The 72,089-nt window shown below is 40.7% G+C and overlaps 1 protein-coding gene and 1 long non-coding RNA gene across 3 annotated transcripts; both read right to left on the bottom strand.

The window, feature by feature from the left end:
• Positions 1–20,326: 20,326 nt before the first annotated feature.
• LOC130885421 (uncharacterized) lies at positions 20,327–40,550 on the bottom strand. Its single transcript, XR_009058169.1, has 3 exons — positions 40,503–40,550; positions 20,591–20,742; positions 20,327–20,461 (listed from the first exon to the last, which is right to left on the bottom strand). It is a non-coding gene; the product is annotated as an uncharacterized LOC130885421 (long non-coding RNA).
• Positions 40,551–50,647: 10,097 nt separating this feature from the next.
• On the bottom strand, positions 50,648–62,772 carry LOC130886146 (zinc finger protein 431-like). 2 transcript variants are annotated; one of them, XM_057788046.1, is made up of 4 exons: positions 62,659–62,772; positions 53,634–53,760; positions 53,367–53,427; positions 50,648–52,202 (listed from the first exon to the last, which is right to left on the bottom strand). In XM_057788046.1, exons 1-4 carry the CDS (start codon positions 62,659–62,661, stop codon positions 50,702–50,704), a joined length of 1,692 nt encoding a protein of 563 aa, XP_057644029.1. In that variant the 5' UTR covers positions 62,662–62,772; the 3' UTR covers positions 50,648–50,701. The 2 variants fall into 2 exon arrangements, with proteins under 2 accessions (XP_057644029.1, XP_057644028.1); XM_057788045.1 differs by having other exon boundaries at positions 62,563–62,744.
• Positions 62,773–72,089: the final 9,317 nt, after the last annotated feature.

The following is a 72,089-nucleotide window of genomic DNA, read 5'->3' as shown; positions in this document are numbered from 1 at the left end:
CGTCTGTTTAGAATACTTAAATTATACTTTGTGTTAGGAATATTTCCTAACTGAGTTCTTTGAAGACGCAAAGATTCGCAATAAAGCAAAATGTAAAAGATTTTTTGTAAGAGGCTTACAAGGGCAATCACAGGCCTGGCTTTGAACTGTAAGTGCCCATTTAGAGTATTTGACGAACCACGTGGCCTAAGTCCATTACAGAGAATCCTCAAAAGAGGCGATTAGGTAAAAAAAAGATCTCGGAGATTGAAAGCCCAGCATCACGATTCAAACAGATCTCCACCTCAGCCAACCCAGATCCTATAGGATTGACCACAACCTGAATGGAATTCCCAGCGCTAGCTCACAACTTCAAATGGAAATCCGAAAACTACAAAAATAATTATGAATGTGTCCCCCCCAAACCCTATAGCACAGACAAGAAAAGGAACTCACCCAGACTAAGCCGCTGTAGCCCAGAAGCCGGTATTGAACATGGCATACACAGCTGAAATTGCAGGCTAGGTGCCTTTCAACACGAGGCCTGCCACGTGGAAAGGACTTGCCCTAGCTTGGTGGGAAACTCCAAATATTAGGAATATTTCCTAAATGAGCTGTCTGACAACACAAAAATTCCCCATCCAGCCAAATCAAAACCATACAAATTAAGAAATTTCCAGGTTTAAAGGTAGATATGGACTCTCAAGTGTCCCTGAGGGGGAAACAAGGAAGCCTCAGGAATGAGGCACAGTAGGAAAGAAAGGGAGACCACGTGTTTCCGTTCGAGGGGAGGGGGTGGAATGGGGGAATGACTTAAGTACCCTAGGGAGGGGTTAGGACCTGGCATTCTGGGATTTGAAGTACATAAAAAACGTGGTGGCTGGGATAGATGCTAAGGACTGGGGCCTAGGCTCCAAACATAACACTTTGGGTGACTTATTGTCTCCTAAGAAATAGTAAATCATTACATCATTAATTCTATTATCAATTCTACTCTTCCACATCACAGTTTAGGAGCGGACTGCTACTCTACACAGGAGAAACCTTTTACAAGACACACAAAATTAACTACACATGAATCCTAAACATAAATGTTAAAAGTGCAGAACTTCTTAAGACCCGGGAGAGACCTCAAGTATCCGAGTTTGGCTCTGTGTATGTCATTTTTTTTTATTTGGTTTTTCAAGACAGGGTTTCTCTGAGGCTTTGGAGCCTGTCCTGAAACCAGCTCTGTAGACCAGGCTGATCTCGAACTCACAGAGATCCGCCTGCGTGTGCCTCCCGAGTGCTGGGATTAATGGCGTGCTCTACCATCGCCCGGCAATTATTTATTTATTTATTATGTGTGCAATATTCTGTCTGTGTGTATGCCTGCAGGCCAGCAGAGGGCACCAGACCCCATTGCAGATGGTTGTGAGCCACCAAGTGGTTGCTGGGAATTGAACTCAGGACATTTGGATGAGCAGGCAATACTCTTAACCTATGAGCCATCTCTCCAGCCCATGTATGTCATTTTTTTAAGAGTCGGGTGGAGGCCCCACAAAAAGAAAAAACAACAACAGGTTTTATACTCACAGCTTCATGGCATGAAATCTCACAATCTCTTCACTGGGTTTCTGACTCTGCCAATCATGGATAACAGTAAAATACTGACTTGTAACCACAAACTAAGAGCCCAATACCTTAAATTTTGATTTTTTCTTGTTTCCAGGACCAGCCCATGATGAGTGTGGTCCTGAAAAGTTTAACTTCTTAATTGATAGACAATAACACACTTGCACCACAGGCATAGCAGGTTTTGTATAAAGTTCCTTCCTAGGAGGAGGAATCACTGTGCTTACTCCTTACATAAATTGAAGGTTTATGTGGATAGTCTTTCTCCTGGAGCATCTTGCCAGACTTACATTCCATGGCAAGGCCCTTCTCTATAATAGTAATAAACTCCTCGAAAATCCTAGTAATTGTTTGCCAACTCAAACTAACTTTTCATTTTCACTTATTTCTTTTTACTGCAGACCGAATCATCAGTAATAAACATCCAATAAATCCAATATTACAATAGGAAGGAGAATGTGGATATGACATAATATCAAGAAAATTTTTTTGAGAAAAAATTATATTTTTGAGAAAAAGTTCAGGCATGAGCAGAGTAGAGCTTCTGCCCGCCTGATCTAAAAGACCACATTTCCCAGAAGCACCCAGAGTTAGACAAAGAGGCCATGCATGTGGAGAGTAGTGCATCTGACCACATGATTTAAGGGACCACATTTCCAAGAATCACCCAGAGTTACTCTAAAAGGACACACATGCTCAGTAGACCTCATTAGGCAAGTCAGGTCTATCCCTGTCTCTATCTTTAGCCAGCCTGCCATGTGTATCCCTGCCTGGGACCAGCCACTACCAGGGAACCAGCAGCCATCTATGCCTGAGAAGGGCTGCTATCTGGGCCCACTGCCTGACACCACATGGCCTGACACCACCACTCAGGGACTGTCAGCCATTTTTTCCTGGGACTGGATGCTCCCAAGGACCTCTGCCTGCCACCACATGTCCTGCCACAACCGCTCAGGCCACCACTCTGGGAGCAGGAGCCATTTCTGCCTATGACTGGCTGTCATAGGGCCCGCTGTCTGCCAAAACATGGCCTGCTACCACCATTTTGGGAACTACAGCTGCACACTGCCGCCAGGAATCTTGCAACATTTTTTTAAAAATTTTTAAAAAAGTAAAGAACTTCTGAAAGTACTGGAGAGACCAGTAGTCTCTGAGTCTGGCAAATTTGGTAATAGCTCTCCCCGTACGACAACAGAAGCGTGACAACATAAGGCACCACCGTTCATGTATCTTAGAATAGCCTTATTCTTGCCAGTCAGACAATAATTGGGGATTGATGACAAGGAGACTAAAGAGCTTTACATTCCTGGGGAGACTGAAAAATGGGGGCTGTAGAATACTGTCACTGACAGTGACATGAGAAGTATAGACCCAGCAAACATTCAATCACCATCAATGGAAAAGATGAGATATTCCATGACAAAACCACATTTAAACAACACATAGCCACAAACACAGACTTACAGAAAAAGCTAGAAGGAAAACCCAAAACCAAGAAAGCTAACAAAACCCAAAAAATCTCATAAAACAGATAAACTCGCATCAGCAAAACCAACCTGCAAAGACATTGTGTGCAAAAAACAAAAAGTTTTTCAAAGATTAACAGCAACAAAAAAATAAAAATAAGCAAATAATGAACCATAAAATTAATTTTGGGAAACGTAATAACTCAAAACAAATATGCTGTGTAAAGTTGAAGAATAAAATGAAAACAATTAAATCACAATTTCCATAAATTTGTAACAGAAAAGCTGATTGCAAAGCTACATTCATAGTGGAAACAATAAGAGTGATCAATAAGATTATAAAAAAGTAGTAAACAGACTGACATAATATGACTTATGGCAGGAAAGTAGCAGTGTACATCTTTAATCACAGTGTTTGTGAGACAGACACAGGCAGAAACAGAGAAACCCAAACATCAAAAAACAAATTATATCAAGGCTATAATAATCGGGAATGTGAATAAAATTTAAGATAAATATTTAGAAAAATATTTAGAAAAAAATACTTAAATTCTACTTTGTGTTAGGAATATTTCCCAAGTGAGCTATTTGACGAAGCAAAAATTACCAATCAAGCCCAATGTAAAAGATTTTTTTTTGTAAGAGGTTTACAGAGGAAAAAACAGACCTGGATTTTTTTGGGTAAGTGCCCAGTGTCCAGATAGGAACAGAACTCCGCCTCAGCCAACCTCTATCCCGCCAGACTGAACACAACCTAACTCGAATTCCCAGCATGAGCTCACGACTTCAATTAGAAAATCTAAAACGGAAAAAATAAGTACAAATGGGTCCCCCAAAACCCTATAGCATAGACAAGAAAAGGAACTCACCAAGAAGCCGTTTTTAAGCATGGTGTAGAGACCTCAAAATGCAGACTAGGGGCCTTTCAACACGAGGCCTGCCACGTGGAAAAGACCTGCCCTAGCTAAGTGGGAACCTCCAAATGTTAGGAACATTTCCTGAACAAGCTTTCTGATGGCGCAAATTTACCAATGAAGCAAAATAAAAACACTAAAAACTAAGAAATATCCAGGTTTAATGGGAGATCTATGCTCTCGGGTAGTCTCAAGAAAAGTACCCGAAAGCCAGGAAGCCACATGGAAGACAAAACCAGGTAAGAAGAAAGGGAAACCACGTGCTTCTCTTTTGGGGCATCAATTAAGTACCGGAGGGAGGAGTCAGGACCTGGCATGCTGGGATTTGACGTCCAGACCAAGGTGGCTAAGGTGGGGGTGGACCTAGAGAACAAGAGACCAAAACACCGTGGAAAACCATATATATGAACGTTTGGATGATTTGTATCAGGCAGGCTCAATTTAAATGATTTTTTTAAGAGCCTTACAAGGGCAAAAAAAAGACCTGGCTTTGAACTGTATGTGGCCATTTAGAGAATTTGAACAAGCACGTGGCCTAAGTTCTAGTTCCCAGAAGGGGAGCAGGAAACAGAGAGAGCAAGGAGGAACTTCCACTCTGTCAACCAATAGTCGATGAAGTTCTGCAGGAGCAGGAGTGCCTTAGGATAACTCAGCCAATAGCTGTTGAAATACCAGACAACAGGGGTGTGGTTTATTTATCTCTCAAAAAGACCAGCAAGCCTTAGCCAGCTCTCTTTGCTCCTGAGCTTGGTTCCTGCTACTGGTCTGGACCAACACCTGGGACCAGAGTTGCAGCTTTAGGCATTGTCTGGGATTCTGAGCTACCAACGACCCGTGTTTTCCATCTGCGCGGGGGCGGCTCATACAAACAGCACAGGCTTCTAACCGTGAGTGTACCCTTGAGGGCAACTAACTGCCCCTTTTAATGTGGGAAATCGACTGTTGAGCTGCCGGAAACCCACTGGTGTTTCTATGGCTGGGGAAACTTTGCACAAATGAGGCTTTCAGGGCCTAGGTTATTCCCATTGCTGGCATTCACTAATGGCTTTCATCCTTGGTTAGGCCAGTGCCTGGGATGGAGTGGCATTAGCAAGCCCCTGATCTCACCCATGCATGGAGGACTTGGGATTCTAGCTATCCTGCTTTTTCTCTTCTCCTTCCCTTTCTTACGACTTTTCATTGTAACCACCGCTATGGTGCGGCATGCAGCTACAATGTGGAAAGACCTCTGACTTATGATTAATTGGTCAGGATTAAGCTAGGCCATTGATGCCCATATCGTAACACGCAGAGACCCGCAGAGAGCACATGAGTGTTGTAGCTAGTTTGCTGGCAAGGAACTTGAAACAACATAGAATTGAAACAATAAAAGTGACTACAGCCATGAGGGTAGAAAGCTAAGAAAGGGACTGGATCTAGCACGATAAGGCACGACTTTAATCCTACCCATACTGCTCAGTAATTTAAAGGCTAATGTGTTCAGAAAAAGATATAGAGATGTAGTAAAGAGAGATTCAAAAACAAGGAAAACCTCCACATGATTTACAATGTATTAAAAGTATATGCATGCTAAAAGGTGAAGTTCTTTTAAAAAGGAAAGAGAGTAGTTGTGTGTGGTAGCAAACACCTTTAAACCATACACTTGGGAGAAAGAGGTAGGTAGCTTGACCCCTATGACTTCAAGGAAATGATACCTTGGAAAAGAGTTTCTTCTTTTGTTTTCACAGAGGATGAGATCCTGTGTATTGCCTCTATTAAAATAAGGTATGATGGACCATGCCTTACGAAAGCTTGCTATGGATACACCAAAAAAATTATTTCGCACAACTGCTGACGGAAATAAACCAGGCACACAGGTTAGACCCTAAACAATAGGATTATCAGTGCCCACATTGGGCAGGAAGCAGTTTGGACAGAAATAACTGAGACCATATTACCAAATATTGTTTAAAATGTTGATTTGATATTGATATTGATAATTTTCATTGCTCTAACTTATGCTTTGTCAAAATAAATTTAAGGGGAAATTTGTCATATGCATATGTTTACAATATTAAATACAGTTTTGTGTGATTGTTACATGTGAAATTCATGTAGAAATGTAAACCATATAGGTTGTAAATGGATATTTAGTAATAATAATAAAGCTCGTAGTTAGGCTTGGTAGATTTTCTAGATGTGTATACATATTTCAGATAAGCATTTTTCATATTTTTCAAAGATGGATGTGACAATAATACAGAGGAACTTTGGGTGACATACAGGCAGCAAGAGATGACAGTCATTTTGAGACTTTGGAAGTTGCTTATTCCTTCTTTGTGAAGGTTATATTGTATCTTTCTGGAGTCTTTGATGGAATTAAGGAACGTTCGTTTGCAGCTCGCATCGACTGGACAGTGTTGACCACTGGAGAAAAACGCATTTGGTATAAACTCAAAACATATAGCCATGAATGGAATTGTTGGAATAGACAGCCTAGCTGATCAGGTAAAGGTGGGCCTCTCTTCCTACAACTTTTCTTAGCACACAGGTTCTTATAGAGCCTGAAAATGCCTGCAAAAAACAGCAAAGGTGAAATGAAACATTCAGCAATCAGTGAGGAACCAGAACAGAGGAGCTCTGGGTGCCATAAAAGTAAGTTATATGTATTTTTTAATCAGTAACTCAGGTAAAATCTTATCACTCTCTAAGATCAAACAAAGTTTGAATCCTGTGAGGACTTGCCTCTGCAAACAAATTTCAAATAAAATGTCTCTCTTATTCAGCCTCCATGTGTCTAAAACTTCTAGTTAGACAATGAGAAGTAGTTCTGGTGAATTCCAGAGAGCTGTATCAAGGAATCCCTCAATTCACGTATTGAAATTTTTTTTTGTGAATTTAACTTTGTTCTATTTTTCTTCCAATACCTTAAACAGGATACAAGATATCAGACATCTCCAAAAACAGACAATGGTGAGCAGCAAAGAGACCAGCTATGACAAAATGTGGCCAGCACACAGCACAAGGCATTCAAAGACTCAGAACACACAGTCTTTTTGTGTTTCTCCGCAACAGAAAACGACGCCCCCAAACCATCATTAAAAAGTATTCAGAATTGCCACCCACAATTCCTTCAAATGGTGTTGTATAATGCACTTTTATAGAATACATGGAAATATTATGGTTTTCTGTGTATTAAAGAGACAAGCCATGCACACTCCTTCAAAAACCATTGAGGCAGGCTGATCTTCAGCCTCCATACTGAGCTCTCTTTTCCATCTCCATATAGAAGAGGCAGCTTGATTTGTGATGCTCTCCCAAATTCTCCAATTCCAACCTTGTTTCTTTCTCCTTTTCTCTATCTTTGTCACCCATTAACACTTTCACCCACAGAAAACCCTGACTCAGTATTCAACCTAACACTGTAAGTAGTGTCTATCCATGTCTGCCTCCTGCCTGCATGCCAGGTGTTTATCTGCCTAGTACCAGCCAGGAATCAAGAACAGACAACCACCTCTACCTGCAACTGGCTGCTCACACAGGCCACTGCCTGCTACATGGCCAGCAAGCATTGCTCGGGCCAGCACTCTGGGACGGACAGCCATTTCTGCCTGAGACTGGCTATACCCGGGGGACAATGTATGCTGCCACAGGTCCGGACACCATCATTTAGGACCTACAACATTTCTGATGCCTACTGCCGCAGGGAATCTTGCATCATTTATAAAAAATAAGGTAAAAGTAAACTCCACGCCTCCGGGGATCCACAGGTATGAACAGTCTCTGACGAGGAAAAATTGGATCTATAATGATCGGGTTTTTAAGTTTCCCATTGCAACGCGAGTAAAAGAGGTCAAGGGCAAGCGGTTGACAAAGATAGAAATCACTTAAGCCAAAAATGTCCCTTTAAATTAACAGCAAAATTGCAGAAATTGATTGCAAGCACCGTGGCACTTAATCTCACTGACTGTGGCAATTAATCCAAATACAGGATCAAAGGTCCCACAGCACTTGTCCTTTCTCAGCAGTGCAGTGGCTGTGTCACACCCTCTATCTACAGAGGGTTGGACAGAAAGCTATGCCATAGACCAGGCTGCCTTGTGTATTGGCCACAAGAAAATCTCAGATTTTTGAAGATTGGTACCCGACCTATGGACTCTCTTTCTGTGTCCATCTGACCTATGAATTGGCCGGTTTTGTCTGTATGTCAACAAATAAAAGGATTTGTCTGCACAACTACTACAGTTACAGTTGCAAATCAGAAACTGCACCATCTGCTGGATGACAGTTAATCATCAGGTTTCTTTGTCAATAGGACTCCAGCCACGGCGTTTCTTGCCACTCTGGTCGAAATGAAAAGAGGCATTTTGGACAATTTGGAGGTACCTATATTTACTTATTATTCTTAAGTGTCATTCTTAATGATATATCACTGTTTTATTATGTGTGATTAATTGATAGCACAAACACCATGATAGGCAAAACTGACTCTTTATATAATGGTAATAGGAATTTACCTGAAAGGTTACAAGCTGTTGTATTATACTTTCAGAAGTTATCACACAGTTTTGATAAATAAAAGGACAGGATATAGCTGCAGGATGGCAACTCACATGCTATACAGGGGAAATTCAAGGAGGAGATATTATCTTTAAAAGAAGCATGAAGAACTTGGAATCACAGATGCAGAATGGGGACCAAAAAATCAACACCTTAGTGAAATGCCTAGGAACACATGCAGGTAAGAAGATTGATAATTTAAGAGAGACAATGACTGAAAAACTTGAAGTGACTGAAGAAACTATTTTTAATTTTAAAAACATACCATTACGATGTTGAATCTTGGTATGATTAGCAATTTATAAAGCAATGAGGGGAAATAAACCTAACAAATGTTTTAATCATGGTAAATTTGGACATCTAAAAGGAATTGCAGGAAAGGTATTTTTAGGAATAAAACTTCATCTTTGAATGGAACAAATCGGAAACACTCAGCATTCAGGTGTATGTAGAAGGCATGGTAAAATAAGACAAATGAGTGCAGATGAACAACCAATGCCAAAAGTGGCCCAGTTGCCGGGCGGTGGTGGCGCATGGCTTTAATACCAGCACTTGGGAAGAAGAGGCAGGCGGATCTCTGTGAGTTCGAGACCAGCCTGGTCTACAAGAGCTAATTCCAGGACAGGATCCAAAACAACAGAGAAACCCTGTCTCGAAAAGAAACAATAAAATAAAATAAAAACGAAAAACAAAGTGGCCCAGTAATTCACAGTAACCGTGGAGAAAATTTGACACGAGGACAATTAAAAACTCTAGAACCTTCTGTACAAGACCGTAAGGTTGTAAAAGAGGGTAAGTAAGAAATTCAAGTAGGAAATAAGAAGAATATATTTTGGAAAATTTCTAAAAATCAGAGACGAAAATCGAGAGTAGGTATAAATTAAATTGTGATGTAATAACAGGAAGGATATAATAAAGTACTATGCACAAAGGCCACCAGCCATTCAGGTCTGTCAACAAGGTAAATCAACCTATGGGAACTATTCAGTCTGGGCTTCCTCTGCCTTTTCTGTTACACAAAGGATGGCCTCTTACAGTTATTAACTTTAAGGATTGCTTCTTGAACGTAAATTAGAAAGAAAGAAAGGATAGAAAAACTTTGCATTCTCAGTGAAGACATAAAATAAGTATTACCATATTGGGAGATAGCACCAGCATGTGTCAAAACTTTGTAAGTGAAATGTTGGAAATAATACTATAAATAAAAAAACTATGAATAAAAATAAATATACATACTATAAATACTATATACTATAAATACTATATACTATATACATATACTATAAAATAAGGATGTGCTGACCTCTGATGGAAGCCAGGAGATGTGCTACATTGGGTAAGGGGTTTTGCTCTTATGTACCATTGCAGAAGGGAAACTGTGGGTACCATCAAAATTAATAAAGTTTGGATGGGAAAACGATAAATGACAGATTGGAAAGGGCAAATGATGATCATACACAATGATGGGAACCATTATAGGTGATAAGAAAAACATAGAATGGGTGCAAAGTTCTGTTCTTATCTACACAAGAAAGGTAAGATGTTTGAATACTGGACGTTTGAATATTGAAAGCAGGAAAAATAAATATCAGATAAGGACTATAAAGAAAACTGAACCGGTTTTGAGAGTATGTTGCTAAAGGATATACTTAATCATGTTTCTAAACTTATAGACCAGGTTTTAGAGTTGGACTCAGTGCCTCTATCATTCTAAGCCTATTGTTAATAGAAAAACCCAAAGTTTCTGGAGTTTCGGTCAGTCCTCTATCCAAACCCATGATGAGACAGAAAGAAATATGAGTTTAGATAAGATAATTTTTTATTCGTATCTATCATAAATGCATGTATGCACATGTATACATAATTAAGGTTTAAGTTGTCAAAAATGAACAATGAGGTTTTTCTGCACTGGTTTTTGAGGATTCTAGGAAGCAGATGGGGCTACCACAGGCAGAACTAACTGCAATTTGTTGATATAACATAACAATACTGATAGCACTCCTACAAGTCGTGTCTCAGGTTTCCAGCTTAACGTATGACACCAGCTTGGTTAGCTGAAATGGTGCACATCTTGCACAAAATTCTGGCCACAACACAGCAAAATACTCAGAGACTACCTGCAATTAAAAGACACTGATCTTGAAATTTAACCAGTATTTTACTCTCAAAAGATCCTTCAGAAATAACATCGCCACTGCATAGCTGGAAGTGATTATGTTTGTGCTCGGATTTAGGTGTTACTTAAAATTGAAATACAACACTTAGGGTCTGCTTATACTTTAAACACAGTTGAGGATTTGGAGAATGATCTTTTGGGGAAAAAAAAAACAGGGATAACTGGATAGATAATAACGGTATTTGTGACCGATTGTTTACAGATAATTACATTGGCATAGATTCTTTGCAGATGGATACAAACTTAAATTATATTAACTATTGTATGCATGCTTGTACCTATGTTTAAAACTTCTTTGTGCATTGATATATGTATACCATTTTAGAGTATACATTTATAGCTATGACTAAGATACTTATGTATTATTTATGTTTTACATTTGGAAACAATTGTTTTCATGGATTGCACAATTGCTTATTCTCTTAATCTTTAAGGTAGATAGACATTAAGAGTTATAGATCAAGCCATGTATGTATGTCATATTTATAGTTAGACTAATCAGGTTCTTTACATACATAGAACATGACACATAGGATATATTTTGTATAAATAATCTTCAAGCTGTTCAAATAGCTGTGGAAAATGACATAATTTATTAATAGAGATCTGTGACAGTGAGAAACAATCACGCCTGGCAACAATAACATATTCACAAAAGATTATTGAGCAAAGATATTCCACTTGGAGCTTGTCTTCCTATTGCTAAACCGGCATCTGGGAAAGAAACTGCCCATACCAAAGTTAGTGACAAAATACACAGGATTAGGAAATGTATACGCAGAACTGTCAAAGACACGGTAGGACAGTTTTGAAAAATGTCTTCCCTGTTAAATCCGGAAATGGATAAACAGAACTGACGAATATCGCTAAGACAGGGTAGGGTGGTATGGAAAAATATCTTGACTGTCAAAAGTAAGCTGTCAGTTATTCTAAACCACAGTGAAAGTGGGTTGATCAAATGATGAAAAGGTAAGTTATGGTGATTGGCCCGGTAGAAAGTTGTCTCTGATTTGTTACATGGTTTGGAATGGAAGGAAAGGAGAGAGGATAAATTTTTGAATGGAAAAAAAATAATTAATTTAGAAAAAATAATAGATAACAAACTTAAAGAATCAGCATATACCAAAAGCTACTCACTTTATAATTTATTCACAAGCATTTTTTTTTTGGTTTTTTGAGAGAGGGTTTCCCTGTAACTTTGGAGCCTATCATGGAGCCTACACACAATGTAGGCATGCCTCTCATCATAAATGCTAGGATTAAAGGCATGCACAACCACTACATGCACAACCACTACCTGGGCACAAGCACTCATGAAAAGAAGAGACACACCCTAATCCTAGCTCCACCCTAACCCTAGCCATGCCCTAAACCTAAGCCATAAGTAACCCTAAGAGGGCAGTCAGCTTGGAGCTTGGCTATGGTTAGGGAGAGTCAAAGGTTTGGGGCAGTGGAAGGGGTGGGCGGTGCTAGGGGGTGGGGCATTGCCCGGGAGGGACAGGGTCAATGGGCACTTGGGGTCAGTGGACCATTAGGGGGACTGGGATGCTAGGGCTAAAGGGTGGCTAGAGTTGGGGCGTGGCTAGAGGTGGGGCGTCCTTAGGGTTTGGTGGCACCTTTGGTGGAGCGTTGACAGGGCAGGAGAAGCGGGGGGGGGGGGTTGGGGGGGTAACAGGCACTGGGGTCGATGGGGAATTGGGGTAGCTGGGGTACCAGGGGAGGGACACCCGGGTGGTGGGGGAGCGGCCACAATGCTGCCATGGACCCCAGGGCCTCCGGGAATCAGTTCCTGGTAAGGGAGTAGGTCTCCCATGATTTCCCACGGGGGCAAATTTGCCTGTAGTCCAGAACAGTCCTGGACAACTTGGTCACACAGGATCACCGGTCATGGATGGACTAGGTCTCACAAGATCCTCGGCCTGGAAGCCCAGGCTCCTTCCTTCCTGCCCGGCAATCCATCGATGATGGTAGCCAGATACCATCGCAAGGGAGAAGCAGAGAAAGGAGAAAAAAGGAGAAAAAAACAATTTCACCCCTCCCCAACATGCCACTTGTGGAGCCATGATTGCTGCAAGGGAACTGAAGTGCCGATTGGGGGGGGGGGAGAACAGCAGAGGGAGGAGGCGGAGCTCTAGGTACCAGCTGAAGGAGCCCTTCAAGACAGTACCAGGATCAGGGAAACCAGGATGGGGCGAGCAGCAGGGAGGAGGGCTGAAGGGGGGTTCGAGGAGCTAGCCAAGAGGCTTCCTGACAGCACTGGTGGAGGCAGGAGCAGCAAGCAGCCCTGGGACTGGGTGCTCTCAGGGCCCAATGCCTGCTGGCACATGACCTGCCACCACTGCTCAGGCCACCACTCTGGGACCAGCAGCTCACAGGGCCTGCTGTCTACAGAGGGATGCCCACTAGCAACATTTTGGGACCTAAGGCATTTCTGCTCCCTACTGCTGCCAGGGATGCTAAAGCAGTTTTTAAAAAATTATTTTAAAAAGGGGATTGCATAACTTTTGAAGGTAAGGGAGAGACCAGTAGTCCCCGAGTTTGCCAACATGCAACAACATAAGCACTAGAGGCACCACCATTTGCGGCTCCAAGCACACTGCAACATGCAGACACAGCCCAGGCATTGAAGTTATTCAGAGGCCTACAGGAGAATGTTGCAAGGACCACTTAGGACTTCTTGGAAACTACATCACTAGACTTTATGATTGTCCACAGGCTCCCGACCAGCCAGGAAGGACACACCACATCAGCCACAAGTCTCAGGAAACCACTCCACCGAGTTTGGGAACAGGGAAGACCCACCTCACCCACCAAGCACAGCCACTCCTGTACACATGGGGATAGCAGCAAAATGCACCAAGGCAGGCCACTCATCACAACTTGGTGACTTTGGCCCCTCACTCACCTTAGGCCACCCCTCCTCCCATCTATGGAGAGCAAACACTACTCATGGTGCAGCTGCTGAGCTGATAAACTCTCTTACAAGAGGGAGTGCTTTAGTGGAAGCATGGCTCCTGGAAGAACACTACTAGAGGCCATGATTTATTAGTGAGGTAAGAGTGAAAGAACAAGTTGAGCAGAAAGGGACATAGCACAGCATGCCCAGCACTGTCTGCTAATCTAAAGACAGACCTATCACAGATTGAATGGAGGTTTCAGGCAAATACAACAGAAAGTGTCTTGCTAATGTAAAAATGTAATAGGTTTTAAAAGGAAGCATACAAATTCAGTAAGGAGCTAATCAGACATTGGACAAGAGGACATTCTAAAAAAAGTCAACATTGAAATTGGAAACAATAACCATAGTTTACAACCTTCTGTGAAAAGTCTTGGGCTGAGAATCTGAAACAACCCTCACTTTTCATCTTTACCAGCTCTGTCAAGAGTATTACCAATGTTTAATTATCATTTTTAGAAGCTATTATAATCTCATTACAGGGGCAAAAAGGTGAAAATATTTCTATCATTATATACAAGATCAGCTAGGAACAAAGGCTACTTATTGATCATTTATTGTCCACTTCATGGAGGCCATGGATAACCCAATCAATTATGCTGACTTTCGGGTGATGAAACAGATGTAAAAGGGTGTGATGGTTGTGGGCTAATCACTCTAGGGACCAACTGTAGAAGCTAAATGAAAACCTATAACAGATGGAAGCTATTGTGAGCCATTCAAAAATGTGTTATGGACTTTATGTAAGTTACTCATATAGACAGAGAATTTGGTCCTTACAATAGGCTCTATGGAAGGGAATTCTAATAATACAACCTGATGCAACAAATTCAACGAAAACAAACAAGATCAGTCATTGACACAATCCAATAATGGTAGTTAGTGTTACCTATTCAGAGGAAGTTGGGATAAGAACTGGAGGTAGAAATCAGATATAAAGTTTAGGGAAGAAAATAACAATTCTCATGGCTCTCTACTGGCTGCCTATTTGCTCACAGATAGGGCTCAAGTATGGAATATTGGCTTTTAGTAGAAACTCTTCCAGTCTCAGAGAGCACTTCTTTGTATATGTACCATTACAGAGTAAGAGACCAGCATAATAAAACCTTTTCCTTATAGCTCAGAAATTATGAAGGCAGACATAGGTCACATGCAAACAGCAACCCTTGATAAAGCAAAATTCAGGATTTTAATCATTTCCGGGTACTCTTAGAGGCAAGAGGATGATGATTTAAATTATGTAATTATAATCCACAAAGGCTAAAAGGGTTTATGGTCATGTGCTCCAAAGTTTAGTGATTTATATTAGAGCACAAAAAGGATTAGTACCACATTTTATCTCTGGCTGTACAGCTTAAATATGTAAAATAACAGTTCTTTTAGGAACTGGAACACAATTTTATCAAGTTCTATTTTTATCAGACTAGTGATACTACTATAATTTGTTTTCGTGAGTTTGGTTCTTTATATGGGGCATCAATTAAGTACCCGAGGGAGGGGTCAGGACCTAGTATGCTGGGATTTGAAGTCCTGACCAATCATAGTGGATGGGATAGAAGCAAAGGACTGGGGAATGAATATTGCTCAACCAGAAGAGTTCGATAATGTAGGCTTGAGGGGGTAGGGGAGGGGCGAGTGCCAGGGGCAGCATGTTGCTGAGACTGGCCAAGGTGGGGGTGGAATGAGAGCACAGAGAAAAAAAAAAACATGTACAGAAAAACCATATGTATGTAAATTTTGCTCATTTGTATCAGACACACTCAATTTAAAAGATTTTTTTTTAAAGACGCAAAAACTGACATGGCTTTGAACTGTAAGTGCACATTTAGAGTCTATGCCCAACCATGTGGCCCAAGTCCATTTCAGAGCGTCCCCCTAAGTGGCTCTTAGGTCAAAAAAGGGTCCAGAATATTGAATGCCCGGTGTTACGATACAAAATTCACCTGGGAGGAAAAAAGGAAGACCACATGTTTCTCTTTGGGGAGGGGAGGATGACTTAAGTATCCATAGGAAGGGTCAGGACCTGGCATGCTGGGATTTGAAGTCAAGAACAGGCCTGTAACTGGGATAGATGCTAAGGTCTGGGGCCTAAGCTCCCAACATAAATCTTTCTGTGTCTTAATGTCTCCGAAGAACTGGTACATCCTTATACCATTAATTCTATTATCAATTATACTCTTCTACATCACTGTTTGGCAGTGGAGTGCTACTCTACACAGGAGAAACATTTTACAGGCCAATGTAATAAATATTTTCTCAGCATATATATCACATATCAGCATATATAGCACAATATGCTACCATAACAAGACTGCAGAGTCTCCCTCTCCCCAGGAAATGCATACACAGGGAGGCTCAACGTATGATAGTTATAATCTCAAGAAATTATTGTGAAAAGTTGAAGCAAGCTTTATGGCCATGTGTTACTATGGGAAATGCTTATACCATTAATTCTATTATCAATCATGCAATCTTAATTCACAGTTTATGAGTGAAGTGCTACTCTACACAGGAGAAACCATTACGAGCTCCACAAAAATAACTACAGAGGCAACGTAAACCTAAATGCTAAAAGTGTTATGGTATTTAACCTCACTCTGAAAGTCATGTCTGTTTTTCTTCTGGGGGACTACATCTACCAGAAGGCAGCTGTGCGTATAGGCCATAATGTTGAGCCTAACGTGGGAAGACCACATTTCCCAGAATCACACAGCATTTGAGAAAATGCTTGTGCATAGTAGAGCGCATGTGCATAGTAGAGCGTCTGCCCGCCTGATCTAAAAGACCACATTTCCAAGAAGCACCAAGAGTCAGACAAAGAGGCCATGCATGTGGACTGTACTGCATCTCCCTGCCTGATTTAAAAGACCACATTTCCCAGAATAACCCAGAGTTCCACGAAAAAGCCATGGATGTGCAGTAGACCTCACTCTGCAAGTCGTGTCTATCCCTGTCTCTATCTTTGGCCCGCCTGGCATATGTCTCCCTGCCTGGGACCAGCCACTACTAGGGAACCAGCAGCCATCTATGCCTGAGAATGGCTGCTCTCATGGCCCACTGCCTGACACCACATGGCCTGCCACCCCCACTCAGGCCACCACTCCGGGAGCAACAGCCATTTCTGCCTATGACTGGCTGCTCCAAGGGCCTGCTGTCTGCCACCACATGGCCGGATACCACCATTTTGGGACCTACAGCTGCATAGGGCCACCAGGGATCTTGCAACTTTTTTTAAAAAATTATAGAAAAAGTGAGGAACTTCTAAAGATGCTGGAGAGACCAGTAGTCTTCTAAGTTTGGCAAATTCAGTGATAGATCTCCCCAGACGACAACATAAGTGTGACAACATAAGGCATGAGGAGCAAAAAAAATTAAATAGTAGAAGACCTGGAGGAGGCTGAACCACCATAGAAGAGTGGATACAGAGCACAGATGGTGCCATCCTACTTAAGTGCACCCTATGCACTGCTCTTTGATATTTGATCCTTGGGATTTTGCAAACAATTCTTTCAAAGACAGCTCCATGTAATTATCTGATTAACTTAGCCTTACAGTGAGTTCAGTTCAATTCTCAGGATCTAACCACAATCTGGATGTCATGTGGTAACCATCATTCAAAACTTCTAACTAGAGATCTTCTAGGCATCAGGGAAGCACAATATGATTCCATTCAAAGAAGTGACACTACATGCATGGAAGTTTCTTATCTTTCCTTAATAGGAAGTAAAAACTCAACCTGGGGTCCATCTGACATGCAAGCTTATTGGTTCCAATAGATGTCTATTAATAAAAACATTATTTTGACTCTGGTTAAACGGTCAAGCATCTTTTAAAGTATTTTACTGTCAGTCTCCATCCTGATTATCTTTGTTATTTACCCTCATTTTATGGAGGTTTTGGGCCCCTTAATATAACCGCTGAGAGAAACAAGAGGTGAGTGACAAGCAACCGGGTATGACACCACACTTTCTTTCTTTTTTTTTTTTTTTTTTTTTGATTTGTCGAGACAGGGTTTCTCTGTGCCTTTGGAGCCTGTCCTGGAACTAGCTCTAGCTCTTGTAGACCAGGCTGGTCTAGAACTCACAGAGATTCACCTGCCTCTGCCTCCCAAGTGCTGGGATTAAAGGCGTGCGCCACCACCGCCCTGCAACAAAAATCTTTCTAGGCCAACCATAGTGAGGCAAAACCGTGGACCTCTACCAAAAGAATACCCACTCCCATCCATCCACTGGACCCACACAAGCAACAAACACCATCCTGCACCCAAATTCAAATATCCTGCAACCTCAGTGGTACTCTGAAATACAATACTGAGAGGACCAAGAGGTGAGTGTACAGCGACCCAGCCATGGTCCTCACAACCTGATTTGGGTTACCTAGACAGCCAGCAGGAGAGGTTCCTGCTGAGAGAACCAACAGGGGAACTATAAAGCACAAGCTGGGAGAGCAACCAAGGAGAACAGAGCAAGAGAGCAGGCTAAAGGAGACCTCAGTGGCTGTCTGAGACACAGAGCATACAGTTAAGGAAGACTCAGACAGCCACTGGAAGAATTGGACCAACTGAATAGAAAAGATGGAAGAGAGAATCTCAGGGGTTAAAGATAGCTATATGAAATAAATGCATCAGCAAAATAAAACATTAAATATAACAAATTCTTAACACAAAATATCCAGGAAATATGGGAAAACATCAAAAGACAAAAACTAAGAATGATAGGGAAAGAAGGAGAAGAACTCCAGGTAAAAAACACTGGAAACACATTCACCAACATCATACAAGAAAACTTTCCAAACTTAAAGAAATATAGCCCTACAAGGATAGAAGAAGAGAACAGAACACAAGATAGACTGGATCAAAATAAAGTTATATCGCCATATAATAATTAAAACACAAAGCTGTAGAATATAGAGGGAATATTATGAGCTGCAGAGGGAAAAGGTAAAGTAAGATAGAAAGGTAGACCTATCAGAATTACACCAGACTTCTCAATGGAAACCAAGAAAGTCAGAAGTGCTTTGATATTCCATATCAAAACCCCAATTAAACTACCCATAGCCACAGACCCAGCATTACAAAAAGTACTAGAAGGAAACGACAAACAAAGAAAGCTAGCAGAACCCACAAAACTCAAAAAACAGATAACCACACATCATCAAAACCACCTGCAAAGACATTGTATCCAATAAACAAAAAGTATTTCACAGATAAACAGCAACAAGAAAAATAAGTAAATAAAGAAACATAATTAATTTTTGGGAACATGATACCTAAAAACAATTATGCTGTGTATAGTAAATTTACAGAAAAAAATTAATACAATTTGGTATTATAATAGAAAGTTCCAGTCTGTCTGTGAGCCACCATGTGGTTGCTGGGAATTGAACTCAGGACCTTTGGAAGAGCAGGCAATGCTCTTAACCACTGAGCCATCTTAATAAAGCAAATTTCATTATTTTTCTCATTTCTAGAGGCAATGGATTAGAACACAATAAAGAGTCCATGGGAACAATTGGAAGCAAGAGAGAGATGGTGAAAATAATGTAATATAATTACAATATCAAAAGAATATGGTTAAAATGTTCAAACAAGCTTCATGGTCATGTGCTCCAGAGACTAGGGATCTGTATTAGAGCACACCAAGTACAACTCACATTATTTCTCTCAGGGTATACAGTCATGTTAGGCAGGACCTACCACACCCTTTTTCATTGCTACTTCATAACTATATTTTTGCTACTGTTATGAATTATAATATAAAATATCCGTGCTTTCTGATGGTCTTAGGCCAATCCTGTGATAGGATCATTTGATCCCCCATAGGAAGCTGTGACCACAAAAGTTAAGAAACCCTGCTCTAAACTGAGATAAATAAACAAACAGCACTTAAGAAAAAATGGAATGAAATTCTTAAAATAGAAAACATCGAAAAATATACCAGTGATGCATCTAAACTAAATAAATGCTAAAAATGACACCAATAAATGATGCTTTAAAATGATAAAAAAATTTATAATAGAACACTTATCTATCCTAAATTTGAAATGGAGTAGTCCCTTCCCTGAGAAAAAGAATGACATTAATAAGAGACTGTATGACTTTGTTCCACTAAACAGCACTGAATCATGTCATTGTGGCTGGAGATAGCAAAAAGTTAGAAGCATTATAATTATGTATTGATAAAAAGACAATAGCCGGGCGTTGGTGGCGCACGCCTTTAATCCCAGCACTCGGGAGGCAGAGGCAGGCAAATCTCTGTGAGTTCAACTGCAGCCTGGTCTACAAGAGCTAGTTCCAGGACAGGCTACAAAACCACAGAGAAACCCTGTCTCGAAAAACCAAAAAAAAAAAAAAAAAAAAAAAAATGTGTAAAAAGACAATAAACATAATACTACCAGCTTTGAAACATTTATAAGACAAACTTGAAAGTGAATGCAATATTCAAAAATTCTAGAAACCACACCATCAATTTTCAAATCTCTCTTCACACTGCACACCAAGAGCATGACTCTGTTTGTACACTGGACTGTGGTATTACAAGCATAATATCCAGGCTTACAGAGTCTCCCCTTCCTCTCCCCACGGGTGTACAGGAAACCGTGGGCATGGGCTCTGGTGTCCCCCCAACACCCCCGCAGCACCATCAGCACATACCTGAAGCCTCCACCCCGGTGGAGTCCTGGTTGCTGTCTGGGCAGAGTCTGTGGACACTGGGGCGCACTGTGGCCCTCTGTGCCCTATGTGGCCCTCTGGGAATCTTCCTGCAGCCGCCAGCGCGGCATCCCGGGGTCCGGGGACATACTGAGTTCAGTCAGGGGCCTGCGGAGGGCACGGGGGAGACGTGGGGTCAGCGTCTGGGACGGGCAGAGTGGCCTGGCGGACTCTGGTCTCTGTGCAGAGTCTGGAGGCCTCCTGGGCTTTGCCCCCCCCAGCACCATCAGCACATACCTGAAGCCTCTCTGGGCATGGCCCAGGCCCCCGGTGGAGTCCTGGTCGCCTTCTGGGCAGAGTCTGTGGACACTGTGGCCCTCTGGGAATCTTCCTGCAGTCTCCAGCGAGGGATCTCGGGGTGCGGGGGCATCTTGAGTCCAGTCAGGGGCCTACATAGGGCAGAGGGGAGACGTGGGTTCAGCGTCTGGGCCGGGCGGACTCTGTCCAGAGTACGGGGGCCTCCCAAGTGTCCTGTGTCCTCCGGCTGCCACTGCTGGAGGGAAGCCGCGCGGATGGCTCGCTCCCTCCCCACTCCCTTCTCACCCCCTCTGTTCGCCCGCCCACCCCGGTACTGGTGGGATGCCTGGTGGCGCGCTCCTTCCCCACCCGCAGCGATTGCAGCTCCACAAGCGACGGCTGGAGGCGGCGGGGGGGGGGGGGGGGGGGGGGGGGGGGTCTTCTTTTTTTCTCCTTTCTCTGCTTCTCCCGCGTGCTGGGAACTGGCTCCCACCGTGGCAGGAGCGGCGGGAAAGCAGGAAGGAAGGAAGGGAGGGAGGGAGGGAGGGAGGGAAGGAGGGAGGGAGGGAGGGAGGGAGGGAGGGAGGGAGGGAGGGAGGGAGGAAGGAAGGAAGGGAGGAAGGGAGGAAGGAAGGGAGAAAGGAACCCGGGCTTCCAGCCCGAGGATCCTGGGAGACAGAGTCTCTCACAGACTGGTCCCGTACTACAGGAAAAATGGCCGCCGAGAGGAATCATGGTAGACGTAGTCCTGGACCGGGAATCGGGTCCAGGAGCCCCGGGGGCCACGGAGAGCGGCGGGGGCCGTGCACGCACGGCTCGGGGGGAGTGTCCACGGTCCTGGACACGCACCGCGGGGACCCCACACCTCGCCCCCGGCACACCAGTCAACAGGAGACCCCAGGGCCCCTCCCCGGCCCTGGCAAAGCCCAACCCCCGGCGCCACCAAACCCTAGCGAAGCCCCACCCCTAGCCAAGCCTCAGCCATAGCCAGGCCATAACCACAGCACCCCATTCCCCCTAAGGGCCCGCTGACCCAGAGTGCCCGGTCACCCGGCCCCCACCTCCAGATGTGGCAACGCCCTACCTACCCATAGCGCCGACCACCTCTACCAAAGCCCCACCCCTAGCCCATTACAGAATTAGTGACCAGTATAATAAACCCTTTCCCTTATAGTGCAGATAAGTTGGAGGACACTCATCTATTTTCCTTCTCAATGACCACTTAAGACCCAGCCTTGCAGCGGTTACAAGAATTTATTTCCAGCACTGAGACACAGAAGCAGGACTAAGTGTTGAAAACAATTCTAAACTACATAGTGTGAGAAAAGTTGGTCTCTATAAACTCAAGGTCAGCCAGAAGCACCCAGGGTTAGACAAAGAGGACATGCACGTGGAGAGTACTGCATCTGCCCGCCTGATTTAAAAGACCACACTTCCAAGAATCACCCAGAGTTCCACGAAAAGGCAACGCTTGGGCAGTAGACCTAATTCTGCAAGTCGTGTCTATCCCTGTCTCTATCTTTGGCCCGCCTGCCATGTGTCTCGCTGCCTGGGACCAGCCACTACTAGGGAACCAGCAGCAATCTCTGCCTGAGACTGGCTGCTCTCAGGGCCCACTGCCTGACACCACATGGCCTGCCACCATCACTCAGGCCACCACTATGGAACTGGCAGCCATTTCTGAATGAGACTGGATGCTCCCAGGGACCTCTGCCTACCACCACATGTCTTGCCACAACCGCTCAGACCACCGCTCTGGGAGCAGCAGCCATTTCTGCCTGAGACTGGTTGCTCCCAGGGCCCACTGTCTGCCACCACATGGCACGCAACCACCATTTTGGGAACTACAGCTGCATACTGATGAAATAAATTCATCAGCCAATGAAAACATTATATCTAACAAATTCTTAACAAAAAACATCCAGGAAATCTGGAAAAACATCAAAGGCAAAAAATAAGAATGATAGGGATAGAAGGAGAAGAACTACAGTTCAAAAACACTGAAAACACATTGACCAACATCATACAAGAAAAATTTCCAAACTTAAAAGAGAGCCCTACAAAGATAGAAGAAGCTTACAGAACACAAGATAAACTGAATGAAAATAAAGTCCTATCAACATATAATAATTAAACACAAAACATATAAACTAAAGACAGACTATTATGAGTTGCAAAGGGAAAAGGTCAAGTACAAAATAAAGGTAGACAATCAGAATTACACTCGACTTCTCAATGGGAACCAAGAAAGCCAAAAGGCCCTGGTCACATGTGCTGCAGACACTGAGAGACCACAGATGCAAGCACAGATATCTATAACCAGCAGACCTTTCAATCACCATCAATAGAGGAAATGAGATATTCAATGACAAAACCACATTTAAACAACACATAGCCACAAACCCAGCGTTACAGAAAGTACTAGAAGGAAAACCCAAAACCAAGAAAGCTACCAGAACCCATAAAACCTCCAAAAACAGATAACCTCGAATCAGCAAAACCCAATAACCCAAGTGTTTCACAGATTAACAGCAACAAGAAAAACAAAACCAAAGTAAATAAAGAAACAAATATGCTGTGTATAGTAAAGTTGCAGAATAAAATACAATTCAATGACAATTTGCAAAAATTTATAACACAAAAGCTGATTACAAAGCTACATTCATAATAGAAACACTCAGAGTGATCAATAAGATTATAAAAAAATAGTAAACAGACTGACATAATATGACTTATGGAGGGAAAGTGGTGTACATCTTTAATCCCAGCATTTCAGAAAAAGACACAGGCAGATCTCTGTGAGTTCAAAGACAGAAAAACACAAAACTCAAAAAGAGCGTACATCAAAGGCATAACAATAGTGAATGTGAACAATATTTAAGATAAATATTTAAAAAAATATTTACAAAAATAGAATACTTAAATTCTACTTTGTGTTAGGAATATTTCCAAATTGAGATCTTTGAAGATGCTAAAATTCACAATAAAGCCAAATTTAAAACATTTTTTTTGTAAGACGCTTACAGGGGCAAAAACAGACCTGGCGTTGAACTGTAAGTGCCCATTTAGAGTATTTGACCAACCTCGTGGCCTAAGTCCATTTCAGAACGTCCTCCAAAGTGGCTCTTAGGTCAAAAAGGGATCTCGGAGATCTCAGCCTCAGCCAACCCCGATCCCGCAAGATTGACAACAACCTGACTCAAATTACCAGCGTGAGCTGACGACTTCAAATGGAAATCCGAAAATGAAAAAAAAATAGGTAAGAATGGGTACCCACAAACCCTATAGACAAGAAAAGGGACTCACCAGAACGCAGCCACTGTACCCCAGAAGCCGGTTTTAAGTGTGGCATAGACAGCTCAAACTGCAGACTAGGGGCCTTTCAACACGAGGCCTACCACGTGGAAAGGACCTGCCCTAGCTTGGTGGGAATCTCCAAATGTTAGAAATAATTCCTAAACGGGCTCTATGAAGACGCAAAAATTACCAATCAAGCCAAACAAACAATCAAAATTAAGAAATATAAAGGTTTAAAGGGAGATTTGCACTGCCGGGTGGCAGAGAGGGGAGAAAACCGTGAAGCCGCCTGGAACGCGAACACAGGGAAGAATAAAGGGAGACCACGTGTTCCTCTTTTGGGGCATCAATTAAGTACCCGAGGGAGGGGTCAGGACCTGGCATGCTGGGATTTGAAGTCCAGACCAAGCATGGTGGCTGGGATAGAAGCAAAGGATTGGGGAATGAATGTGGCTAAACCGGAAGAGGTAGGGAGTGTAGGCTTGAGGGGGTAGAGGAGGGGCCAGTGCCTCAGGCAGCTGGTGCTGAGACTGGCTAAGGTGGGGGAGAACCGAGAGCACAGGGGAAAAAACAGACCTGGCTTTTAACAGTAGGTGCCCATTTAGAGGCTATGATCAACCACGTGGCCTAAGTCCATTTCGGAGCATGACCCAAAGTGGCTCTTAGGTTAAAAAAAGGGTCAAAAAAAAAATCAAAATTAAGAAATATCCATGGTTTAATGGGATATCTGTGCCCTCAGGTGGCCCTAAGGGGGAAACAGGAAGCCACAGGAACGCGACACCCAGGAGGAAGAAAAGAACCACGTGTTTCTCTTGGGGGGGGGGGATGACTTAAGAACCCTGGGGAGGTGTCCCAATAACACCCCCAGGGAGGGGTCAGGACCTGGCATGCTGGGATATGAAGTACAGACCAGGCCTGGTGACTGGGATAGAGGCTAAGGTCTGGGGACTAAGTTCCAAAAGTAACACTTTGTGTGACTTAATGTCTCCTAAGAAATGGTAAATACTTATACCATTAATTCTATTATCAATTCTACTCTTCTACATCACAGTTTAGCAGCGGACTGCTACTCTACAAAGGAGAAACCTTTTACAAACCCAAAGAAATTAACTTCAGACGAATCCTAAAGCTAAATATTAAAAGTGCAGAACTTCTGAAGACCCAGGAGAGACCACAAGTCTGCGGGTTTGGCTCAGTGTATGTCGTTTTTTTGAGAGCCGGGGAAGGCACTCCAAAAAGTAAAAACAACAACAGGTTTGATCCTCATAGCTTCATGGCATGAACTCTCAAAATATCTTCACTGGGTTTCTGACTCTGCCAATCTTGGATGCCAGTAACAATGAAACCTGAGTTGTAACCACAAACTCAGAATACAGTACCTTAAATTTTGATTTTTTTTTCCAAGACCAGCACATGATGAGTGGTCCTTAAAAGTTTAACTTCTTAATTGATAGACACTAACACATTTGGACCACAGAGCATAGCCGGTTTTGTATAAAGTTCCTTACTAGGACTAGGAATTATTTGCTTACTCCTTACATAAACTGAAAGTTTATGTGGATACAGTCTTACTCCTGGAGCATCTTGCTAGACTTCCATTCCATGGCAAGGACCTTCTCTATAATAGTAATAAACTCCTTGAAAATCACTGCTTATCCTAGTAATTGGTTGCCACATGAAACTAACTTGTCATTTTCATTTATTTGAGCCACAATTGTTATCTTTTAACTATAGACGTGAATGAATCATCAATAATAACAAATCCAATATTTCATTTAATGAATCAGCCCATTTTTTTTTGATTGTGCTTTACTAAATTTCCAAGTAATAGAAAGATTTTAGAGCAAAAATATCATACAAATAACCTCTAACTTAATCTGTTATGATTTCCAACTGAAATCCTAAGATCTCAATCTCGAATTTCTGGCATTACTCTTAACATTTCTGTCTTCTTGGTCCTATAAGAACAGCCAATTTAGTTCTCTGTACTACTTTCTATATTTTTTTTAACAACCAAAGTCTAGATATCTTCTACACTCTTTCAAGAGACATCATTCCCTGGTCCTGCCTAGCAACAATATTACTTTGGGGTTTCCATTTTTTATTCTAACTTGCATTCATTTGCAGTGATTAAATCCTCTAACCAAAAGCAGCTTCACAATTTTCACAAAATTACTTCAATGTGACCCTTAAACAGTTGTTTCAGACCTTCCAGCTACTGTTATTTCTTCCAGAGAGGCCTCATGCTCTAGAGCCCTCGCTGCAAAAAGAGATGATCTACTGCTATGGTTATGCAGTCCATTAGACCTCCTGGTATTTTCAGGTAAAACCAGACACACTGATGCCCAATCACAAAACAATATAGAATAACTTCTGCTTCCTGACAAATGGATTATAGCACAATATATAGATTCTGCTCTATCTACCTGCCAAATACCATAAAAACCTAAGAAACATCTGTAGCACAGAAACTCACTTTGTCACCTGGAACTAAACATCAATGAATTACACCATTGCAGCTAGCTGGTGGTAGCAGAAAGTTAGAAATATTTTAATCATGTATTGCTAAAAGACAATCAACATCACCGTAGTTCTACTAGCTTTTAAACTATTTGAGACATTTATCAGACAAACTTGAAAGTAGACTGCAATATTCATAACTTCTAGAAATCAGATTATCAGTTTTTAAATTTGTCTTTCCACTGCACACCAAAAGCATGGCTCTGTATGTACACTGGACAGTGATATTACAAGCACAATATCATACCATGCCAGGGCTGCAGAGTCTCCCTCTCCCCAGGAAATCCATACACAGGGAGGCTCAAAAGACAAACATGGGTCACATTTATAACTGTTGTTAAAGAAAAATTGGCCATAAATTAGAAGATAAAAAGGGGTCATGGTAAAGATTGGGGACAGGAAAGAGAATGTGAATATGATATAGTTATAATCTCAAAAAAATATTTTGAAAAGTTGAAACAGGATTCATGGCCATGTGCTTCAGAAACTAGAGATTTATATTAGAGCACATCAAAGATTTCTCAAACCTTTCATATCCACATGTATATTTAAAACCAGTACAATAACAGTCTTGTTGGGCAGGGCCACATATTACTCAGATCTATTTTGGTTGAACTACTACAACCATAGCAATTTGGTTTCATGAGAAGGTCAGTTCTTTATTCAGATTCTTGATTGTCCTGGCCTGTGAACAACAAAAAATGGCCACCAAAACATTTATGGAGCATCTAAAATTGGATTACCGAATCCCTAATTAGGTAATTAGTAAATAGCTAAGCATTGCTAATCTCAAATACTGTTGAAGTAGGAAAATTCTCAACCACTGTCCTGTCTCTCACTTTCTGCACTGTGAATATACAAGCATCAAGCTTGACCTATGTACTGAGCTCTTGCACAGATCCCTCTTCATTTATAAGCAAGCAATAAAAGACGAGATACTGGAGGTCACTGACTAGCTGGTCTATTTTTCGTTCTTACATACCGGTCAAAGCCCTGTCCTGAAGGAGTTTCAGGACTATCTACCCAGCACTAGGCAGCAGAGGCAGGATGGAGTATTTAAATAAATTTTCAATTAAATAGGATGAGGCAACAATATTATAAGCTCATAGTCTCCCACACCAGTATGGCAGAGACTCCCTCTCCCCCAGGGAATCAACACTCAACAAAGCTCAGAGGCCAAGGGTCACTACACGGATCACCACACAAACTTAACAGAACCTGTCTGGATCATGGTCCATTCCTTTCCAAGCAGCTAATAGCTCAGCAAACCTGCTCTTCCTGGTCTGGGGACAGTGGCCCCTACATTTACCATTGCATGGCTTTGTGTCCTTACAGCTCCCTTCAGCAGAAAAAGAGAATACTGAAAAGAACCTGTAAGCTACCTCCTACTGGTGCTCCTGATTACCAAGTAGAGTACTTCATTAGCTAGAACCACCCAGCTGTGCTTCAAGACAATAGCAGTTACAATACTGGATGAACAGAGATCAAATGTCTCAGACAGCAAAAACCATCCAGGTTTGCACTTCCACACTATGAGACAAGACCCTAATTTGTAATTTAGTAAAATCTTCTATTCTGCCAGAGCACTTCCTGTTCCTCATCCAAGGAACATGGTCCTATGTGTACACATTCCATTACACAATGTCCAGTGTAGCCAACCCTTTAATTCATAGCTGGGAGGTCCTACAACCAAACACAGGTCACATTCAAGCAGTAATTGTTAAACAAAAAGAGGCAATGGATTAGAAAACAATAAAGGGTACATGGGAACAATTAGAAGACACAAATAGTGAAAATAATGTAATTGCAATATCAAAAGAATAGAGTTAAAAAGTTCAAACAAGATTCATGGTCATGTGCTCCAGAGACTAGAGATCTGTATTAGAGCACACCAAGTACAACTCACATCATTTCTCTCAGGGTATACAGTCATGTTAGGCAGGACCTAACCCTTTTACCTAGTTCTTCTAGTTTGCTTGAACTATTGTAACTAAAGTAAGTTGGTTTAATTATAAGTTTTTATATAGATTCTTGAATGCAAAGTTTGTGGTGTGTCACTACTCATTGCTAATGTCAACTACTGTCCCAGCAGGAAAACTTTCACACTTTCTTGCACATCCCTTTTTCCATTGTGACGATGTTTGCTTTACAGTTGGTCAGTGAACTACATTCTTACGTCGGTCCTACTTCACTTGTAAATCACAATAAAATCTAGAAGTTGGAGGGTACTCATTCACTGGTCTATTTCTCCTTTCCAAAGACCAGTCGAGGTCCATCATGGTTGGAGTTGCAGGACTATCTTTCTAGCAATGGGTAGCAGAGGCAGGATTAGGTGTTCAAAGCAATTCCCAATTACATAGTGAGGTAAGCATGAGCTACAGGAGACACTGATATAAACCAGTTGTTGTCGATCTTCCTAATGTTGTGACCATTTTAAAGAGTTCCTCCTGATGTGTTGAACACCAACAAAAAAATTATTTTCACTGTTACTTCATAACTATATTTTTGCTAATGCTATGAATTATAATATAAAATATCTGTGCTTTCTGATAGTCTTAGGCCAGTCCTGTGATAGGATCATTTGAACCACCAAAGGAAGCTGTGACCACCAAGGTTAAGAAACCCTGCTCTAAACTGATATAACTAAACAAACAGCACTTAAGAAAAATGGAATGAAATACTTAAACTAGAAAACATTGAAAAATATAGCAGTAATGCATCTAAATAAGATGAATGTTAAAAATGACACCAATAATTGATGTTTTGAAATGATTTTTTAAAAAAAGTAGAAAACTTATCTATCCTAAATTTGAAATGGAGTAGTCCCTTTCCAGAGAGAAAGAATGACATTAATAAGAAACTGTATAACTTTGTTCCACTAAACTGCACTGAATCATGCCATTGTGGCTGGCGATAGCAGAAAGTTAGAAGCTTTCTAATAATTATGTATTGCTAAAAGACAATAAACATCACCATAATACTACCAGTTTTGAAACTGTTTTAAACATGTATAAGACAAACTTGAAAGTTAATGCAATATTCAAAAATTATAGAAACCACACCATCAATTTTCAAATCTCTCTTCCCACTGCACACCAAGAACATGACTCTGTACACTGGACTGTGGTATTACAAGCATAATATCCTACCATGCCAGGAATGCAGAGTCTCCCTTCCTCTCCCCAGGGGCGGCCTGGACATCTTGGGCAGCTCTGCCCCCCCCCCCCCCCACCAGCCAGCACCGTCAGTGCGTACCTGAAGCCTCTCTGGCCACGGCCCAGGCCCCAGGTGGAGTCATGGTCGCTGTCTGGGCAGAGTCTGTGGACACTGGGGCGCACTGTGGTCCTCTGTGCCCTCTGTGTACCTCTGTGCATCTTCCTGCAGCCTCCAGCGCAGCATCTCGGGGTCCGGGGGCGTCCTGAGTCCGGTCAGGGGCCTGCGGAGGGCACGGGGAAGACGTGGGGTCAGCGTCTGGGCCGGGCAGAGGGGCCTGGCGGACTCTGGCCAGAGTACGGGGGCCTCCCGAGTGTCCTGTGTCCGCCATGGGGCGGGTGGGGGGGGGGGGGAGGCGGGAGCCGGACACCGTGGACGTCGGTCTGGACCTGGGCCACTGGGTGCTGCCGCTCCCGCCACCGCCACTGCTGGCGGGAATCCGCGCGGCTGGCTCAATCCCTCTCCCTTCCCTCCTTGCTCCCCTGCTCACCCGCCAGCCCCGGTTCCGCCGGGAAGCCGCGCGGCTCGCTCCTCCTCCATCCTCGCTGCACCACCCACGCCCCACGCACAACCACTCCCCCCCCACGCGCGACGGCCCGGGAGACCCGATTCCGGTCCCTCCCGGGAATCGGCGGGAAGCGGCCACGGAGCTACGCACCCTACCCCTCTCCCCTGCTCCGAACCGGCACCTCGGATTCACCCGCGGCGATCGCGGCTCCACAAGCGGCGGATACAGGCGGCAGGGGGAGGGAGGGGAGCGGCGGTTTTTCTTTTTTTACTTCTTTTTTCTCCTTTCTCTGCTTCTCCAGCGCAGCGGGCAAGCAGGAAGAAAGGAAGGAAGGAGCCCGGGATTCCAACCCGGGGATCATGGGAGACCGAGTCCGTCCCAGGCTGGCAAAATGGCCGCAGCGAGGAATCATGGGAGACGTAGTCCAGGACCGGGAACCGGAGACCCGCGGGTACCCCACGCCCCGCCACAGACCACCCAGCCACCCGGAGTCCCCACGGACCCCGTGTGCCGAGTCACCGCGGCACCACCCGGGCCCTGGCAACGCCACACCCCCGGCGAGACCAACACTAGCGACGCCCCACCCCTAGCCACGCCTCAGCCCTAGCTACGCCCTAAACATAGCCCCCCACTCCCACTAAAGGCCCGCTGACCCAGAGTGCCCCGTCACCCGGGCCCCTCCCCGGCCCTGGCAATGCCCCACCCACCCCTAGCGCCGCCAACCTATAGCCGCCACCCCTAGAGTTAGTGACCAGTGTAATCAACCATTTCCCTTATAGTACAAGTAGAGCAAGTTCCATGACAGGCTCCAAAGACACAGAGAAACCATATCTAGAAAAACGAAAAAAAAAAAAAAGGAATTTATCCAACAACCTAATCAACCATATGATAACATCAAAACACAGTGATCACAGATCAGGCAGATTTGATCATCCTAACCAAGTAAAGGCAGAAGAAAATGATTTTAAAAATAACTTCATAGAGAATAGAGACCTTTAAAATGAAATTATAAACTCACTTGAAAAGGGGAGAAAAAAACAACAAAAAATTGGAAGAAATTAATAAATCCCTCAAAGAAACTCAAGAAAACAAAGGAAAAACAAAGAAAAAACAAACTGGAATTTGAATAAAGTTGAAGAAATTGGTTCAAGACTTAAGACTGAAATAGAGGCAATACACAAACCAAGGAAACTCTGGATATGGAAAATCTGGGTACATGAATAGAAAATACAAAGGGGAGTATAACCAACAGAATAGAAAAGATGGAAGAGATAATCTCAGGGGTTGAAGATAGCTAGATAAAATAAATTAATCATACAAAGAAAACATTAATTATAACAAATATTTTTTTTTTGGTTTTTCGAGACAGGGTTTCTCTGTGGTTTTGTTTTTTTTCGGTTTTTGTTTGTTTGTTTGTTTGTTTTGGTTTTTCGAGACAGGGTTTCTCTGTGGTTTTGGAGCCTGTCCTGGAACTAGCTCTTGTAGACCAGGCTGGTCTCGAAATCACAGAGATCCTCTTGCCTCTGACTCCCGAGTGCTGGAAAGGAGTGAGCCACCAGCGCCCGGCTTCTCTGTGGTTTTGGAGCCTGTCCTGGAACTAGCTCTTGTAGACCAGGCTGGTCTCGAACTCACAGAGATCCACCTGCCTCCGCCTCCCAAGTGCTGGGATTAAAGGCATGCGCCACCACCGCCCTGCTTCTAACAAATTCTTAACACAAAACATCCAGGATATCTGGGAAAACATCAAAAGACCAAACCTAAGACTAGTAGGGATAAAAGGCACATAAAACATATTCAAGAAAATTATAAAAGAAAACTTTCCCAATTTACATAAGGATATCACCATGGAGGTACAGGAAGCTTAAAGAACACCAAATGGACTGGATTAAAAATAAAAATCGCCTCATCATATAATAATCAAAACACAAAACGCACAGAATAAAGAAAGAATATTAAGAGCTGCAAGTAATGTAGTGGGGAGCTGCTGGCTGTGTTCATGCCACACCAGATCCCGGTCGCATGGCTAGCTTATGCCCCGAAATAACAACACACAAACTGTATTCTTTTAAACACTGCTTGGCCCATTAGCTATAGCCATTACTGGCTAATTCTCATATCCCGATCAACCCATCTCTAATACTCTGTGTAGCACTAGTCTTACCGGGAAAGATTCAGCATGTCTGACCTGGCGGCTTGCTTCATCGTGTCTGCCCAAGAAAGGAGAGGAAATGGCGTCTGAGCTCACTTCCCTTCTTCCCAGCATTCTATTCTGTTTACTCCACCAACCTAAAGGCTAGCCAATAAAATGAGTCAAGGCAGTTTTCTTTATTAGCCAATGACCTTCCTCCATCAAAGTAACACATATAGGTAAACATAACAGAAATAAACCCGACTTCTCAATGGAAACCAAGAAAGCCAGAAGGTCACAGATGCAAGCAAAGATATCTATACCCGGCAAACCTTTCAATCACCGTTGATGGATAACAGCTTTGAAACATTTATAAGACAAACTTGAAAGTGAATGCAATATTCAAAAATTCTAGAAACCACACCATCAATTTTCAAATCTCTCTTCCCACTGCACACCAAGAGCATGACTCTGTACACTGGACTGTGGTATTACAAGCATAATATACAGGCTTACAGAGTCTCCCCTTCCTCTCCCCCACGGGCGTCCAGGACACCGTGGGCATGGGCTCTGGCGCCCCCCCCACCCAGCACCATCAGCACGTACCTGAAGCCTCTCTGGGCATTGCCCAGGCACCCGGTGGAGTCCTGGTCGCCTTCTGGGCAGAGTCTGTGGACACTGTGGCCCTCTGGGAATCTTCATGCAGTCTCCAGCAAGGGATCTCGGGGTCCGGGGGCATCCTGAGTCCAGTCAAGGGCCTACATAGGGCACAGGGGAGACGTGGGGTCAGCGTCTTTGGACGTCTGTCTGGACTTGGGCTGCTGGCTGCTGTCGCTCCCCTGGCCGCCACTGCTGACGGGAAGCCGCGCGGATGGCTCGCTCCCTCCCCCCCTCCCTCCTCGCTCCCTCTGTTCGCCCGCCCGCCCCGGTTCCGGCGGGAAGCCGCGCGGTTCGCTGCTCCCCCCCCCCCCCCCCCCCCCCCCGCGCAGGCACCTCGAATTCACCCGCGGCGATCGCGGCTCCACAAGCGACGGCTGGAGGCGACGGGGGGAGCGGCGGCACCCCAGTCACCCCAGTCACCCCGAGTCCCCAGGCCCCCCCCCCCCTCCGCACGACTCGGGGGAGTGTCCACGGTCACAGACACGCCCCGCGGGGACCACACACCACGCTCCCGGCACCCCAGTCACCCCGAGTACCCAGGGCCCCTCCCCGGCCCTGGCAACGACCAACCCCCGGCGCCACCCAACCCTAGCCAAGCCTAAGCCCTAACCAGGCCATAAACACAGCCCCCCAGTCCCCTTAAGGGCCAGATGACCCAGAGTGCCCAGTCACCCGGGCCCCTCCCCGACCATGGCAACGCCCCACCTACCCATAGCGCCGCCCACCTCTACCAAAGCCCCACCCCTAGCCATTACATAATTAGTGACCAGTATAATAAACCCTTTCCCTTATAGAGCAGATAAGTTGGAGGACACTCATCTATTTTCCTTCTCACTGACCACTTAAGACCCAGCCTTGCAGTGGTTACAAGAATTTCTTTCCAGCACTGAGCAACAGAAGCAGGACTAAGTGTTCAAAACAATTCTAAACTACATAGTGTGAGAAAAGTTGGTCTCTATAAACTCTAGGTCAGCCTGGTCTACAAAGCTAGTTTCAGGACAGCCAAAGCTACACAAAGAAACCTTGTCTTAAACAACAAAAATGTATTAATTTAGTTGTATGTGATGTGCCCAACTATAATTCAGGTACATTGGAGATAAGGTGGGCAAATCACGCTGATTTTCTACAAGTTTCTAGTATATACAGAGAGTTCCAGGACAGCCAGAGATTCATAATGAGGCTATTTTTTTAAGATAAAAGAAGAAAAAATTACAAATAAAAGTAATAAACATGATATTTTTGGTATAGCTAATTTGGAACACTGATGAAGATATAAGGAAATTAATTTATCCTTGAGGTCCTAACAGGTTTAGATAGATGTCAAGGGATATACACAACTAAGTTAACCCAGCCTTACAGAAAGTACTAGAAGGAAAACCCGAACAAAGGAAGCTCACTTCACCAACAAAAACTAAAGCAACAGATAACATCACATCACCAAAACCAAAGGAAGGGAAACACACAACAACTCCCACAGAAAAAGAACACACAGCTCAACCTCAAAGACAGACATTACATCAGAGTAAAGGATAAGTTTTTCCAATTAAATGCACCTAAGAAAAAAGTAGGTGTAGCTATCCTAATATCTAACATTAGATTTCAAAATAAAATAAATCAGAAGAGATGAAGAAAGACAGTTTATACTCATAACAAGATAAATCTATCAAACTGGAGTCTCAATCCTTAACATTTATGCCCCAAATACAAGAGCACTCACATATGTAAAAGAAACATTAAGAAAGGTTAAAATATACACAAAAATCCACACACTAATAGTAAGAGACTTCAACATTGCACTAACCACAATTTTAGTTTGTTCTACAAGACAAAAAACAGAGAAATAAGGAAACTAACAGATGTCATGAATGAAATGGAGTTAACAGACATGTACAGAACATTTCACCTAAACTTTGCGTTTAGGTGAATAAACCTTCTTCTCAGCACCTCAGAACCTTCTCTGAAAATGACCACATACTGCATAGCAAAGCAAATATCCACAGAAAAAAAAAATTGGAGTAACCCTATGTATCTTATTGGATCAACAAGGTTTAAAGTTAGAACTTGAAAACAACAATACTATCAGAAATCATAGAAATTCATGGAAATAAAAGAATAAACTATTGAACCACCACTAGGTCAAGAAAACAATAAAAAAAGAAATTAAAGAATTCCTAAAATTAAACAAAAAGGAAGCCACAAAGTACCCAAACATATGGGATACTATGAAAGCAATGATACGGGGAAAGTTCATAGCACATAAGAAAGTGGAGGGGCTGGAGACAAGGCTCAGAGGTTAAGAACATTGCCTGCTCTCCCAAAGGTCCTGAGTTCAATTCCCAGCATCCACATGGTGGCTCACAACCATCTGTAATGGGGTCTGGTGCCCTCTTCTGGCCTGCAGGCACACACACAGACAGAATATTGTATACATAACAAATAAATAAATGTTTTTAAAAAGTGGAGAAAGGTCACTAGACAAACTCTTATCCAAACTAATAAAAAAAAGAGATAGAACATCCAAATTAACACAATCAGAAATGAAAAGGGATACCTAACAACAGACACTAAGAGAATCCTTAGATCATACTACAAAAACCTGTACTCAACAAAATTAGAAAACATAAAAGAAATGGACATTTTTCTGGTTAGGTACCATATACCAAAAATAAATCAAGACCAGGTGAACAATTTAAGTAGACCTATAAACTATAAGGACATAGAACCTATCATCAAAAGCCTCACAAACAAAAATATCCCAGGGACAAACGGTTTTAATGCTGAATTATATTAGAACTTCCTATAATCCTCAAAGTGTTCCCCATCATAGAACAAGAAGGAACATTGCCAAACTCTTTTTTTTGAGACTAGTTACCATGATCACCAAACCACACAAAGACTAAACCAAGAAAGAGTTAAAAAATAATCTCTTATGAACATAGATATCCAAAAATAATCAAGAAAATACTAGCAGACTGAATCGAAGAACAAATCAAAAAAATGCTTCATTTTCAAGTCAGCTTCATCCCAGAGATGCAAGAATGGTACAATATACAAAAATCTATTAATATAATACATCATGTAAATAAAATTAAAGAAAAAACCATATGACCAACTCATTAGATGCTGAAAAAGCATTTAACAAAATATGATACCCCATCATGATAAAGGTCTTGGAGAGATCAGGGGTACAAGAAAGATATCTAAAAAATATAAAAGCACATGTGAGAATGGCTAAGTCCAAAAACACCAATGATAGGATAAGCTGAAGAGGATGTGAAGTAACTGTTGGGAATGCAAACTTGTGGAATCACTTTATAAATCACTATGGCTGTTTCACAGAAAACTAGAAATCAACCTAACCCAAAATTAAAAAGTGCCACTATTGGAATTATAACAAAAAGACGAGCAATCATACTACAAAGATATATGTTCAACTATGTTCATAGAAGCATTTTTTGGTAATAGTCAGAACCTGGTAACACACTGAATACCCCTCAACTGAAGAATGGATAAAGAAAATGTGGAACATTCACATAGTTAGATTACTACTCAGTGTTAAAACAAAAAGATATGTTAAATTCTACATGCAAATGGATGGAACTAGAAAACACCATCCTGAGTCAGGTAACTCAGACCCAAAAAGATGAATATGATATGTACTCAATAATAAGTGGATATTAGCTATAAAAAGAGGATATTGACCCTATAGTTCATGATCCTAGAAGCTAAGTAACAATATGAACCATAAGAAAAACATATAAATCCACTTGGAAATTCAAAATATAAAAGATCAGCTGAAATAAAATGGGAACACAAGGATGGGGAAAAAGAAAGGTAGGAGAAGAGAAGGGGGAAAGGGGAGAGGTGAAGAGAACTTGAGGAAATGGGATCATTGAGATAGAGGAAGGTCAGATAGGAGAGCAAAGAAAGAGATATCTTGATTGAGGGAGCCATTATGAGGTTAGCAAGAAACATGACTTTAGTAAGTTCCTAGGAATCCACAAGGATGAACCCAGATAAGACCCTAAGCAATAGAGAAGGGGGACCTGAGCTGGCCTTGTCTTGTAGTCAGAATGATGAATAACTTAAATATCACCAAAGAACATACATCCAGCAACTGATGGAAGCAGAGGCAGAGACACACATCACAGCTCTGGACTGATCTTTCAAAGTTCAGTTGAAGAGTGGAAGGAGTGAGAATAAGAACAAAGAGGTCAAGACCATGATGAGCTCACCCACTGAAACAGTTTAACTGAGCTAATGGGAGGTAACCAACACAGTAAGACTGGGAAGGAACCAGCATAGGTCCAAACTATTCATTTGGAATGTGGTTGACAGTGATATGGCTCAGGAAGACTGATGGGTCACTGGGAGTGGAATGCTTGTACTGGCTTTTTGGGAAACTATTCTCTTTGGATGGATACCTTGTTCAATCCTACCTAGTAGAGAAGGCCTTGGACCTTCCACAAAGCAATGTGCCTTACCTTCTGTAAGAATTGGATGGGTGGATGCTTGTTTGTTCCCAAGTGCTCAGACCTGAAATAATGACAAAGAAACCATATTATTTGTAATGATGTTTTGTAACATGGACGGCCAGCATTGAAACAATTCAAAGAGAGCATAACAACATTTAGTAACAAGATTCCCTGTGTATTTTCAATCTTTATGTGGCTTTACTGAACCTGTATTTCTTCTATTTTTACTTTTAATTATTAAGACAGGTTCTCTGTGTATCTTTGTCTTGGAATAACTCTGTAGGCTGTCCTTGAACTCAAAGAGATCTGCCTTATCAGTGCTGAGATTAAAGGTATGTGCTACCACACCTGGAACTCATGGAGACCTGTCTGTCCAGGCCTCCCAGGCATTGGGATTAAAGGTGTGTCCTGCCACACTTTGAAGTCACAGAGGTCAATCTTCCTCTGCCCCAAGTGAGACTGAAGTCTCACAGCCAATCTACTTCTGGCTCACAAGTGTTGGGATTAAAGGTGTGAAAAAGAACAGGAATTAACAACCACTGGTCATTAATAGCACTTAATATCAATGGTCTCAACTAACCTATAAAAGGACACAAGCTAAGAAAATGGATAGGAAAACAAGATTCAGACTTCTGTTGTATACAAGAAACACACCTCAACCTCAAAGACAGACATTACCTCGGAGTAAAGGATTAGGAAAAGGTTTTCCGATTAAATGCACGTAAGAAACAAGAAGGTGTAGCTATCCTAATATCTAACATTAGATTTCAAAATAAAATAAATCAGAAGAGATGAAGAAAGACAGTTTATACTCATAACAAGATAAATCTATCAAGCTGAAGTCTCAATCCTTAACATTTATGCCCCTAATACAAGAGCAATCACATATATAAAAGAATTATTACTAAAGCTTAAAACATACATCAAAATACACACACTAATAGTAGGAGACTTCTACATTCCAAAACCACAATGTTAGTTTGGTCTACCAGACAAAAAATTTACAGAAAAATAAGAAAAACTAACAGATGTCATGAATGAAAAGGACTTAACAAACATGTACAGAACATTTCATCTAAACACAAAAGAATATACCTTCTTCTCAGCACCTCAGAACCTTCTCTAAAAATGACCACATACGGCATAGCAAAGCAAACATCCACAGATATGAAAAACTTGGAGTAACCCTATGTATCTTACTGGATCACCAAGGTTTAAAGTTAGAACTTAAAAACAACAATACTATCAGAAATCATACAAATTCATGGAAATTGAAAAGTAAACTATTGAACCACCCCTGGGTCAAGGAAGAAATAAAGAAAGAAATTAAAGACTTCCTAAAATTAAACAAAAATGAAGCCACAAAGTACCCAAAACTATGGGACTCTATGAAAGCAGTGATAAGAGGAAAGTTCAAAGCACATAAAGTGGAGAAAGGTCACTAGACAAACTATTACCCAAACTAATAAAAAAAAGCAGAGATAGAACATCCAAATTAACACAATCAAAAATGAAAAGGGATACATGACAACAGACACTAAGGAAATCCAGAGAATCCTTAGATCATACTACAAAAACCTGCACTCCACAAAATTAGAAAACATAAAAGAAATGGACATTTTTCTGGTTAGGTACCATATACCAAAAATAAATCAAGACCAGGTGAACAATTTAAATAGACCTATAAACTATAAGGACATAGAACCTATCATCAAAAGCCTCACAAACAAAAATATCCCAGGGACTAAAGGTTTTAATGCCGAATTCTATCAGAACTTCCTATAATCCTCAAAGTGTTCCCCACAATAGAACCAGAAGGAACATTGCCAAACTCTTTTTTTTTGAGACTAGAGTTACCCTGATCCCAAAACCACACAAAGAATTAACCAAGCAAGAGAATTAAAAAATAATCGCACTTATTAACACAGATATGCAAAAATACTCAATAAAATGCTAGAAAATTGAATCCAAGAACACATCAAAAAAATCCTTCATTATCAAGTCAGCTTCATCCCAGAGATGCAATGGTACAACATACAAAAATCTATTAATATAATACATCATGTAAATAAACTGAAAGAAAAAACCGTATGACCATTTTACAAAATCTGATACCCATTCATGATAAAGGTCTTGGAGAGATCAGGGGTATCTAAACAATATAAAAGTACCTGTCAGAATGGATAAGTCCAAAAACACCAATGATAACATAAGCTGAAGAGGATGTGAAGTAACTGTTGAGAATGCAAACTTGCACAACCGCTTTCAAAATCACTATGGCTGTTTCACAGAAAACTAGAAATCAACCTACCCCAAAATCCAGAAATAGCACTCTGGGAATTATAACAAAAAGGCACACAATCATACTACAAAGATATATGTTCAACTATGTTCATAGAAGCATTTTTTTTTGTAATAGTCAGAACCTGGAAACACCATGAATACTCCTCAACTGAAGAATGGATAAAGAAAATGTGGAACATGCACATAGTTAGAGTACTACTCAGTGGTAAAAAAAAAAAAAGTTAAATTATGCATGCAAATGGATGGAACTAGAAAACACCATCCTGAGTCAGGTAACTCAGACCCAAAAAGATGAATATGGTATTATGTACACACTCAAAAATGGATATTAGCTATAAACAAAGGATATTGACCCTATAGTTCATGATCCTAGAAACTAAGTAACAAAGTGAACCCTAAGAAAAACATATAGATCCACTTGGAAATTCAAAATATACAAGATCAGCTGAAAGAAAATGGGAACACACGGATGGGGAAAAAGAAAGGCAGAAGGAGATGAGAAGGGGGAAAGGGGAGGAGTGAGGATAACTTGAGGAAATGGGATCATTGAGATAGAGGAAGGTCAGAGATGAGAGCAAGGAAAGAGATATCTTGATTGAGGGAGCCATTATGGGGTTAGCAAGAAACATGACTCTAGTAAATTCCTAGGAATCCACAAGGATGACAACAGATAAGACCCTAAGCAATAGATTTATCTCTACTGCTTGTGTAGGCTGTTTGGGAAACTATTCTCTTTGGAAGGATACCTTGCTCAATCTAGATATAGTAGAGAGGGCCTTGGACATTCCACAAAGCAATGTGCCTTACCTTCTCTAAGGAATGGATGGGTGGATGCTTGTTTGTTCCCAGCTGCTCAGACATGATAAAAATGACAAAGAAACCATATTATTTGTAATGCTGTTTTGTAACATGAAGGACCAGCATTGAAACAATTCAAAGAGAGCGTAATAACATACAGTATCAAGATTCTCTGTGTATTTTCCATCTTTATGTGGTTTTACTTAACATCTATTTCTTTAATTTTTACTCTTACTTTTTGAGACAGGTTATCTGTGTATCTTTGTCCTGGAATAACTCTGTAGACCAGGCTGTCCTTGAACTCAAAGAGATCTGCCTCAGCAATGCTGAGATTAAAGGTGTGTGCTACCACACCCCGAACTCACAGAGATCTGTACGTCCTGGTCTCCCAGGCATTGGGATTAAAGGTGTGTCCTGCCACACCTTAAAGTCACAGAGGTCAATCTACCTCTGCCCCTTGAAGTCACACAGGTCAAACTACTTCTGGCTCCCAAGTGTTGGGATTAAATGTGTTGGGATTAAAGTTTAAAGCTTGACCTATGTACTCAGTTCTTGCACAGATCAATCTTCATTTATAAGCAACATAGATACTGGAGGTCACTCATTAGCTGGTCTATTTTTCTTTCTCACAGACCAGTCAAGGCCCAGTCCTGAAGGAGTTGCAGGACTACCACCCAGAACTGAGCAGCAGAGGCAGGATTAGGTGTTTAAAGCTATTTTCAATTACATTGCATGAGGCAACAACATTATGAGTTCATATTCTCCCATGCTAGTATGGCAAAGCCTCACCCTTGCCCAGGGAATTCACACTCAACAAAAAGGTCAGAGGCCAAGGGCCACTACCCAGGTCACCACACAAACTAACAGAACCTGTCTGGTTCATGGTCCATTGCTTTGTAAGCAGCTAATAACTCAGCCAACCTGCATTTCCTGATGCTCCCTTCAGCAGAAAAAGAGAATCCTTTAAAAAACCAGTAAGGTACCAGTGCTCCTGATTAGCAAGTAGAGTCCTTCATTACCTAGGGTCACCCATCTGGGCTTCAAGACCTTACCAGTTAAAACTACTGGGTGAACAGAGATCAAATATCTCAGAGAGCAAAAGTCCTCCAGGTTTGTCCTTCCACACTATGGTGAGACAAGACCCTAATTTGTAGTTTAATAAAATCTTCTATTCTCCCACAGCACTTCCTGTTCTTCTTCCAAGGCACAGGGTACTATGTATACACATTCCATTATACACTCAATGTCCAGTGTAGCCAACCCTTTACTTCATAGCTGGGAGGTCCTGCAACCAAACACAGGTCACATTCAAACAATAATTGTGAAAAGGGGACCTTGGATTAGAACACAATAAAGCGTACATCGGAACAGTTAGAAGCAAGACAGAAATTGTGAAAATAATGTAATTACGATATTGAAAAATTACGGTTAAAAAGTTGAAACAAGCTTCATGGTCATGTGCTCCAGAGGCTAGGGATCTGTATTAGAGCACACCAAGTACAACTTACATCATTCTGAGGGTATACAGTCATGTTAGGCAGAACCACATCCTTTTATCTAGTTGTACTAGTTTGCTTGAAATACTGTAACTACAGTAATTTGGTTTAATAATGAGCTCAGTTTTTTGTTTTTTTGGTTTTTTTTTTTTTTTGGTTTTTTCGAGACAGGGTTTCTCTGTGGTTTTTGGAGCCTGTCCTGGAACTAGCTCTTGTAGACCAGGCTGGTCTCGAACTCATAGAGATCCACCTGCCTCTGCCTCCCGAGTACTGGGATTAAAGGCGTGCGCCACCACCGCCCAGCATGAGCTCAGTTTTTATACAGATCCTTGAATGTATGGTTTGTAGTATGTCACTACTCATTGCTCATTTTATGGAGTTTTTGGTCACCTAAGGATAACCCTAACCTCTGAAAGTAGCTTGCTCCAATACAGAGAGAACCAAGAGGTGAGTGTACAGCCACCACCACCCCACACACACTTTCTAGGCCCTCCATAATGAGGCAAAACCATGAACCTCTACCCTGACTGGCTCAGTTTCTCTAGCAAATCTGCAGAAGAGTTTCCTGCAGGTAGGCTGGCACAATACCCACTCCCATCCACTGGACGCCCACAAGCAACAAACACCATCCTGCAAACAAATTCACTGCAACTTCAGTGGAACTCAGAAATACAGCTTGCTACAATACTGAGAAGACAAAGTTGTGAGTGACCAGGACCCCAGCAGAGGTCCTCACTAACCTGATGCAGGTTATCTAAAAAGCCTGCAGGAGAGGTTCTGCTGAGAGGACCCAGAGACGAACTCTAGCTGTGAGAGCAACCCAGGAGAACAGAGCAAGAGAGCAGGCTAAAGGAGACCTCAGTGGCTCCCTGAGACACAGAGCAGACCAAGAACAGTTCCCAAAAACTCAGACAGCCACTGTAAGAATGGGACCAAGATGCAAAGACAATGTCAGCATGAACTGAAGGAAGAGATGGGTAGGCTCCAATGCAAGAATTTATCCAACAACCTAATAATCCATATGGTAACATCAAAACCCAGTGATCACAGATCAGGCAGATTTGATCATCATAAACAAGTAAAAGCAGAAGAAAATGATTTTAGGGCTGGAGAGACGGCTCAGTGGTTAAGAGCATTGCATGCTCTTCCAAAGGTCCTGAGTTCAATTCCTGACAACCACATGGTGGCTCACAACCATATGTAATGAGATCTGATGCCCTCTTCTGGCCTATAGACATACACACAGACAGAATATTGTATGCATAATAAATATTTTAAAAAAAAGAAAATGATTTTAAACATAACTTCATGAAGAGGGTAGAGACCTTTAAAATGAAATGAAAAACTCCCTTAAAAAAGAGAGAAAAAAACAGAAAATTGGATGAAATAAATAAATCCCTCAAAGAAACTCAAGAAATATTTTTGAATATTTTTATCTGTATGAATTAATTTTACAATTTTGTTCAATTTTAAAGAGAAATTATATATATATATTTTTTTTTTTTTTGGTTTTTCGAGACAGGGTTTCTCTGTGGTTTTGGAGCCTGTCCTGGAACTAGCTCTTGTAGACCAGGCTGGTCTCAAACTCACAGAGATCCACCTGCCTCTGCCTCCCGAGTGCTGGGATTAAAGGCGTGCGCCACCACCGCCCGGCGAGAAATTATATCTTAAGGTTTTATCACCATGTTTACAATATTGTTGTTCCCCTTCATTAAGGCTTGTTTTGCATCTTTGAAGACAATAGATAACAGCCTTTATTACATGGTTCACATTTAAAGAATCTTTTTTTCTGTATGAGAATTTTCACATATTTGAAGAGAACTGAAAAATCTCAGAGCTTTACCACCCTTGTTGCATTCATAAAGTTTCTTATATTGTGAGTGATACTACATTTGGTAAGTGAACTATGACAAACAGAAGTACTTACATAGTCCTAGTACTCATGATGCTTTTCTGAAATGTGAGCTTGCTTATATATTAACAATGAGGCTAGAAAACCAATTACTTATATACTTGTACATCAAATTCAACAAGTATATTCAACATGGGGACTGCTACATATCTTCTAATTTTTCTGAGAAAAAGGTATGTTGTATATTTTCACATCCCTATGCTCATGTGGCTTGTATCCAGAGTAACATATGATATACCTAATAAAGGAAAAGTAACAAATATAAGGTTTACACATTGAGTTCACACAGTTTGACTTTCTATCTTCATAGACTTGTGGTATCTGGATTAAGGCCTCTCCACAACAGCTGACCCTTGACTGTTGACTTTAACTGCCCTCTCACTAAACTTTGCACAGTCTCAAGTATATGAGTTAAACTACCTATTCTAGAGTTTTAGAGATATACTTATCACCTTTTCAATGTGTATATATTTTATAATATGAACAGTATGAAATAAATGGATTGATAATTCTACATTATAGCTCTCATCATATTATGATTCAAATGGTAATATAGGTTAAGACAGTGTTTCCTTGTCTTCCTTCTTAAAAGAATGGCTTGCAAATGCAGTTCACTTCTCTGAAATTAAGGTATATGATTTTGTGAGAATTTAAAAATCATCAATGCACTTTAGTATTTACACTGTTGCTTTTGTTTAAAGCTTATAGGATACATTACAAATTCTTCAGAGGTACAATTCTATGAGCTTACACATGAAAATTACCTTTCATGTCTTCTAGAACTTTGACAATGTTCTTCAATATTATGGTCTTCCCAACTGTATCCTAAAATATAGTGCCAGAAAATGTATGTTATATACCGAAAGGTGTAAAAAAAAAATAGTTACCATTTGCAGTAAACCTTACAACCATGCCTGATTTATTCATCTCATTCTTCTTCTTTCTCAATCATATTATAAAAGAGCACCAGTATCCTTCAGTATCCTTTATATATGCAGGCTGCAAACACAAGGTGCAATTCAGACTAAAGGTGGTTCTCATTCTTTGCTCTTTTTTTGGTGTTTTAAAGACAGGGTTTATCTGCATAGCCCTAGAGACTGGACTGGTCTGAAATTAAGAAAATCCAACTGCACTTGAGTGCTGGGGTAAAAAGCGTGAACTGCCACCAAGCAGTTAATGGTGGATCTTAAAACCTTAAATGATATAGATTAAAGATGGGTCTTTAATCTCAAAACCTTAAAGAAAAGTCCCTCACAGGTGTACCAAACTCTTTAGGTTTTAGTTCTTTACAGAGTTACTGAGTTTGACTACCAAGAATAGCCATCACAACAGCCAAGATAGAAGAAATGAGAAAGATTTCTTACCTGCAGGAGGCACGAACAGTATGAGAGTTATTTCCAAAGCAATGTTTTTTTCTAAACAAAAGAAGAATGTAGATTGTACTTAGGGAGTGTGGACACATTCTGAGTGTATATATATATATATATATATGTGAATAATGGGTTGACCATGTTCCATTGGATGAACAATTTAGGAAACTCATTCCGGCCTAAAACTAATTCTCTCAAATGGAAGAGAATTAGTTTTTAATCAGCATGAGTTCTGCCTATTCCTAAGTATGCTCAGTTAACAAATCCACCTTTTTAAAAAATATATATTTATTATTTATTATGTATGCAGTGTTCTGCCTATATTCTGCCTGCAGGACAGAAGAAGGCACCAGATCTCATTACAGATGGTTGTGAGCCACCATGTGTTTGCTGGGAATTGAATTCAGGGCCTCTGGAAGAGCAGTCAGTGTTCTTAACTTCTGAGCCATCTCTCCAGCCCAACAAATCCACTTTTGAACATTATCACAATGTAAAACCAGAGGCATTTAGGGACATTCTTACCTCAAAGTCATGCAAGAACATTTAATTATAAAAAAAAATGATGGAAAGAAATGCCTCTGGCATGTGAATTATGTACCAAAAGATCTTAGATGAAAACCAAGGAAATGATGCTATGAAAATAGACTGCTTTGGAGCCTATGTGACCTGTCAGCCTTGATGATTTATCTGAAAGTTATCTGCACCGATGCCACAATTCTCACAAATACAAAAGTTAAAAGATAAAAGATATTACATCACTTTAAATCTCTTCATTCCATCCAATTGAACAATCCCTTCCAAATTCTTTCTTGTTAAGTATAGGTGAATATATATGCTGAAATATAAGAATAAGGCCTGCTGCATCCATTTTTGGTGATCATATATATATATATATATATATATATATATATATATATATATATATATATGTGAATAATGGGTTGACCATGTTCCATTGGATGAACAATTTAGGAAACTCATTCCGGCCTAAAACTAATTCTCTCAAATGGAAGAGAATTAGTTTTTAATCAGCATCAGGTGTACGACCATGACCTTAACCCTAACCCAAACCCTAATCCCCTAACCCCTAATCCTAACCCTAACCTTCTTCCAGTTACAAATGTTCCCAATAACCAGCAATTCCTTAGTCCTAGCAATTTCCAGGGCTGGAATTCTTTTCCTCCATAAATATCAGATGAGAGTTTTCACACACACACACACACACACACACACACACACACACAGAGAGAGAGAGAGAGAGAGAGAGAGAGAGAGAGAGAGAGAGAGAGATCTGTGGCTGTCAGCTCAAAGGTGGGAGTGTCTAGTGCACATCCTGTGTACTCCTTAATGAAGAAAGTTAGTTAAGAAAGGAATTAAATCATCAGGGAGTTCTAGAGGGGAAGGTTAGTGTGTTATACTACATTTTTAGTGGTTAGTAAAGAAATAAAAAGTTTATTTTCAGTAAAATTATGAATAGGGCATGGATTGTTTACATGAGTGTGGCTTCTTTTCTTCCAGCATGCATAGAATTGGGTAACCAAGCAACCTACATAAACAGTCAGAGAGAAATCATGGCTCTTGATCTGATTAACACATTCACCAGAAGCTGTAATTTCTATGGGATTAGGACTGGAGTTGAAGAAACAAAGAGGAGACCAAGGTTTCTAAATTGTCAGTCTCAGGGTATATTGTTATCAGCTGTTCTGGTTGTGGGATAAAACCAGAGCAGCAGCTTGGGCAGTAGTAATTCTGTGGCCTTGGATATCTGTGAATATCTTAAATGGAGTGCTCTTGCCTTGATCTTAAACACTGACCAAATACCTGTGAAAAAGATAATTGCAGGAAGGCAAATCTCTGTGTTTACCTGGGAGAGAGGAACAAAGATCTGCAGTGGGAAACTTTTCACACATAACCCAAAGGCATAGGAAAAAGTTCTGAACTGTGGGAATTAATTCCAAAATATGTAACAAAAAGGGTGTTGGCTACAGCAAAAATCTACAGCAAAGACAGACACTTATTGACAAAGCAATAAGGCTTAAAAGCCTTGTCATTTTGTTTAAATACCTTTACATAAGCCCCTGAGTTTGATAAGCTGCTCATGAAAAGATGGCTGAGCAATTACTGTATAATGCTGCAGCTTGTAGCAGTTTGCCTTTTAAATGTCAGTAGATCTACTGAGTAACCTTCTGGATCTCATGAATCAGGCTTAGCAGTAACCACCTTTACTCATGAAAACTACTCACTGGCATTCATTTGTGGTTCTGAAAAAGTGTTATGAACAAGTGTTTGATCCTCAAAATAAAGTAACACATTCCACACACACACACAAAAGAAAAACAAAAGGGATAACAATATATCATCTTCATTTATAAGCAGGATTTATTGTTCAATTTCTGCTGTTTTCCATTATCCTTTGATGAAAAAATGTTTACAATATGAAGAGAACAATATTTTATAATTTTGTAATTTTTTTGGTAATGTTTCAACTAATCTTATTTGAGCATCAATGAGACAATTATGTCGGAACTGTCTGTGTTGTGCAAGGCTGTGACCTCATCTTGATCAAATTAAGATGGGCAAAAGTAGATTCCACAAAGTTGTCTTCTGGTCTCCACATATCTGCCATGGACTAAAAACCCACAGACACATTACATACATATACAACAATTTAAAAAAAAAATAACTCTCATTGCCATTACATCATCTGGCATCTCTGGAAGATGATGTACCAAATGGATAACTGATGAAGAAATGAAGATTCATGGAATTTAAATAATATATACATTTCCATACCATGTCATTATATTATGAAACATACAGTTGATTTCTGATTATCATTCACTATTATATCTCTTCCAGATAGATGAAAGTGCTTTTTGGATTTACTCATGAGGTATTTAATGTTTTTTTATATTCTCTATTAAGTATTTTAACATTAACATTGTTAAAACATTTTGACAAAACAGCAAACTTTGGGAGTACATCATCTATCCTTAGTCTTGTACTTAGGAGACTGATACATGAGGATTATGATTTGAAATGTATCCCTGACTAATTGCTGACATCAAGCCAGACTGGATAACAAACAACATTTAAAGGGAATTTGTGAAAAAATAAAACCAGGAACAAATTCTCACCACCCATTCATAAACACCCTTACTTGAATATGATCACACACTGCTGATATTTAAATAAAAAGGATCATTTAGATAATGGCCATACCATGCCATACATTGCAGCATGAAAATACCTCTCACCAAGTGAAAGCATAATAGAAGATGAACAAAAGCCACAGAAGAAACATAAGAACCACAAAGGAAATTTTGTGGTGATATCTTATTTGTACAAATAAAGCATGCCCAATGATCAGAGGGCGGAGCTAACCATTAACTAACCATTGAGGTATGGAGGTCTGCACAGACAGACAGGAAGTGATATGCTTGGCCGAGAGAGGAAGTGATGAGACAGGAGAAGACAGGAGCTCAGTCTCTTTTCAGCTGGGAGTTGAGTAGATAAAGTAGCTGTGGTTTGCTCCTTCATCTCTCTGATCTCTAGGCATTTTTTCCTTTTATCTTATCCTGGGCCTTTATTACTAATGCCTATTAGAACTTGTGCTACAAAATTCATTAAATGGATTTGTTACACATATAGTACACTTTTATATCTACCTCCCATATTGCAAAATAGAAGCCACAATGTGATCCTCACATAAGTCTTTACTGAACTTGATTAATTATTTACTTCAAGGTTACAATGAAAAAGAGATGAAACAAGTTTTTTTCCTTGAAATTAAGACAACTGTGATGTCAAAAGTCTTTACAAATTTGTTTACATGAATAAGGTTTTTCTCTTGTATGAATTCCTCCCTATTTACTGATATCAAGATGATAGAAAGAAAGCTTTAAAATATTTACAGAGCTAGAGACATCATCAAGCCCTTAATGCAAGTTCATTCCCAGGACCAAGGTCAGGTTTTGACAACTTTCAATAATTCCTGCTACAAGAAGCTCCAAAGGTCTAACCTACTTGGGAACCAGAACACACAAGCACATACCCACATAAAGACACAGTGGCATGACATAATTAAATTAAAACAAATCCTGAAACTCATTTTCACTTATGTTTTTCTATTGTAATTCCTGTAATACAGGTGTTGAGACATCTAAAGGTTTACAGAGTTTTTCTCCATTACGAATTGGATCATGTAACAGAAAGCAAACATATTGGCTTGAAGTCAGTGAAATCAATCATTCTCAATCTGTGGTATCATATGGGAAGATTTAGGAAAAGCTGCCCTCCTGGAAGAAATATGTCACTGGGGTTGGCCTTTACATCTGCACGCCATTTCCAGTTTATCCTTTCTGCTTCATGCTGCAGGTTGATGTGAATTTTTTGCTTCTTATTTTAACTGCCATGTTTGACACTTGTTTCCAGGTCACTTTCACAGTGGTCCTGTATTTCTCTGGAACCAAGGGCCAAATTAAACCCTGACATAAGTTCACTTAAACATGTTGCTTTATCAAAGCAACAGAAAAGGCACTAATACACGTCCATGTATTCATTATACATGGACCTAGATTCATTATCTCATATAATTGAAGAGAAGTATGAAATCTAAAAAAGGTTACCTTATCATTTAAATTCATAGGCCTATTGTCCATGTGAGTTTGTAGGTGTAAACAAAATAAAGAGGGACATTATAATGCTTGAACAGTTCCAAGGGTCAAACCTTGGGAACCAGAATGAACACAAACATACCCACACAAAGAAACAGTGACATGGCATAATTAAAACTAAAACAAATCTTGAAACTTAAACATGTTGCTTTATCACAGCAACAGAAAAAGCACTAATACACATCCATGAAGTTTTATACCTAGATCATTATCTCATTTAATTGAAGAAACGTATTTAAATTCATAGGCCTTTTGTTCATGTGAGTTTACAGATGTACACATTATAATGCTTGAACAGATTGTTGGCACATGTCACATTGGTTTCTCCATAATAAATACTCTTGTGTAATAGAAATTAAGTGTGGTTGTTAAAAATCTTACCAAATCATTTATATTCAGATTCCCTATGGTATGACTTTTTTTCATATCCTCAAGTCTAATGTTATATTCAAAGGCTTTAACAGACTAACAACAAACTAAAAGTTTTATTCTTGTATAAAGAACAAGAATCATGACTTACAGCCGGGCAATGGTGGCGCACGCCTTTAATCCCAGCACTCGGGAGGCAGAGGCAGGCGGATCTCTGTGAGTTCGAGACCAGCCTGGTCTACAGAGCTAGTTCCAGGACAGGCTGGCTCCAAAGCCACAGAGAAACCCTGTCTCGAAAAACCAAAAAAAAAAAAAAAAAAAGAATCATGACTTACAAAACTCTGCCACATTAACTACATTCAGATGATTTTTTTTTCTTATGATTTCAAAGATTACTCGTACATTCAAAGGCTTTATCACATTGATTATATTTGTAGGAGTTCTCTCCAGTATGTGTTTTTTTATGTATTTTAAGATTGCTGTGATATGCAAAGGCTTTCCCACATTGATTGCATTCATAGGGTTTCTCTCCAGTATGTGTTCTTTTATGCATTTGAAGAGTATTGTGTTGTGCAAAGGCTTTATGACACTGATTACATTCATAGGGTTTCTCTCCAGTATGTGTTCTTCCATGCATTTGAAGATGACTGTGATATGCAAAGGCTTTACCACACTGAGTACACTGATAGGGTTTCTCTCCAGTATGTATTCTTTTATGCATTTGAAGAGTACTGTGTTGTGCAAAAGCTTTACCACATTGATTACATTCATATGGTTTTTCTCCAGTATGTGTTCTTTCATGCATTTGGAGACCGTGTTGGGATATATAGGCTTTACCACATTGATTACATTCATAGGGTTTTTCTCCAGTGTGTGTTCTTTTATGCATTTGAAGAGTACTGTGATGAGCAAAGGCTCTACCACATTGATTACATTCATAAGGTTTCTCTCCAGTATGTGTTCTTTTATGCCTTTTAAGACCACTATGATGAGCAAAGGCTTTACCACATTGATTACATTCATATGGCTTCTCTCCAGTATGTGTTCTTTTATGCATTTGAAGAGTACTGTGATGAGCAAAGGATTTACCGCATTGATTACATTCATACGGTTTCTCTCCAGTATGCGTTCTTACATGCATTTGAAGAGCACTGTGCTGGGCAAAGGCTTTATCACATTGATTACATTCATAGGGTTTCTCTCCAGTATGTGTTCTTTCATGTATTTGAAGATGACTCTGATTTGCAAAGGTTTTACCACATTGATTACATTTGTAGGGTTTCTCTCCAGTATGTGTTCTTTTATGTATTGTAAGACAAATGTGATATGCAAAGGCTTTACCACACTGATTACATACATATGGTTTCTCTCCAGTATGTGTTTTTTCATGCCTTTGAAGATGACTGGGATATACAAAGGCTTTAGCACATTCGTTGCATTTATAGGGTTTCTCACCAGTATGTGTGCTTTTATGTATTTTAAGACCACTGTGATATACAAAGGCTTTACCACACTGATTGCATTGATAGGGTTTCTCTCTAGCATGTGTTCTTTCATGCATTTGAAGATGACTGGGATATACAAAGGCTTTCTGACATTTATTACATTCATACGGTTTCTCTCCAATATGTATTCTTTGATGCATTTGGAGAGTACATGCAAAGGCTTTACCACACGGATTACATGCATAGGGTTGCTCTCCTGTATAAGTTCCTTTATGTATTAGGAGACTACTTTGACATCCAAAGGCTTCACCATACTGAATACCTTCATAGTGGTTCTCTCCAGTATAAATTCTTTGATGCCTTTGAAGATTACGGTGATATGCAAAGGTTTTAACACATTGAGTATATTCAGGTTTCTCTCCAGAATGACTTCTTTTGTGCCTGCAAAGAAAATTGGCACATGTAAAAGCTTTACCACCTTCATAACACTGCTGAATCTTTATATTTGTATGAATCAATTTTACTATTTGGTCTAACTGTAAACAGTAATTAGAACTTAAGTTTTTATCATTGGTTTACACTAATGCTATTCTCTTTCATTGAGAGTTATTTTACACATTAAAGATGCCCGTTATGTTAAGAGTCTTTATTACCTGGCTCACATTTATGGCATCTTTTTCTCTATGAGATTTTTCACATATTTGATGAGAACTGGAAGAATTCAGACCTTTACCCCACTTATTCCATTGATAAATTTTCCTATATTGTGAGTCATACTACATTTGCAGAGTGAACCAGGACAAACAGAAGTATTTACACATTTCTAGTACTTATAGGGCTTTTCTGTATTATCAGTTTGTTGATGTATTACCAATGTAGATGGAAAACCAACTGCTTGTAAACAAACCCAATTCACATTCAACAAATTTATTAAACATGGAGACAACTACATATCTTCTAATTGTTCTCAGATGGAGAGAGGTACATTGCTCCTTTTCATATCCCTATATTCATATGGCTTGATTCCAGAGTGACATATAACATACCTATTAAAGAAAGAATAACAAAAGGTTTCCACATTGCATTCACACATTTGACTTTCTGTTTCACATAGACATATGGCATAGGGATTAAGGTTTCTCCACAACTCCCCCTAGCTTTTGACGCTAACTACCTACCCATCTAATTAAACTTAGCAAAGTCAGAACAACTATATGAATAACACTAGTTTTACTATGGCCTACTTGCTTATTAGAAGGCTTTCAACATATACTTATCAACTATTCAATGAGTATATCTTTTGTAATATGAGTGGCATGAAACTAAATGGATTGACTATTTTACAGCATGGATCTGATGGAGCAATGAATGATTCAAATGGTGATATCTGTTAAGGCATTGATTCCTTGTCTTCCTTCTTAAAAGTATGATTTACAGACATAATTCAATCACCTGCCATTGAAGTATATAGTTTTGGATAATTTAATAATCGTTAATGCATTTTAAGTTGTGAACATTTACACCACTGGCTTTTCTTGAAAACTTCCAGATACATTTAAAATATCTTCAGAGGCACATTTGCATCTACTTACACATTAAAATTACCTTTTATGTCTTTGAGAACTGTGACAATGTTCTTCAATATTATGATCTTCCCAGTTGTAGCCTAAAATACAGTGCCAGAAAATGTATGATATATTATTGGAAATTGTGTAAAATTTAAGTTACTATCTTCAGTGATCTTTAGAACCATGCCTGATTTATTAACCTCATTTTTCATCATTCTCAATAAAAAAAATACAGAAGAGTATCAACAGCAAAGAAACAGTTGTCTCTTTATTTCAATACATGAAGGAAAATTCACAGTATTACCTATAGCAGTGAGGTTCATATAAGTCTCCAGCATCACATCTTTGTAGAGATTCTTCTGGGAATGATCAAGCAAAGCCCACTCTTCCCGAGTGAAGTCGACATGGACATCATTATAGGTCACTGTATCCTAAAATATGTCGTACATGCATACAACAAAAAACATACTGACAACATTGTAAATGTATACTTCTTTGACAATATAGTCATATAATTCTGGTGTTTCCCACACTTTTTCTAGGACACAGACATGTAATATAATCATCAATTCACTTTAAAATGAAACTGAATAGGTTTACCTCTGTGATTTCTGAATGCTCTGAATGGGACATCACCTTGCAAGAAAAATACATACTAACGTAGAGAGACAAGCAAGCAGATCAACAGTATGGAGTACACATCAGAGAAATTGTATGAACAATTACTAACTATAAAAAATATGAGCAGGCTGGGTGTTTTGGCTCATGACTTTAATCCCAGAAATCAGAAGGCAGAGGCAGATATACCTGCCTCTGAAGTGAATGATAGCCTAGTCTATGCAAACAAATTCAGGACAGCAAGAAGTAACTATTAAGCATCTGTCTCCCTAAAAAAAAAATCAATCAAACAAACAAACAAAAAAGATTGAAAGAACTCAGAGTTTGTTTTATTGAAATTTCTACAAACAGTTATGCATTCACTCCAGATCTGTATTCATTTTCCAGAAACCTAAAGTGCTCTAGTTTAAACTGTAACTTTAATAAATCTTAATAAAAGGAACTGTGCATTTAAACAGTTACAAATAGACAGATGAAAATGTTTGCAACGTAAATGTTGATCACAAATAATCAACACAGGGCAGAAGAGATAGCTCAAAAGTTAAGAGCCCTTCCTGGTCTTGCATTTAAGTGTGTTCAATTGCCAGTACTTACAACTATCCATCAGTCCAAGCTCAGGGCCTCTTTTGACTACTGTGAAGACCAGGCACACATGTGGGGCATACCCATGTATACAGGCAAAAGAATCATATTTATTAAGGAAAAGAAAAACATAACAAGAAGGAAGAATACTACACACCTGTAATCCAGGCATTTATGAATACTTCCTGGATCATGAATACTGCCTTCCTAGGAAAGAGATTGATACTCTGCCAAATTTCAAAATCTAAGCTGGGGTAAAGTTCAGCAAAAGAGCATATGCTTGACATGTACAAAAACCTACACTCTAGGCCTATCACCCAAGAATATACATAAAAAACCCAGGAATGTTGGCCCACCTTTAATCCCAGCACTTGGGAGCAAGAGTCAAGGGAATCTCTGAGTTATAGGTTATCCTGATCTACAGAGCAACTTTCAGGACAGCCAGGGCTACTCAGACAAACATTGTTTTAAGAAATAAAAAATGAAAACAACAAAACTTAAAAAAAAACCACCTCAGGCTAGCAAAATGGCTTATCACTGAATAATAATTAGTTCAAATTTATCTTATGTGATTTAGTGATACCATCTATAATGGTGGTGAAGTCATGACAACTCAAGAAGGAAGCTGGCTGATTAGTTTCAACCACACACCATTTAGAAACAAAGAACAAGAAATGAGTTGAGACTATAGACATTCCAATTCCATTCCAATGAGGAATTTCATCCAGGAAAGTTCCTCCTACTAAAGATTCCACAAGCACCCCAAAGAAAACCACCAAAGAGAGGCACATGCTCAACTGCATCATCCTATCTGGGAGCTTTTCTTGATTCAGTCAACAAGATTCTGACCCAGGTCACCATAGGCTCAGGGTCATCCATGAAGAAAATGTATTTAGTCATGTCAATGATCCTCATAGTCTGCAACAGCCCCTACAATGTTCAAATGTCCAAAGTCTCTTTTGATACTCAAGACAATCTCTTGACTGTGTCATCTTGTAAAATCATAAAACAAACTAAATCTTTCCAAAATACAATGGCACAGAATACCCATTCCCATTCCAAAGGAGAGGAATTGAAACATAGTGAGGGAAGATTGGACCAAGGCAAGATTGAAACCCAGAAGGGCAACATTCAAATCCAGTAGCTTTGTGTCAGACACATGGGGTTTCAGTTTCAAAGGGCTTAGATGGCTGTATCACCACAACTTCCCATACATCTCACTCTTTGGTTACATTCACTCCATATATGCAGCTCTCCATGGAAGATGTCTCATAGCTTAAGTATCTCAACATCGTATGTTCTCAAAATACAGCCCAGGCTTCATCCTCACAGCATCATTCAATGAAATCTGTTTCTTCACTGGAGCTCTGATTCCACCAAACACAAATGCCTACAACAGTGCTGAACAGAAATCACAGACTAAGAACGAATGCCCCTAACTTTTACGTATTTCTTGTTTCCAGAAACAGTACAACATTGATGACTCACCCAAATTTCGCTGCTAAGTGGTGATGAACCCTACCATGATTGGTCCAGAGTTGGAGCAGGCATTGTATGAAGTTGCTTTCTGGAACTAGAAGTCACTTTGCCTAAACCTTCCGTTAACCAATGGCACAGAAAGATGAATTATTATCCTTTGGGTACTTTGCAAAGCTTCTAATGAAGAGCAAGGGCCTTCTCTTTAATGGTGACAAGCTTCCTAAAAATTCCGATTTCTGTTCAGCACTTGACTGCCATCTGAAACTACATACTGCTGTTTTTGTCTATAACCCACAGACATTTTTCTTTATTTTATTTTACATACCAACAGTTTCCCCTCCCTCCTCTCCTCCTGTTCCCACCACCATCTCCCTTCTACTCCCTACCCATCCACTCCACCTCCATCTCCATTCAGATGGGGTAAGGTCTCCCTCGGGAATCAACAAAGCATGGCAGACCAAGTTGAGGCAGGACCAAGCTCCTCACTGCTGCATCAAGGCTGAACAAGGCATCCCACCATAAGGAATAGGTTCCAAAGAGCCAGCTCATACCTCAGGGATAGGTTCTGGTCCCACTGCTAGGGTTCCCACAAAAGACAATAAGGTAGTCACGAATCTTATTGCAGGGGAAGGCAGTTCACGCACCCTTTCCACTATTGCTAGGAGTCTTCGCTGGGGTCATCCTTGTGGGTTCCTGGGAGACTTCCCTGGCACCAGCTTTCACCCTAGCCCTATAATGTCCCACTCTTTCACGCTATCTCTTTCATTACCCTCCCACTCCGTCCTGCCCCCAACTCAACCATCCTGACCCCTGATTTTCCCGTTCCCCATCCCATTCCAAATACTCATCCCCACCCCCCATTTACCCAGTACATGTCATCTATTTCCTCTTTCCAGGGAGATCCATGCATTCCTCTTAGGGTCCTGCTATAGACCTAAACAGCTAAAATTAACCAATGGTAGTAAAACATATTCACAGCATACAGAGGGAAATCCCACATCATACACAAATCTGTCAATGTAATCCATCATATAAACAAACTGAAAGAAAAAAGCCTGCATGATCATCACATTAGATGATTTTAAAAAGCCTTTTAGACATGTAATAACAGTCATGAACCCTGCTATAACCAAGACATTACCAGAACCCAGTGATATCATTCACTCCAGAAAACCAGACACAGTCCCAGAACTACTGGTCAGTATATAAGTGGAAACCAAGAGCAATGATCTGCTCTGTACATGTGGAAAGATCACCTTGATCAGTACTGTGGCTAGAGCATCTCCCCCAGGATCCTGACCCTTTAATAAGAGACTTCTGTTAGAGACTTCAGCTAAGATACTTCGCACAGGTGAGCAGCCTTGGTAAGATAGGCTTAGGACCATGGTTGGGAATTCAGAGTGTGAATCTTGTATAATGAACAACAGCATAATAAAATACAACTTTTGTTATACTAACTATGCATATCTATCTTCTTGCTCACAAGAGGTAGGATCACTTTCCTATGATGGATGATTAGATGTAAGTCTGCATCAGAGTGAGGAAAGGAAAACTTTTCCAAACCAAACACAAGATGACAGATTTTTAAAGAAACAATGTACTGATTTATATTATACAGCAAAAGCAACTTGTTTTGCTATAATTGCACTATAAGTCACAAGTACTTTTTTTTTAATTTTTATGGTTTATTTAACTTTATTTTATGTGCATTGGTGTGAAGGTGTCAGATCCCCTGGAACTGGATTTTCAGACAGTTGTGAGCCGCCATGTGGGTGCTGGGAATTGAACCCGGGTCCTTGAGAAGAGCAGTCAGTGCTCTTAACCGCTGAGCCATCTCTCCAGCCCCCGCAAGTACTTTTAAAAGCAAATTTATCCCCAATTTTTATGTGTATGTTTGTATGTTCAAGAAAACATCTTCCATTTATGTACAGGTAACAGTCCAGAAAAGAGGCTATCAGATCCTCTAACCTAGAGTAGCAGGTTATGAGCCTCCTGATTTGGGTGCTGGGATCTGAACTCAGGTCATCCCCAAAAATTTGTGTTGAGTGACCTACCAAGCCCCATAGTACATTTTATCCAATTATCTAAAAGTCTTTCACAGATATACAACTACAACAAAACCTAAATGAATGATCCTTGGGAACATGATTCATCAATATTAAGATGTTGTTTATGGTTAATTTGTAACATGAATCAAATACAATCCAAAGACAATGCCCAACAATTTGTAACAGGAAAGCTGATTGCAAAGCTACATGCACAATGGAAACACTAAGAATGCTCAATGGGATTACGAGAAACAGTACACATGTTGACATAATGTGACTTTTATACTTATCACAAAAGATACAACAACAAACAATGTGCACAATATTTGTGAATGAATAAGGATGATGGAGAGAAAAAAGGCAAGAACAAAAGCAGAAAAATAAGGTCAACTTTTCATCAAAAGAACAAAAGAAATTCAGCCAGGAAAACTGATTTTGACCAACATTACGCAGCTGACTATGATTCTATATGCATAGAAATTAAATAAACATAGATTTTACAAGCCCCACAAAATTATCTCAAAGTGACCCTTAAACTGTTAACTTTCTGACTGACCATCCAGCTACTGATATTTCTTCCAGAGATGTTCCATGCTCTAGAGCTATCTGCAAATGGAGGTGATTTCCTCTAGAGCCTACTAAGGCTCTACAGTCTCTCATGCCCCATTGGGGTTCAGGCAAACCCAGCCCCAATGATGCCCAATCAAAAAAAAAAAAAAACAATGTAGAAGAATAAACTAATGTCTGCTTCCTGCTGCATGGAGTATGGTAAAAGATGTAACATCTGTGCTATTCAGCTGTCCAACACCATACAAACCTAAGATACCGTTACAGCTCAGAAACTCCTTTTGTGCCCTAGAACTGAACTTTACTGAATCACACCATGGTGGCTAGCAGTAGCAGAAAATTGAAAACATTCTAATCATGTACTGCTGAAGAATAGTGCCCATCACTTCCTTTCTACCAGTTTCTAAACCATCTGTAACACTTGTAAGACAAACCTGAAAGTGGAATGTAACATTCAGAACTTATAGAAATTAGGCCTTCAGTTTTCCAAACTGTCTTCCACTGCACAACAGGAGTAAGGCCTATATGTGCACACTGGACAATGATATTACCAGGCATCACAGTCTCCGATGTTAGGGTGGCAGAGCCTCCCCATCCCCAAGGAATCCACACTCAACAGAGCTCACAGGCCAAGGACCACTGCCCAGGTCACCACACAGATCAAAAGAACCTCAGTCTGGCTCATGGTCCATCCCAGTCCAAGCAGCTCTGACCACTCAGCCAACCTGTTATTCCTGGTCTGGGGACAGTGGCTCCCCATTCACCATGGCATAGTTTGTGGTCTTTCTTAAGGCTCCCTACAGCAGAACAAGAGGAGAATCCTGGAATAAACATGTAAGCTACCTCTCACTGGTGCCCCTGATTGCTAAGTCTTCCCAGAGTATCCAATTATCTTGGGCCACCAGTCTGAATTCAGGATATTAGCAGTTACCCTACTAAGTAAGCAGAGATCAAATAACTCAGACCTCGCAGGCCCTCCAAGCTATACCCTTCTATACTAAGGTCAGACAGGGCCCTAATCTGGGAAATTTGTAGTTTAATAAAATCCTCCATTCTCCCAGGGTACTTCTGGTTCCTCTCCCAAGGCATAGGGTCCTATGTGTGTACACATTCCATTACACACTCAATGCCCAGTATAGCCAACCCTTTGCTTTATAACTGGGAAGTTCTGCAGCCAAACACAGGTCACATTCAAACAGTAACTGTTGCTAAACAAAAAGAGGCCATGGATTAGAACACAATGAAGGGTCGATGGGAGGGCGTTGAGGCAGGAAAGAGATTGTGGAAATAATGTAATTATAATTCTGAACACTATTTGGAAAAGTTGGAACAGGATTCATGTCCACATGCTACAGAGACTAGGGATTGTATTAGAGCACACCAAGTACTACACTGGCCATTTCTCTCAGGGTATACATCTTAAGCCCGGAAAACACAGTCATGGCAGGGCCACACCATTTTATTGACTTTTTCTATTTAGGTTGAACTGGTGTAGCTACAGTAATTGGTTTCATGGTAAGTTCAGTTTTTTATCCAGATTCTTGATTGGCTTGTCTGTGGACCCAAGAAATGGCCAGTCAGAATATATATTGAGCATCTACAATTTATTGCCTCACTGCTCATTGCTAATGTCAACTACTGTCACAGCAGGAAAGTTTTCACCCTACTTCTGGCCCACCCCTTTCTGTGTTGTGACTGCACCTGCTTTACAGTTGGCCAGTGAACTCAGTTCTTACACAGGTCCCACTTCATTTGTAAATTCACAATAAAATCTAGAGAAGCTGAGGGATACTGATCTATTTTTCCTTCCCACAGACCAGCCAAGACCCAGCCTGAAAGGAGTTTCAGGACTGTCTTCCCAGCACTGAGCAGCAGAGGCAGGATTAGGTATTCAAAGCAATTCTCAATAATATAGCATGAGCCAAGCCTGAGCTACGGGAGACACTGATCTAAACCAGTGGTCCTCAACCTTCCTAATGCTGTGACTCTTTAATACAGTTTCTTGTTATGTGGTGACCCCCAACTATACAATTACTTTTACTCCTACTTCATAAGTATAATTTTGCTATTATGAATTGTAACATAAATATCTGTGTTTTCTGATGGTCTTAGGTGTGACAGGGTCATCTGAGCCCCCAAAAGGAGCCATGCCCCCCCAGGTTCAGAACCACTGATCTAAACTGATGATAGATAGATAGATAGATAGATAGATAGATAGATAGATAGATAGATAGATAGTAGATAGAAAAAATGGAATGAAATTTTTAAACTGGAAATGTTGAAAAATAGAAACAAATAGAGATAAGAGAAGTAATGCATTTACAGAAAATGAAATTTTAAAATGATACCAATAATTGACTTTTTAAAATGATAAAAATAATTGGAAGAACACTTAGCTATATTGGCTTTGAAACAGAGTAGGCACTTCCTTGGTAGGGAGAATGCCACTAGTAAGAGGCTGTACGACTTTGTTGCATGTAAAATGTTAGCCACTGAGTGCTGTAAGCTGACACATGGAGTTACAGACAATAGCCTGTGTCTCAAACCTATGAGTTGACTTAACTGTTTCAACCAGAATTGCACATATCTGCATAGGAGAGTCCGTTAATTGGAAACTAGATACTTAGTAGTTCAAGCTATTTTCCCTAAACTGTACACCTACCAATTCTGTCTTCATTCAACATGCAAGGAATTGATACATGCTGGGAAATCACACAGAAAGTCACTCACCCTACCCCATCAGGTCCTTCTTTGTAATGGATACCCCTGCAGCTTACTGGCTTAAATTTTAGTCTGTGATCTAGCTATTGTACAGTCTGTTCCCCTCTGCAGTGTACACAGGGCACTGTTCCTCCTCTTCTGGTCTGAAGGAAGAAGCCATGCTCCACACACAAATCCTTTCCCTGTTCTGTAATGGACAGTCCACTATGTGACTCAAACTGGTAATTTCAGAACTCTGTGGTGCTACAGAGCTGTAATCCAAGAATTTAGGGTGTTCAGTCAGGAGGAGAGCAAGGGCAATGCCCTGTGGGGCTACAGACAGGGTTCAAGACCACCTCAATCAACATAGAAGACCTTGGCTCAAGACTACTTTTCAAAAAGGCTTGAAATGCAGCTGTTGTAGAATTAACATACCTTAATGCCACGCCAGGACTTAATGTTGGTTGTGACCCTGTAATGGCCCCTTGAGCAGCGTGTTAGAGGCCTTTGATGGGAAGGTGGGCCTTTTGGCTGGTTGCAAATCAGGGCTGTCTCATTTGTTATGGGAATGTAGCCTAATGGTGAACGAACATTTACATCTTATCATACTAATCTCTAATAGGTATGGTTAGCATACTATTTATCTTTGGGATATTTGGGATGCAGCCCTCCCTTACCTAAATTCTGCTTTGTATGACTTTATGTCTCCTAAACATTGGTAAATCCTTATACCATCAATTCTATAACCATCAATTCTACTCTTCTACATCACCATTTAACAGTAAACACTACTCTACACAGGAGATACCTTTTACAAGCTCCACAAAATTAACTCCAGACGGATCCTAAACCTAAATGTTAAATGTTAGAAGTGTAGAACTTCTGGAAGATACTAAAGAGACTAGGGATCTTCGAGTTTGGCAAATCTGGGGATGTCTCTCCACATGTGACAATATAAGCACTACAGGCGTTCCACAGTGATGTCAACAAGGATTTTCTAAGCACAGTTCCGCTACCAAAGCTCTGCGCTGACGCAGCCCGGGGAGCGAAATTATTAAGAGGCAGTCCCCACGGCCCAGGGAGTTGCAAGGAACACCCAGGACCACGTAAGACCAGGCAGAAACATGCTGAACACTGTGTCTGGCCACTATCTCCCACCCAGCCAGGAGAGGACCCACCACACCGGCTTCCCAGACTCAGCCGGCCGCTCCACCCAGTCTGGGGACAGCGGCCCCTCACCGAGACCAGACACACCTTCCCGCATGGGGGCAGCAAACCCTCGCTCACCAGGGCCAACCACTCCTCCCCATCTGTGGAGAGCAGCCCCTCGCTCACCATGGTGAAACTAGGGAGCTGACTCCACAACGGAGCTCTCTCCACAACGGAGCCCTCTCCACAACGGAGCCCAAGGTGTAGCACAATCGACAGCTTCCGACTTCCTCAGCAAGAGTTCAGCCAGAAGCCCAGCTCCCGGGAAGAACCCTCCCATCTGATTGGCAGGTCACCTGGAGGCTATGATTGGCTAGTGGGGCCTGAGTGACAGGATCACGTGAGCTGAAGGGACCCGGCTCAGTGGTTCCCAGCCCTGGCTTCCAATCTAAAGATTGCCCGGTGATTTGTTACTAAATTGTTAGAAATCTTTCATTCTGTGATTTGCTTAAACGTTTGAATTGCACTTGAAAGGATTATTTTTTAAAAAATCGATTTTAAAATTCAAATACATACCAGAGTTGGTTACTACGCCGTAAGAATGTCATTGTGTATAGTTTCATGTAGTCTGTGATACATACTCAGCTGAATTTTTTATTAAAATAAACCATGTCAAGATGAGAGAGAGAGACAGAGAGACAGAGACAGAGAGAGAGTTAGTTGCTGTTGAATTTGGCGCAAATCCCTACGCTGAGCCCGGTGTCACGCCGGAGGGGGGAGGCCTTCTTGTGCCCTCTTGCTGCTTGGCCGGTGGCCTCCAGTGGAGTGGAGCATACCAGATACTGAGCCTGTCTGGGCTGAGCAGGTTGGCGCAGGTCAAAGGGTTCACAGTGGCAGGGACATCGCGGGGTCTCTGCTCCAAGCCACAGGACGGCTGCATGGTCCTACAGGCCAGGCACCACATGGTGGATCTCCCTTGACTCTGGATCGTAGAACCACTGAACCGGCAAGGATGTCGGTGCGCACCTCAGGGCTGAGAACAGGCATGGATGAGACTAAACGTAGTGACTACACACCACCAACTGGGACACAGTCCCTTGGCACTCTCCACACCCCCACCATACCCAAACCTGTAGAATGGATGTCTGAGTGCCCAACTCCTGCCCTTCCCCACCTCCCCCCCCCCCAATCAACTTGCCCCACTGTGGTCCCCTAGTGTGCCCGCCCTCCCTCCAAGCCCGAGACCAAGGCAGGAGATATAAGGAAATGCTCCACACACAAATCTTTTTCCTGTTACTGTAATGGCATCTGTTCTAGCATTAGTCAGAGATGGATGCACACTGTATCAAAGAGATTGTTGTTTATTAATTACTTATGTATATGGAATGATTTCTTCCTGGGAAGAGATATTAATTCTAGATAGCTGTACCTCCAGCCATTAAGAAAATGTTTCTGAGACAAGCTCTCTTACGTTGGCTCAGGTGGCCTTGACCCCAGTGTGTTGCTTCCCAGGGCAATGACCTTGCCATCCTCTTGATTAAACAAACTAAATTCTTAAATTAAAGGCTGTACCATCACTAAGTTTTAAAATTCACCCTTTTTGGGAGGCAGAGGCAGGCGGATCTCTGTGAGTTCGAGACCAGCCTGGTCTACAAGAGCTAGTTCCAGGACAGGCTCCAAAGCCACAGAGAAACCCTGTCTCGAAAAACCAAAAATAAATAAATAAATAAATAAAAATAAAATTCACCCTTTGAGTCATGTAGTCAACTATCCATTGCAGTAACAGGTACGGAATTTACGTGTAAAACATGGCTTCTGTCTTCAGACCAGAATAGGAGAAATAATTTCTTGTGTGCACTGGAGGGATAAATAGGTTAAGAAATCAGCTGCTGTAGTTACCATTATTAAATAGGATCTGATTGTGGCAGAGATAGTGATATTGTAATTTCTCATCATGTATTAGTTCATGTCATGTGAATGAAGGCAGGCCAGATTGGTGTACAATTTGGGGGGCAGTTAGCTTGAGCCAATGAATACTGAATTTCCAAATAGGGGACTCTCCTTTTGCAGATATTTTCAGCCCTGTTCAGCACAGTTAAGTCATCTCAGAGAGTTAAGACACAGGTCATTGATGTAACTGTGTGTGTCAGGTTACAGATCTCAACAGCTAACATTGCACATATTGGACAAGGTCAAACGGTATTTTATTAATGCCAGTCCTCTACCAGGGAATAACCTGCTCTTTTTCAAAGCCAGGATATCTATGTGTTTTCAATTATATTTATCTTTTTAAAATGTCAATTATTAGTTTCAATTTTTTAAATTTGATTTTCATTAAATGCATCACTACTCTAATCTCTTATATGTTTTATTCTATGTAATTCCCAGTTATTAAGAAGTTTTTTCCATTTTTCTCAGGTGTGGTTGGTTGTTTATTTCTATTTAGAGCAGTTTCTTCTGTAGCTGTGGTTTTTCTCACACTATCTAATTTAGAATTGTTGAGAAATCTGATTTCAGTGGGATCGCTTTGAGTTTCTCTCCATTTAGTTTGATGATGATGGCTCTGTTGGCTTGCTATATATTGCCTTTATTATATGTAGGTATGTTCCTTGTATCCCCTGATATATCCAATACCTTTATCATGAAGAAATGCATTTCGTCAAAGCCTTTTTAAGCATCTAATGAGATGATCATGTGCTTTTTTATCCAGTTTGTTTATATGGTGGATTACATTGAAAGATTTTCGTATGTTGAACCATCCCTGCATCTCTAGCATGAAGCCAACTTGGTCATGGTGGATGATTTTTCTGATGTCTTCTTGGATTTGATTTGACAGTATTTTATTGAGTATTTTTGCATCAATGTTCATAAGTGAGATTTGGTCTGTAATTCTCTTTCTTTGGTTTGGGTATCAGGGTAATTGTAGCCTCATAAAAAGAGTTTGGCAATGTTTCTTCTGTTTCTATTGTGTGGAACAATTTGAGGAGCATTAGTATTATTTCTTTGAAAATTTTGTAACATTCTGTGCTGAAACCACATGATCCTGGGCTTTTTTCAGTTGGGAGACTTTTGATGACTGTTTCTGCTTCTTTAGCAGTTATAATTCTATTTAATTTGCTTATCTGGTCTTGATTTTAATTTTGGTAAGTGGTATTTATCCAGAAAATTGTCCAATTCCTTTAAGTTTTCCAATTTTGTGGAGTACAGGTTTTCGAAATATGACCTAATGACTCTCTGGATTTCCTCCATTTCTGTTGTTATTTCCCCCTTTTCATTTCTGATTTTGTTAATTTGGATATTCTGTCTATGCCTTTTGGTTAGTTTGGATAAAGGTTTGTCTAATTTGTTGATTTTTTTCGAAGAATCAACTCTCTATCTCATTCTTAGTATTGTTTTCTTTGTTTCTATTTTGTTGATTTCAGCTCTCAATTTGATTATTTCCTGCCATCTAGTCATTCTGGGTGAGTTTGCTTCTTTTTTTCTAGAGTTTTCAGATGTTCTGCTAACTCACTAGTGTGAGATTTTTAAAGCTTCTTTATGTAAGCAATTGGTGCTATAACCTTTCCTCTTAATACTGCTTTCATTGTGTCCCATAAATTTGGGTATATCATGTAGCCATTTTCACTAAATTTTAAGAACTGTTTAATTTCTTCCTTTATTTTTTTCTTTGCCCATTGATGATGAGCAATATTTAATTTCCATGTGTTTGTGGGCTTTATGAAAATAGTGTTGCTGTTGAATTCTAATTTTAAGTCATGGTAATCTGATGAGATACATGGGGCTATTCCAATTTTTTTGTATTTGTGAAGGTTTGCTTTGTTACCTAGTATGTAATCACTTTTTGAGAAGGTTCCATGAGTTGCTGAGAAGAAGGTATATTCCTTTATGTTTGGATGGAATGTTCTATAGATGTCTTTTAAGTCCATTTGAATCATAACATCTGTTAGTTCCCTTATTGCTCTGTTAATTTTCTGTCTGTCAGACCTGCCCAGTGGTGAGAGTGGGGTGTTGTAGTCTCCCACTATTAGTGTGTGGTGTTTAATGTGTGATTTAAGTTTTAGTAGTGTTCCTTTTACATATGAGGGTGCCCTTGTATTTAGGGTAGAGATTTCAGTATTAAGATTTTCTCCTGATGGATTTTTCCTGTGACTAATATGAAATGTCCTTCTTTGCCTCCTTTGATTGATTTTAGTTTGAAGTCTATTTTCTTAGATATTAGGATAGCTACATCAGCTTGTTTCTTAGGTCCATTTGACTGGGAATTTTTCCCAACCCTTTAGTCTGAGGCGATGTCTGTCTCTGAGGCTGAGGTTTATTTCTTGTATGCAGCAGAAGGATGGATTCTGTTTTCATATCCAATCTGTTAACCTGTGTCTTTTTATAGGTGAATTGAGTCCATTTATACTAAGGGATTTTAATGAGCAGTGTTCCTGTTATTTAAGTTTTCATTGTTGGTGATGTTATTGTGTATGTTTTCCCCTTCTTTGGGATTTGCTGCAGTGAGATCATCTATTATCTATGTTTTTGTGGATGTAATTTAAATTCCTTGGATTGGAGTTTTCCTTCTAGTACTTTGTACAGGGCTGGGTTTGTGGCAAGGTATTGGTTAAATCTGCTTCTGTCATGGAATATCTTGTTTTTTCCATCTATAGTGATTGAAAGTTTTGCTGGGTATAGTAGTCTGGGCTGAAATACTTGGTCTCTTAATGTCTGCATTAAGTTTGACCAGGACCTTCTGATTTTCATTGTTTCCATTGAGAAGACGGGTGTAATTCTGATAGGTCTGCCTTTATATGTTACTTGCCCTTTTTCTTTGCTGCTCTTTTCTCTCTTTATTCTTTATGTCTAGTTTTTTGATTATTATGTGGTAAAGGGACTTTTTTTTGATCCAGTCTAGCTGGTGTTCTGTAAGCTTCTTATATCTTCATATGCATAACTTTCTTTAGGTAGGAAAAGTTTTCTTCTATGATTTTGTTGAATATATTTTCTGTGCTTTTGAGTTGGACTTCTCTTTCTTCTATCCCTATTATTTTTAGGTTTGGTCTTTTCATGGTGTCCCATATTTCCTGGATATTTTATGTTATGCTTTTGCTAGATTTAATGTTTTCTTTGACCGATGAGTCTCTTTTCTCTACTGTATCTTCAGCGCTTGAGATTCTCTCTTCTCTTATATTCTGCTGTTTATGCTTGCACTTGTGGTTCCTGATCATTTTCTCATAATTTCCATTTTTATAATTCCCTTGGTTTATGTTTTCTGTATTGTCTCTATTTCAGTTTTAAATCATTTCTTTCATCTGTTTGATTGTTTTTTCTTGGTTTTCCTTAAGGGGTTTGTAGATGTCTTCCAATTTTTGTTTGTCTTTTCCTCCACTTCTTTGAGGTAATTTTTTATTTCCTCTTTAAGGGCTTCAAACATTTTCCCAAAGTTATTTTTTAGGTCATTGTCTTCTGCTTCATCTATAATTGGGTGTTCAAGTCTTGCTATTGTAGAGCCACTAGTTTTTGTTGGTGTCGTATTGGTCTTTGTGGTGTTGAGTGTGTTCTTACCTTGCCTACCCATTTTTCCTCTGATTGGTGTAGTTGGGGATGTGTCTCTGGTGATCAATCTTCCAGGTGCCAGTAGATCCAAGGCTCAGATGGGTTATTCGACATGGTGCAGTCAGGGCCACAGTTCCAGTCACTCTGGAGGTCACTAGCTGTTCCCATAAGTCATTCAGTGCTCCCAGGATTCACTCTGAAATCCCAGCATCATTTGGGCGTGCTCTCATGGAGGTTGCTTGTTTGGGGCTACTCCTACTGGGGACGTTGCCTAGGGCTTGTTCCGGCAGATGTCACTGGCTCAAACCTGCTTTGATGAAGGTCATTGGTTGAGCCTACTCCAGCAGAGATCGTTGGCTCAAGCTTTTCCTCACAGACGTCCCTGAGTTGGGCCTGCTCTCCCTGAGGTCCCTGGCTTGGGCTTGGGGTAGTCACTCCCTTGTGCCTGTTCCTGTGGAATTTGTTCTTGACATACATTTTAAGCCTTAGAGAAAACACAAGACAGTCTTCATATAATATATGGCATCACTTCTATAACAATACTTTTGATTTTTAATAGGTTTATGTTGACAATACAAAGAAACAGTAAATAACTAATAAAACATCTTTTAACTGATGTGTACAGCATCCAGTACAACACAACTAAAATATCCCTCTTAAAACTATTATGCCCTAGCTTACTATAGAGAGATCTTTATACAGAGGGTCTCTCTATCATCTCCATGGATGAGCATCCCATTACCTGTTTTTATTACAGGCATGTGACCAATAACAGTATACATAAATAGTGAGAATATTTGCATTCTAGCATCCTAGTCTCTAACAGCCCTGATTAACATACTACTTATCTTTGGATTATTTTAGAGGCAGCCCTCCCTTTGCTAAATTCTATTTGTGTTACTGTCTCCTAATCACTAGTAAATCTTTTGTATCATCAATTATACTCTCCTACATCAAAGCTTAGTAGTGGAGTGTTACCAAGTATATGAGATGCCATTTACAACCTCCACAAAATTAACTCCAAATGAATCTTACAACTGAATGTCAAATTCGAAGTGCTGAACTTCTAGAAGACACTTGAAACTAAGCCCCTTTGAGTTTGGCAACCTGCATAGGCTTTGGAAAGTTTCTCTAAGGTCCTGATGTTTTGAGAAAGAAATAAAGCTCCTTCTCTAAAACAAGGAAATTTCTTAGTAGAGCTGGTAAAGGTCTGGGGCCAGGGTCTTTGGGAAAGAATGGCTTCAGATCCGAGAACCCACTTCTTTCTACACATGGGGCTGTGGTTATCAGTCCCAAGGCTGCTGTGAACTTTGTTTATAATGTCCTTGCATTATCCTGTGGTCTTCTAACCCTAACCCTAAACCCTAATCTGAAAGTACTGTACAGCAGTTCTAAAATATAGACAACACATACTCAAAGGCTACATCTCCACTACTACTAGGCATAGATAAAACACTGCATAGGACAGTGATGTTAAAAGAAGAAAATATTTAAGAATTACTCCCTGAAATAATGAGGTAAGGTCTTAGAATATTGTGAAACATTTTGTAAATCAACCACTTGAAGAATAGTCATGGGACTCGTTAAGCTAACAAGATGACCATTATCACCTGGAGCTCATCTTAAAGTTCTGTCTTCTGGGTGCCCTATCAAATATTAATCATAGTCTTATTATGCTACAGGCATATATCTGACGAAATGAGAATCTCTTGGGAAAAGAAGAGGGTAATAAGTGAATGTCACTGCGGAACTGAGAAAATTTATAATTTTAATACAATGTAGGAGAAATGCACCAAGGAAAAAGGAAAGGGGAAGTTAAACACCACCATATTCTTTGTAAAGATAGAAGCAAAAACATGTTTTATTGCATAAAAAGGAAGAACCATTAATGTTACCACTAGGTAATTCTGTATTATCTTTTTTGTATTTCTTTTTTTATTACTTTATAAATAATAACAATCAAGATTTCCACTTCCTCCCCTCCTCCCACTTCCCTCCCACTCCCCCACTCACCCTCCCCTCTACCCCTCCAGTCCTAAGAGAGGGCAGGGTACCCAGCCCTGTGGGAAGTCCAAGGCCCTCCTCCCCCCTCCATCCAGGTTTAGGAAGGTATGCATCCAAATAGAACAGAATCCCAAAAAGGCAGTACATGCAGTAAAGACAAATCCCAGTGCCATTATCATTGGCTTCTCAGTCTGCCCTAATTGTCAGCCACATTCAGAGGGTCCAGTTTGATCCCATGCTTGTTCAGTCCCAGTCCAGCTGGATTTGGTGAGCTCCCATTAGCTCAGGCACACTGCCTCAGTGGGTGGACCAACCCCTCGCGGTTCTTACTTCCTTGGTCATGTTCTCCCTCCTTCTGCTCTTCAGCTGGACCTTGGGAATTGAGTCCAGTGCTCCGATGTGGGTCTCTATCTCTATCTCCATCAGTCGCCGGATGAGGGTTCTATGGTGATATTCAAGATAGTCATCAGTCTGACTACAGGAAAAGGCCAGTTCAATCACCCTCTCCTCCACTGCCCAGGGTCCTAACTGGGGTCATCCCTGTGGACTCCTGGGAAACCCTCCAGAGCCAAGCCTCTTGCCAACCCCAAAATGGCTCCCTCAATTAAGATATCTTCTTCCCTGCTCCCATATCGTCCTTCCTCCATCTCAATCATCCCACTTCCCCAAAATCTCCCCAACCATCCCTTTCTCCCTTCTCCCTTCTCTTTCCCCCTCTCCCCTTCCCCCTACTCCCAACCCCCACGCTCCCAACTTTTGCCTGGCGATCTTGTCTGCTTCCGATTTCAAGGAGGATGCACATACATTTTTTTTTCAGTTTACCTTATTACTTAGCTTCTGTAGGATCGTGAACTATAGGCTCAATGTCCTTTGTTTATGGCTAGAATTCACTAATGAGTGAGTACATACGACATTCATATTTTGGGGCCTAGGTTATCTCACTCAGGATAGGGTTTTTTATTTCCATCCATTTGCATGCAAAATTCAAGATGTCATTGTTTTTTACCTCTGAGTAGTACTCTAATGTGTACCTGTGCCACACTTTCTTTATCCATTCTTCCACTGAGGGGCATCTAGGTTGTTTCCAGGTCCTGGCTATTACAAATAATGCTGCTATGAACATAGTTGAACAAATGCTTTTGTAGTATGATTGGGCATCTCTTGGGTATATTCCCAAGAGTGGTATTGCTGGATCCTGAGTTAGGTTGACTCCCAATTTTCTAAGAAACCACCACACTGATTTCCAAAGTGGTTGCACAAGTTTGCATTCTCACCAGCAATGAATAAGTGCTCTCCTTACTCCACATCCTCTCCAGGACCTCTATCATTGGTGTTTTTGATTTTAGCCATTCTGACAGATGTAAGGTGGTATCTCAAAGTTGTTTTGATTTGCATTACCCTGATAGCTAAGGAAGTTGAACATGTCCTTAAATATATTTTGGCCATTTGAACTTCTTGTGTTGAGAATTCTCTGTTCAGTTCAGTACACCATTTTTTAATTGGGTTATTTAGAATTTTAATGTTTAGTTTCTTGAATTCTTTACTCCTTTGGCTGATAAATACCTTCAGTGATGTGGCAGAATATAAGATCAACTCAAAAAAATCAGTAGCCCTCCTATACTCAAAAGATAAAGAAGAGGAGAGGGAAATCAGAGAAACAATACTTTTCATGATAGCCACAAATAGCATTAAGTATCTTGGGGTAACTCTAACCAAGGAAGTGAAAGATCTATTTGACAAGAACTTTAAGTCTTTGAAGAAAGATATTGAAGAGGATACCAGAAAATGGAAAAATCTTCCATGCTCTTGGATTAATAGGATCAACATAGTAAAAATGGCAATTCTACCAAAGGCAATCTATAGATTCAATGCAATCCCCATCAAAATCCCAACAAAATTCTTCACAGACCTTGAGAGAACAATAATCAATTTTATTTGGAAAAACAAAAAACCTGGGATAGTCAAAACAATCCTATACAATAAAGGAACTTCCGGAGATATTACCATCCCTGACTTCAAACTCTATACAGAGCTACAGTAATGAAAACAGCTTGGTATTGACATAAAAACAGAGA

This window comes from Chionomys nivalis, chromosome 13 (assembly GCF_950005125.1).
Source record: "Chionomys nivalis chromosome 13, mChiNiv1.1, whole genome shotgun sequence".
Taxonomy (NCBI): Eukaryota; Metazoa; Chordata; class Mammalia; order Rodentia; family Cricetidae; genus Chionomys; species Chionomys nivalis.
The sequence above is the reverse complement of the archived record's forward strand: the minus strand, read 5'-3'. Positions and strand labels throughout refer to the sequence as shown.

Coding starts and splice junctions, on each gene's coding strand:
- LOC130886146 (XM_057788045.1), bottom strand. CDS start 62,661: ATGGTGAGCGAGGGGCTGCTCTCCACAGATGGGGAGGAGTGGTTGGCC. Junction 53,761..62,562: donor GGAAGGTGTGTCTGGTCTCG/GTGAGGGGCCGC, acceptor GACATATTTTAG/GATACAGTGACCTATAATGA. Junction 52,203..53,366: donor AGTTCTCAAAGACATAAAAG/GTAATTTTAATG, acceptor TTTTCTTTGCAG/GCACAAAAGAAGTCATTCTG.